General features: G+C 42.4%; 1 long non-coding RNA gene across 1 annotated transcript; it reads left to right on the top strand.

The window, feature by feature from the left end:
* Positions 1-17635: 17635 nt before the first annotated feature.
* LOC132649457 (uncharacterized) lies at positions 17636-50127 on the top strand. The gene is made up of 3 exons (XR_009587901.1): positions 17636-17855; positions 37683-37753; positions 49175-50127. It is a non-coding gene; the product is annotated as an uncharacterized LOC132649457 (long non-coding RNA).
* Positions 50128-56305: the final 6178 nt, after the last annotated feature.

Here is a 56305-nt window from a genome sequence, read left to right as displayed (position 1 = left end):
TCCAACTAGGTGAGAGGTGAGACATTAGGCAGACATGAAGGTGGGTGGGGGGATAAGGATGCAATTTGTAAATATTTGAATGGACATTGCAAATTTCAATGTTGACCACATTGAATTCTTGATAGTCTTACGGTTTTGGAAAGCTCCCCTCAAGACTATACACTGTAAAACCTCAGAAGAGAGCAGTTACTATCCCAGTCTCTCATGACTTGCATTCAGTTTTTTCTAAATAACGTGAATGAGGTTCAAGACAAAACCTCAGCAATATGTTATTCACAGTAATATAGAGCTTTTTTGTTTGTTTGTTTCTTTTTGTTTGTCGTTGAAGGCCATGTTGCTTACTAAATTGAGACCTTTTTTTTATTTTTGCTTTGTTTTGTTTTGCTTTTCCCCTTTAAACAGACGGACTGAGTCTCAGAAGGGTTAAGGGACCTATTCAATATCAATGGTGGTCTGGTTATTTGAAGGACAAATTATTCCTGAGTAAGGAATAATTCTTTTCTCTGGCATCTTTTGAAGGTGTGTCTAAAGAGCCAACTGTATATTAGACTAGGATAGATTTGTCCAGAGAAACATTGGCTAAGTCCTACTGACATGGGTAGCAGTAGCTCTGATGAACAGAGAACTCTCTACAGGGAGGCTAGCTGAGCCTTCTCACTCTTATTCCTGTGCTCCCTCTGCCACGCACTGCTCTGACCTCACAGCACTTAAACCTGCCTCCATTTGCTTCTCAGTTAGATAGTTGTCACCTGTTTGTTTAGCAAGCCCTTGTGCACCCCTTACCTAGCAACCATACTCACTCTTCTGTGCTGTAAATACAAACCCAGACCTGAGTGGCCGGGGTGCTGGCTGCTCTGCTGGTTTGAAGCAGGAAGCAGGAGGAAAGTCAAGGGAGTATTAAGCCGTCACTCAGCCTCCACTTCTGGCCCTGTACCTGTAACCATGTTAAACTGTGGGCAGATGTGCCAAGCCACCTCTGCCATGCCCATTTCTGAGAACAAAGTTTATTCTGATTCCTGTCAGTAGCCATGTGACATTGAAAGTGGGCCTAGGCTAGACAGAGAAGCTGAGTAATTCACTAAATGAAGAGCATAGAAGAGTGTCTGGATTATAGACTCCAAGGGCTCATCCCTGACAAGCACAGGTTGTGGATGGTAAACCGTGCCTTTTCTCTCAGTCTCTTCACCTCAGGCCCTCTCTGCATGCCGCTTCACTCAGGCTTCTGCGCTACAGAGTGCTACAATGGAAGGACTGCAGGGAAAGTGGGCCAAAGCAGGGCAGACTCTAGCTCTGAAATGAGCATGTGCCTGCTTCGCTCCCCTCCCCCAGGAGTGCTGGGCTTGGGCTTCCTGGACAGGTGTGGGGAGGTCACTGCGGGGGCTCCAGGAAGAGAAGAGTTCAGCCAGAGCCCTGGGATGCTTATGTTAAGGAACACATTCAATGAGACCAGTGATTCAGCTGCCTAGTGTTCCCTGTAGTTCAGATTTGTACATTTGATCTGCCCTCCCTTCACAACCATCATAAAATCGCACTAGGGCGTGACTCACTTTCTTCATTTCACTTGTACATTTCGGTGGCACTAATTAACCTGGGCTAATGGCTGTCTTCACAGGACTGAAACAGGGACCTGCTACAGCACCGGGCTCCCAATATGAATGGCGGGGAGATGGGAGTAGAATGCGGGGATTGGGACTCAACACCTTCATGCTCATTAGAGCTCCCTGCTGGGGGGCATCTGACTGATGGGAGGTAGGAGGCCTGGAGTGAGAGCGCCAGTCTTGCTCAGTCTCAGAGCAGCAACAAGGCCATGGCTGACCGCAGGAAGAGAAGGGCAAAAATTGAAGCATTCCCTTGCTCTCACCAGATTCTACAACGATCTTTATTACCTGTTTGACCTTAAGTTGCTCGTCTTCCCCCTCAAAATGTTAAGCATAGAATTACCATATGACTCAGCAATTTAGTTCCTGGGTAGTCTACTCCAAAGAACTAAAAGCAGGTTTTGAAACAGATATGTTCCTATGTACATTCATAGAGGACTGGTCAAAAATGTCCAGTTAGAAAGATGGAGGGTCAGTGTCTCATTAATACAAGAGTGAATAGATAAATTGTGGCATATGCGTTCAGTGAAAAAAAAAAAAAAAAACCCTGAAAAGAAATGAATCCTAAATAAGCTACAACACTGAGAAACTTGGGAACTAGTTATGTGTAGTGAAACAGCCAGATGATACACAAGGTGACAGCTGTATTTCGTAGGGTGAAATACTCAGATGGAGTGAATTCGTGGAGGCAGAGAGCAGGTTAATGCTTCGCAGATTAACGGGAGGAAAGGGAACGAGCAATGCTCTTCAGTGTGGGCCGCTCTCCTTTAATCATGGTGCCTCAGAACCAGGTAAGCGTGACAGTGACTCTGCCTGTGCCACACGCCACTGAACCGCTTGCTTTAAAATGGTCAGTTTGGTGAAGGGCGCAGCAAGTGTTGATATGACATGATTTTCTCCCCATGCTTGTTACCATCAAAGTAAAGTGCAGCGTAGTGTAGGCAGATGCTGTGTAACTGTGGCTCTTCCCAGGTGGCCCGGGGCTGTGCAGTGTAATCAGCAATGCACACGAGAGAGTGAGTGAAAGCTCCCCACCAGAGAGAGTGAGTGAAAGCTCGCCACCAGCGCTACCGAGCATCCGGAAAACCCACAGCCCAGGGAACAGGCCTGGCAAGACCGATACCATTCACTGAATTGGTCATGTGTGCTAAGTCGCTTGACTGAGACACATTTGATCATGAATAAGTGTTTTTAAAAATTTTGCATTTACTTTATTATTTGGCATTTATCTTACGAGCGTGTGGGTCTGTGCACCACTCAAACACCTGGTTCCTCCAAGGATCCCAAAAGAGACCAGAAGGAGGAACTGCAGTGACAGATGGCTGTGAGGCACCACGTAGGTGCTGGGAATCAAACTCTGGTCCTCTGCAAGAGCAGCAAGTACTGACCCCTACTTCCACCCCCTGAATACATACACTAAAACATTTTGTGAGACACCTTCAGAGACACATATTTCCTTTGTCAGCACACCTTAATAGAGCTGGAAAATGATTAACATATGGCTATCCTCTCAGTAAAATGCATGTTTTGTGGGATATTATGAATATACTAAATGACATCATCTGCTTTCTATTCTTTTGCAAAATGATGGTCCATACTTGCTGTACCATCCAGGTGTGAGAACTCACAGCGTTCACTAGCCAGCAAGAAATACATGCTGCAGTAAATACTTGTTTGTTCCTGTGAAGCATGGTTGAAACCAGCTAATGCCACCCTCAGCTTTGGAACAGAAAACTGCCGAGGAATCATTTTGTCTTTTCACCCATTGCAAATGGCCAGACATGATCGCAGGAGTCTTTGCTAACAGTGGCACCATGTAAAGAGGTGTTTCTTCAGATTTGAGGAAAAAAATGCAAAGAGGGGAAGAGATTTGCTCATTGTCACACAAAGGTTCAGGGACAGCAGCATTCACAATGGGGTGTTGTTTTCAACCAAGGTCTTCACTACAGTCATCTCCAATGACAGTCTGCAGCCAAGCAACTCAACTGCCTCACTTCAGGGAAAGTCACTGGTCCCTGAAATGCTTCATATCCGATTTTTTTTTTCAGTTATTGAAAGAAGAGACGAGTTAAAACAATTGAGGAGAAACAACACAGACTACATTTCCTGGAACGATGGTACGGTCACATGACTGAAAACTAGTAGCTGACATTTTAACATCTTGCAGAAATGAGTGATGCAGTCTCACCACCAAATCTGAAGATAATGCAGTATTCTGGGCCAGCCTCTGTGACCGTAAAGCCTGCCCACAAGTTCAGGATCTGTGTTCAGGGCAGCTCTTACTTTGATTTAGGTTGCAAGTTGGGAAATTCTTGACTCTAAACAAAGGACTCTGTCTTTTCACTCAGCACTGGGCACCACCAGCCAGAGCTGCCCATACGCAATTAGTTAATTTTCACCTACCTAGGAGAATTACTGGGAGGACCCAAACGGAAGTCAAAATGGTATTGTTCTTCACCGTTTACAGAGTATCTGTTTACAAAGTTTACAAAGAATATGAGTTATTCTTCAGCTGACTGGTTTCTGATACTCAGATTCCCACATTGTTCCTCTGCAGGGATAGAAGTTTATCAGAGAGAAACTTCAGAGACGCAGACCACATGCCAGTAAGGACAGTGCCTGCCACTCCCAGGTCTACTGACAGTTAGGAAGGGTTCATTCCATGGTGTTAGCTGTCACCCCTCACCAGAAAGGTCCAGTGACATTGTCCCCTTCAAGCCTTGGCTTGTACCTACTCACTTCTGCTCCCTCTCAGCTGCCTGCTCTCCCACTGTGTTAGAATTCTTTCTACCACTGTCACAACCTGTAGTCCCTTTGTTGATTCATTTCTGCCAGAACCACTGGAGTGTTAGTGCTGTGGCCGCAGGAGCTGGCCTGTCTGTTCTCAGCTATGCATGTTCCCAGGGTAGCCCAGTGCACACAGTAAGCACTCAACAGTATCGCTTGAACAAAGGAAAAAATGAATGAGGATATTTTCCAGTGCGCTTGAGAACACTGTTTTGTACAGTGACCAAAGCACTGCAGTGTCCTTTGGCCACACAGCCAATGGGCAGAGTTTGCTGGAATGTATTGGTTTACAAATGTTTAACTATCAGCTGACTTATCTGCCTACTCTGAAAATGAGATCCTACATGATTACAAAAATGGCTTTGGAATTTGTACTAAGCCATTTGTACATGGTACAGAATGTTCTTGGAGGCAGCAGGACTCATGAATAATAAAACAGGTCACTTCCTGGATTCTGCAGCCTTCCTCCTTAGGCCTGTGTTCTGCCCACAAACCTTTTGCCTGCTGACCTGGATCTCAGTTCTCTCCTCCCCCAAGTGAGATACCAGATCAGCTCCAAGGGAGCCGCCTTTACCCTGGATCTTGGCTGCCACTTGCCACCAACTTTTTCTACCCAGCCACATACTTGGTGCACTGATATTGTATAAAAAGAACACAATTAACACCACATACCACAAGCCACCACCAGCAGAGACCCTGACTGAAGCAACGATATTCCATTCCAGCTGTTAATGCTGTGTTACTCCAGATGGCCAAGCTGAATCAATACAACCCACAGGAAGCTTGGGTGCTCTTCCCAGCAGGCAGGAATGCGCAGTTGCAGCACAAACGGAAAGTTGCCTTGACCTTCCATGAATTGTCTTTGCCATGTGACTAAAAACAGCATCTCTGAGGCTATTTGTTCATGTACTAAAAAAACAGCGACCAACACATCCATGAATAGCACTGTATGAACCAGAATCATCCATGGCACCTGAACACAGACTCTGTACAAGAAGTTCAAGCACTGTAGAAGGATATAGCATCAATGTGGATAGATGGATAGATGGATGGAGGGATGAAGGGAGGGAGGGGAGATGGAGGGAGGTCCTATTGCACTCCCTTCTCATGGAGCCCGACTTTATAATTTTAAAGCATTGAAAACTTTCTCTTCTCTGCCCCCACACCATGTTGAGACAGTATTATCTCATGGTGTACCACAGACTGGCTGTGAATGTGAACTTTCAACAGTGCCTCAACCTCCTGAGCAACAGGGTTATAGCTGTGTAACATTTTAGAATATTTTTTAATAAACACATTCATAAGATGTTGGCTTCACTTAAAATGAGTAAATTTTTATGGACGAATCTTTCTAAAACTGAGGTGCCTTACACTTGATATTTTCTTAGATTCAATTAAATACCATTTTCTTCTGCCTGTTATGTAAACGGCTCTTACTTTTCATGCTGTTCTGAAACTTATCTAGCCTGAGACTGAATAAAGTTTTACGTGCTATTTAGTGTTCTGGCCACATCTATATCCCCATCACTATGACATCCCTCCACCATAAAATGGTTACAGCTCTCATATCTTCAAACTGTTTCTGAGTTTATTCCTGACCTCTCACACTGCACCATAAACACACAAGTCCTTCCAGGTTCTCCGTAAGAGACTTTCTTTCCAGATAAGACAATGAATTTGGATCACATAAAATAAATTTGGATCAAATTTTTAGAGAGACCCATATAATTTGTAGCTAATATATGTGAAGCTACAGACAGTCCTTCAGAGACTGAGAACTCTGGGTACATCGGTTGGTTGGATTAAGTTTTGTGTAAGGCTGTACAATTAAGAAAGTTCTACAATGTCAGAGATATAGTCCATAAATGAGAAGGATGGGTCTGTGTGATATTTGTCCTGGTAGAAGGCGGGGAGTGAGACTCTTGGCCCACAGTTCTCTCAGCCTTCACCTTATTCTCCACCTCCGCACCTTCCCACCTTCCGCACGCTGCATGTCGGGAATTCTCCGAAGAAGACACCAGCCATACAAGAATCAGCGTGGAGAGAGGACTCTGACCTGGCCTGAGTTGGCCGCAGTTCAGAACGCGCCTCTGAGAAGTCAGCTCTGGAGTCCCAAGAATGCAGACCCAGTCCAGACTGCCTGTGCCTCTCCAACACTGAAGTCACTCTCCACAGATGCCTTCTGGAGCCGCGTACACTAGCTCTGAAATAGTCCTGTTGAGGCTGAGGAAGCCGGGACTCGTTCTGCCTACCACATGGGTAGTGGTAGTCTTATGAGGCCCGGGTGTTCCCAGAACATGGCGCTCAGCAGCTGGAAATGTCTTCCTGGACGGAAACACTGTTTTAGCCCTTGACAGAAGAAAGCTTTCTGCAGTAGCCACTCTAATGAGACAACGGGCAAGTGGGAATGAGTATCGGAACTGTGTCAGCATTCATGTCATCCACCATTACAGAAATAGACAATTAAAAGCACAAGTCAAATTTCCTCTTATTTTTTGAATCAGTTTTGACTATTTTTATTTTCTGAGGATTGGGTTCCTTTCATAGAATTTCTAAATTTATTGCCAAGATGTTTTCTCCCAGTTGTCTAATCTCATAAAGCTGCCTGTGTGATAATTTGCATTGCTAATGTTGTTTTTTATGTTTCTTTATTCCTTGTGATAAATCTTGACAGAAATGTGGTATTTTTTTTTCACTTTAAAAAACAAACCTTGAAATACTTGCCTGTATCTTTGATTTTTTTACTTACTTATTTGTCTTCTTAACATCTTTCAGGCTATTGAATGGATTTCTACCCATTATTTTTGAATGTGGATTTTGTGCTCCTTCTCATCCTTTATAAAAATTTTGAATTGTGTGTATGAAGTTTAAGTTTCTGGTTTCCTTGAAGGTTTGGCTTGTCGTGCGATGTTTTGCTGCAAGCTGGGCGCTCAATGTTTTGCTGAGGGTGGATTTTGAAAGGGCACATGATGTTTTGTGTGAGCTCTCTCTTGCAAGGGGCATGACTTGGTCCAGCTGAGAACCTCCATGGGTGGACTCTGAGGAGAGGCCCACACACAGTGAGACTTGGCTTTTTGGATCAACGTCATTGCCCTGATCTTCATGCTTCTGACACTTGGCTTCACAGAGAGAAATGTTCCAGAGAACTTCTCCAGGAATCCAACTGAGTCTTGAGGCTCTGGATGACTTTGTGTTGCTGCTTGGTGTTGGCCTTTGCACTGGACTGCTGGTATCCTGACCATTGAGTTTGGTAATCCCCTGAAGACCCATGGACCCTAATCAGCAGGAAGTAGATAAAACAGGTTTACAGCCCTTTTCTCCACTGATCTCCTACCTAAGGTTGGGGAGGGAGTGGAGGGAGTGGAAGGGATGTAAAAGTGTTTAAGAACCCTAGATAAAGTAAATTTGGTGAAAAATCTGAGCCTACTTGTGTATGTGTGCCTGTGGTATATGTGTGTGTGTGTGTGTGTGTGTGTAGTTTTTGTTCATGTACTTGAGCATGTGTGTGGTATTTGTGTGTATGTGGTGTTTGTGTTTGTTCATGTGTATGTCTATGCTATTTGTGTGAATTCATGGGAGATTGTGGCTGTATGTGTGTGTGTGTGTGTAGGGGGCCAGGCAGATGAGGTTTTTTTGCTTGTTTGTTTTATTGCTCTTTACCTTTTTTTTTTTTTTTTTTTTTTTTTTTTTTTTTTTTTTTTTGAGACATGGTCTCTTACTGACTCTCTGACTCTGAAATCAGTGACTGGTAGGACTGGCTGGCCAGAGATCTCTAGGGATTCTTCTGTCTCCATCCCTTAGCACTAGGATTGCAACTGGATGCTGCCACACCCGACTTTTACGTGGCACTGTGCCAACTGAACCGACTCCGCAGCCTCTGTCTTCTTTTAGCATGAGAATGTAAGGCTACAGATTAGGCTTTCAATAGAATCTTAGTTTAAACAGCATTTTTATCACCCACTTCAAGAATTTCCTAATTTCTATTAATTTTTCTTTGATTTAGAAAGATTTTACTCTGAATGCTTAGAACATTTTCAGCTATTTAATTTCAATGCATTTTAGTAAAGATGTAACAGGAATGTTGAGTTTTCAAAACTGTCCCAGCTGTGTTTCAAAATGCAATTTTTATGTCAAAAATGCAGCAAAAGCCAGTGTTGTACCTCCTATAAATGTTTTTTTTCCCTAGCATATGGAGATTAGTTACTTGCTTAGTTAGTTTGCCAGTAACATTTGCTTACGTCTCTTGGGCATATACTCAAAAGATGCTTCATCCGTCCTACTACAGAGACCATGTTCATTGCTGCTCTATTCCTAACAGTCAGAAACTGGAAACAGCCTAGATGCCTGTTAATGGATAAATGGATGAACAAAATGTGGCACATTTACACATGAAATTCTCAGATAAATGGATGGGGGCTTGTTGGTCCTCCTCCCAAGGGTCCAGCCCGTGGGTGAGGAGGCGGGGTGGAGGGATGGGAGGTATCAGGCCGAGGAAGTGAGAGGCACGGACGGACGGAGCCACCACACAGACATTGCAGAAGAGAGAGCAGGTTATACGGCTTTTGGCAACCAATCAGGTTCCTCCGCACCATCTCCGAGCCTGCCATTGGTTGTTCGTCTCTGCGTGGACTCTACGTCAGGTCACAGACTTTCCACTTGACTACTTCTGTCGTCATGTCACAGCCTGGGGCTGTGAGCCTTAGGAGCTAGAAAGAAATCATCCTGAGTGAGGTAACACAGACCCAGAAAGAAAAACATACTATGTATTCCCTCATATGTGTGAATGTCAGCTCCTAAGTCTTCCTTATGACCGAAGAAGTTAGATATAGAATTAAGGACCAGGGAGTAAGAGGACAGATAGATCTCCCGGGGAAAGGGAAATAGAATATATAGCTATAGATGGGCGAAGTAGGGCAGGAACAGAATGATCACATGGGGAGGGGATAGAAGGTGGAGAGAGAGAGAGAGAATGCAGGAGAGACAATTAAAACCAAGGGCCACGTGAGGAGGCTTATGGAAAATTAATACAATAGAAGCTTCCTAAAGTAAATACATGTATGAAGGTGATCTAAATGAAACTGCCAAATAATAGGTGAGATGGAACCCCAGCTGGCCAGCTCTCATCACCAAATAAAACTTCCAGTGCCAGGAGTGGGGTGCATCTAATCAAGTAAGTCCCATGGGACCCTTGCCCCCAGCAGCTCAGGATATTGCCAAGTCTATTGGCTGCTCTCCATGAACCGATGGTAAGGAACCATTGCTGAAGGCAACACCTATCTACAAACTCATTAAACATGGAGAAGTCGAGATGGTGCCTACCTAGAGCCTTCACCCCGACAGACTAGTGTTTGTGGTACGAGAAGGAGCTCTGCATGCTGCCAAAGGAGAAAGGTAAACACCAACCCGGACTAGAAACTTTTTGATGTACAATGCTGACCTGCGTGCAAGATGAAATAGCAATAGTGGCTCAGAGCTTGTGGTAGTAACTAACCGACATCTGATCTGATTTAAGGTCCACTCCATGAAATGGAGCCCATACCTGATACTGCTTGGGTGGCCAGGAACCTGAAACCCTGAAACCCTACAGGCCAGGGGCCAAAGGGAAAACCAAATACTACTATTTCGCTAAAGGAATGTAGCAATAAAATGATTCTTAATGACACCCTGCTGTATTGGTAGATCAGTGCTTTGCTCAGCCATCATCATAGGGAACAAACACAGAGACCTACAGCCAGACAATGTACAGGGGATAAGAGATCTTGGAACACTCGGTACTAAATGTGATGTCTCCTTCAAATCACTCCCCTCAGGGCTCAGGGAATTATTCGGGAGAGGATGCAGAAAGACTGTAAGAGCCAGAGGGGATGAGGACACCGAGGAAACAAGACCGTTTAACATGGCAGGACAAACACACACATGAACTCACACAGACTGTGGCAGCGTGCACAGGGCCTGCACAGGTCTGTACCAGATGGGGTCCAGCACTGAGAGCAGAAGTGGACACCAACCTCCAACCTCCGTCCCTACCCCAGAAGCTGTCTTCAACTGATAACCACTAACAAATAAAGTCATTTCTCTCCATCGGATTGTCATTGGGTATACAAACGGCTCTAAGGGGCAGCCATGCCCAGCAGTAGGTAGCCAACACAAAGTCAGTTCAATGGTATCATTAGAAGTTCCTTGTCTCATGTTCTGCCAGTGCATTTTTATCTTTTTTATTTTATTTTATTTTACTTTACCTTCCAGGTCCTCTGCGTGTGTGTTTTTATGGGATTCTTGTGTGTGTGAATGTGTGTGTCTCTGCATCTGCATAGGTTTCTCATGCTTTTTCTTTTGTATCTTTTTCTTCTGTTTGTTTGTTTTGTCCTAATTTGGTTTGTTTGTTTCTGTTTTGTCTTCTTTTGATTTATTATTATTATTCATATGTCTGGGGTTTTTTGTTATTTTTTTTTCTAATGAGATGCAAAAAGGTGTAGGTTTGAGTGGAAAAGGAGGCAGGAAGGATCCAAAGGAATAGAAGGAGAGGGAGCCATAATGAGAATATATTGTGTGAAAAAAAAATCTGTTTTCAATAAAAGAAAAAGATCTGCATTTAAAACATTTTTATTTTTATTTTTGTCTGCTCTCTCTCATTTTTTAAAATACTAGTATCAAACATGTTTATATGTGCTAGACTAGGAAGGAATCTTGTTTTGGAAAGTATAAAAATCCATAAATTTTTAAGATACATTATTTTCTCTCTCATTTGTGCAGTTTTGCTTCTACTGTAGTTCTGAATATATCATATTATAAGAGGGCATTCATAAGTCTATAGGCCACCCTTTGAAGCTATGCATCTTGCCATCCTCATCCTTTGTGGAAAATATTTTATTTACCTTAAGCAAATGAGATCCATCAGTAGGAACGTCACTAGCAGGAAAGTTTGTCAAGGCCCAGGCCTTATCTGTCATTGTACCCAGTGTGATATCTATGAGCACACAGCTCTGAAATGTCACTTTTTTTCACACTGCTTGGTGAACTTGTATATTAATTATAGCCTCTGAAGAAATTTATAAGTCACTTTGAAACATTATTGAATCCTAAGGTTTGAAAGGTTTCAGAAAAATAAGAGTCCCAGTTATTTTCTGGAAAAAAATTTAAGTGAGTACAGTGTTTAACTGTTGGTGCCTATTCAGGTACTTTTGTCTGATCATATTAAATAGCTAATTACAGTATTTGTGGATACAGTCACAGAAATTGATAAGAAGGAACCAAGCTTTTAATGCTCAGGCATCTACATTGAAAAACAGAAAGCGTGAGTCAGAATGCTGTGAGTCAGCGCATGCACATCAGAATCCAAGGTAACTCAGGTCCTGAGGCAGGCTTCCGACGGGCCCGAGTTCAGAGGCAGCGCTCCAGTCCAAGTCGGTGCTGTCGCTCTTCCCACAGAAATGTTTTACTTCTAACTAACTCCAAAAGATGTGGGATCTTCTTGTATCCTAGTAAACTAAGCAGAGTAGAACCGAGTCTTCAACCATGAAGGACTCAGTCAAACTTGGGAAAAACATTCCCATCTTTTCAACAAGTGTTAAGCCCCTACTCTACAGGCCCTGTGTCCTCACACAGCCGTGGATCTGTCTCTTCCTCATCCTGCTTGAGTTCCCATTACTCTTCCTTCACTAACAATAAAATAGTGTGGAGAAGAGCAAGAACATCCTAAGTCAGAGTTAAGGACTCCTGTCTCAACAACCAGGAGGAACACTCTGCATGCCTGCTGCATTAAAATATGTCAGGCTGCTAAATTTTACTGAACAATTATCCGGAGAAGGAGGTTGCAAACCTCCTCGTTAAAGGCACAAAGTTCACATTCCATGACTTTCCAGAGGAATTCAGTGAATTGAAAATGTTAATGTTTATGAATTTGTCTTGTACTGTGTAGTACACGGTAAACTAGAGCCACACTGTAAGGGCCCCTCAGGGAAGCATCTGTAGCTTAGAGACATCTACTTGTTTCAGTCAGTAACTTAAAATCAGTGTATATAAAATATTATTTAAAAAAATCAGTGTTCTTAAAATATCCATTTAGGGGAACTGAGAGGGAATGATTTACAATCAAAAGAAGAAAGGGAAGGGAGAAGAGAGAAGAGTAGGAAAGGGGAAAGAGAGAGAAGTAGAGGGGGAGAGAAGAAAGGTAAGAGAGAGGGGTGAAGAGGCAGGGAGAAAGAAAGAACTCTAATTTGATGCTGCTTTTATTTTATTTTAGTAAATTACATAAAATAAATATACTAAACCAATAACCTCAAAAGGCAGGGAGAAAGAAAACAGGTTTATATTAGATAAATTTCCTTGGCTTAAATTTTTTCTCTGCAGCTGTTCACATAAGTATTACCAAAATAAATTTCTAAGGGTTTTGTGCCTTTAACGGGCTGTTTCTGCTTTGTACAGGCTTTGGTTTCTCTTTACGTTCTATTTTCATGCTAGATCCACGTAAGAAATAATAGGAAATGCTTTAGTAGAAAGTGTAGCTCTAGAAATTCTGGGGCTAATGGGAGAATCTGCCGTCCTTAATCCACATGACTTTGGTGTGATGGGATTTGAGGGCCTCCCTTGTAAGTGCTCTTTCCACTGGATTTCTAAATATATCCACCAAAGAAAATGAAGTCTATTCTTGAGAAGTGTTGGCTCCATCATCTGTATACACACCGTATATAAGGCAAAAGACACCTGACACTTCAGTGAGCTGTTTGTCAGTGTGTCTGTTTGTTTGTTGTTTGTTTGAAGATGGGCGAGGTTAACTTCTTACCCACTTATTAACTCAGGCTGGCCTTGAACTCCTGATGCTCTTGTCTCCACCTACTCAGTGCTGGGACTTTAGGTGTGTACCACCACACCTATATGATTAACTCTCTGTAATAAAAAAACAACAAATATAGCACATTGGAGATACAGCCCAGCCAGTAAAATGTTTGCCTCACAGGTGTAAGGACAAATGTTTAAATCACTGAAACTATGTAAAAATGATTAGTGACCATTTACCATCCCGGAGCTGGGGAGGGGTAGGGCAGAATCCTCTCAGGATAATACTTGGGCCTCACAGACCAGCCAGTCTAGACTAATGAGAGACCCCATCTCAAAGGAGAAAGATGGTGTTCCTCAGGATGACAGCAGAGGTTGTCCTTTGGCCTCCAATACACACACATGCATACACACACATTCATTTAAACAAAACCAACACACCAGCTCAGTTGAAAGAATTCATAAAAATTAATGTAGTATATTTTAAAGCTATTATCAAGAACTTTTACTCATGTGTACTCATGTGGCGTGAGTATGCACATGTAGATGGAACATTGATGTTCAGGGACCATCCTTCATCACTCATCTACTCTCTTCAGTGAGCCAGGGTTTCTCAGTCAATCCCAGAGCTCCCCAGCGTGGTGGGCCTTACTAGCCAGTTTGCGCTGGGCACCTCCTTTCTCTGCTTCCTAGAGGCTGGAGGTACCAGGTGGCCACCATGCCCACTTAGCATTAAGTGGGCTCTGGGGATCCAAAACCCAGTCCTCATGCTTGTGCCGTAAGCACTGAGCCATCAAGCCACCTCTCCAGCCTGAGACCTTTTTATTTAAGCCCATACTGAAAATAGATGCCTGTGAGCTGAGACCAGGGACCCTGACCTGACTGTCTGCTATGCCGGTGATTTCCACTTTGTTAGTGTGGCATTTGCTTACTTCTGTCTTAGAAGGTTTTTAGTAGATTCAAGAGTTTGTGATTACTGCCCATGATCACTGAAACAATTAACCTGAGTTGTTCTTTGCCTGTGACATTCCTCCTGCTTCCCGCTAGAAGCACATACTCACCTAGCTCTGGGGAGTTCTCCAGCATGTACGGTGGTGGCTTCCCTGAGAAACAGAAGTTTTGAGTGGAGTACTTCTTGAGGGTCTCTCTCATTTGTCTAGCTGGGCTGTTTTTTTTTCTTAAGATTTATTTATTTTTATGTGTATGTTACATGAATGCCTGCTTGTATATACATACACCACATGCCTGCCTGGTGCCGGTGGAGGCTAGGAGGAGTTGGACTCCTTGGTACTGGAGTTACAGGCATTTGTGCACGGCCATGTGGGTGCTTGGAACTGTGCAAGAGTAGCAAAAACACTTACCCCACGGAGCCATCTCTCCACAGCCTCATCTTGGTAGCTCTTTTGTATTCTCAAGAAAGCTTTTATGATTTTTTTTTGCTATATTTCATCCATAGCAACCAATTATACTGCAGTTGTATTAATAACAACAGTAGTACATTGAGAAGAGTCAAGTCACACACAACCAAGAATGGATCCTCAAGCAGCTGGCATCCCCTTGGCTGCACCTGCTGATTTTTTGTTATGCAAAACATCATTACTGCACATAGGGCACTGTCAAAATATTTACACTAGGCAGTGAACACATACTCAGAAAGCCGTAGTCTCGAGAGACTGATTGCTTGATGACAGTCATTCTGGAGTGCTGGAAGGCATGGGTTTTGATCTGGATTCCTCAGGTGCAAAGCTGAAGTGCACGCTCTAAATTGGACACAAAGAGCTGCTGCTGTGAGCACAAAAGACCATCAGCGCTTGAGTCACTACCATCGGCCAGCTCCTGGCCCTAAGTCCCGAGTGCTCTCACAGTGGCCTTAAAATGGTGCTTGATGATGATCTGGACTAGAATGCATCTGATCTGATGAAGTCAACCCTGAGTTGCCACATTTTTATTAGTATATTGAATATTTATTGCTTCATATATAATGTAAGTATATGATACATAAATGCATACACATCGACCACGGTAGCCCAAAAGGGAAGTTGTGCAATGTCGCCTTCCTACTGCCACTTCCTCAGTTATCAGTGCCTAAATGTGTATACCTACCACTGACACACCCAGGAAAATAGACATGTGGTCAAATACATGAACTAACACTTAGCGTAGGAATAGATTGAGCTTTTCCCAAAATTAAATTATGCTTTATGCATAATTCTACAGTAATCCCCCTTTCCTACAAGCGACACTTTTCAAAGTCAATACCTTTCCCAACTTTCCCAGCTTTCAGATGCTTCATAGTACTCCACTAAATGACTATGTCATTGTTTGGCTAACATTTAAAATACTGAAATTATTCTAGTCATTTTTTTCCTGCTAACAGTCTCGGGGAGAACTAACTCATTCTTCATAATTATCATGCTCACCTATTCTGCCTGTGTGTGTGGCAATGAGGGTTGAACCTCAGGCCCCACACTCAGGAAGCACCGTCACTGGGATATACCCCCAGCTCTTGTTTATTTATCTTACCCCTGATCATGTTCAATCCCTTCTGCCTTTAGATAGAAAAGACCAAGTCCTTCGGGAACCCAGAGTCATTGCATTGATGCAAAGTTCCAGGGAACAATTCTTGAACTGCCAGTCATTGAGCCACATTGCAGGGTCGTCCCAAGAGGTCACACCTACCCGGTCTTCTCTCTCATCCATGAACACAGGGAGCTCATATCATAGCATGTTTCCGCTGTATTGGAAAATATTTTTTTACAAGAGATGTCCAAATATAAGCTTCACAAGTCATAGACATGGACAACTTCTGGATCTGTTTCCTCATTACACCTGTACTCAGGGTGTGGTGGTTAGAGAAAAGGAGAAGGACCCTACCTACTTGAGCTACCTGCAGGCAGCTGAATGGAATCAAATGACTTAATGGATGGAGCCTAAGACTGAGAGACCTCCTGAGAGACAGTAATCAGGAATCAAATGCAGCGATTTAGTCAGCTCTGCTCTCCTGAGAGATTCACATCATTGGTAAACAGAGGTAGATTAAAATCACATTTCTTCTTCACTTGTGTTCTTTCGTGTTCAGAGAGGCCATGAATTCCTCTAAGTTGATGGAACGAGAACAATGCGTTTATTTGCTTCAGTTTGTCACAGAATGTTTGCCCTTCCTTGTCCTGTATTCTGTGAGGCTCTAAAAGATGTTGCCAGCTTATTCTTCAGTGCGGCTTGAGTTGGTGGGCTGCGGGAAGCCTGTCCCAGGCTCCTCAGGTCACTGCCGCCTGCTCTGCTGCATCCACCGGAGGGGCATCTCCAGCATCTCCTTTCAAGGCCACTGAACAAACTGCCCTGTTTCTGGTTCTCTAAATCTGTCCCTAGTGTTTGTCTTGCTAAATGAGAGGGGTGCTATGAGCCCTCGGATTTTCATTTCCTGTGGTCTCTTCTCCTGGTAAATTGAAAAGTTATTTTTCCTGAAATGAGATCTGACAGAGTCAGCCTTGACTGATCTCTCCGATGAAGAGGAAGCAGGGGCCCAGAAATCCAAGCCATGGTTTTATTTGCACTTGAATGACAGATCCATGCTGGAGGATGATGTTGAAGTATGGCGACTGCTCCAGGCAGAGCTACGCTGGGCTCCAGCCCTCTGCCAACAGAAACGCTTTGTGGACACTGAGGATTAAGAAAGCCAAGAATCCAGGATCCACAGGTCCCTGAAATATCCTGAGAGTGGGATGGAGACAGCGAGCAGGCACACTACAAGGCAGTTCTTGTGCCTGTCCCTCCCTCCTTCTTTTGTATCCTCTTCAAATACGCTGCCATACACTTATGGGGGCAGAGCAGTGAAATTAACTCCCCACTCCAGTATCCTGAGTGGGAGTTTAGGAAATGTCTGATTCTAACTGGCTACTTGCCATTCAAGGAGGAAGGAGTGTGCTTCCCCTGGTGTGACAGTATTTGGGAGATGAGGTTGACAATAGCCTGCTATATAAATTTAGACGGTGGGAATTGTGTTATCTGTCCATTTTAAGAGATCTGTGCGTGAACACAAGGAACGTTAAACACCAAGACTCACATTATGCCTCTTCTGGAAACTAGCTTCAGTGACCTGGGGCATGCCGGGTCAATGGGAGGGACGCATGAGCTCACTGTAGTGTTCCACATTTTCTCTCCAGCCTACCGCTCTCCTCCTACCTGTCCTGATCTATGAAAACATTCTGTTCGCTTAACCGGTCCGCGTGCTCATGCTCTCTCCCAGAGCATGTGTTGCCCACCCTGAGGGCAGATTTCTCTGAAGAAAAAAAAAAATCCTGACCTGACTCCCTCACGAGGACTTGTCCGACATTCCTTTTGCATACTGGAGAAATCTGATGCTCACCAAGGCGACTCTCTGGCTCTCCACACCACATGACCCTGACCTCATTATACCCAATTACACTACACATTGTTCTCAAGACACAGAAAGCCATTTTCTGCCTTCACACTAACTCCCACGGCACCAGCTCCACCTGGATACCTCCCGCCCCACCCTCACTCCCTGGAAACAGTAATGTTTTTCTCCTAAAGCTACCCGTAAGTGTTACAGCTCCGAAAGGCGTCCCCAGTGGAAGTGTTGTGGCTCCAAGGGAAAAGGTATCCCAGCAGGCGGGAGCCAACAAATGCCGCAAGGTCGTACCACAGAACAAACCTCATCCAAGGATTTATTAGGTAAGATACAAGGGTGCCTGCCTCTGGTGGGAAAGAAAAACCAAGGAATTGAGTAGGGGACAGTTCTTGGGGGCTCAAAGTTTTCCAGGGTGGGGATTGGTAGGATTTTAAGTCCTCAGCTTGGGGGGAACTCAGGGATTGGTGGGATTTCAAGCTTAGGGATTGGTGGGTTTTCAAATCCGGATGTGGGCTTGGACCTTTTTACCCTACACGGCCTGTGTGTCCCTTTGGCTCTGCGTTCCGATTTCTACCAAATGCAATGTCAGTGTGTAGGTCTTGTCTACTTTGTCTGCCCCATCCGAGCACCACGCTGGCAACATGACTCCCCATGAACAAATGAACACTAACCTATTGAGGAATGGGTCTTCGCTCTTGCAGCGCCACGTGGGGCCTAGGCTATTATTAAGACAGCGTCTTCTGTGTGTTCTCCCTGTGCCGATGGCTGCTCCATGCCGACACGCACGCTGTGTGGCTGTTGTAGTTTCTGGCAGCCCGGCAGTTTCTGCCGCCCTGCCCAGTTGTATTGGAGCCTGGGGCTTGAGCTGATCGTCTTCATTGCCTTTGAAGCCCTTCACTTTTATGAAATGCGTATAAATGTCAAAACCCAATCCCAGACTAATTAACTGGACCCTGGTAGGGAGAGCCCGGACCTGGTTTGTGTACCTTTTGAGCTGTTCAGAGGCTCTTGAATAGAGATCAGGATGGCTTTTAAAACTGCTTGCTGTGGCTTGGAAATGAAATATTCTCCACTGGCTCCTGTGTTTAAACACTTGTGAAACCTTCAGGGGGGTTGGCGGGGGTCTTGCTGGAGGAACCTTGCCGCATACGCAGTGTGGTCAGCTGACTCATGCTCCGGAAGCCATGCCCTGTGCTCCACGGTGGACCGTATCCCTTCTTAAACAGTAGGCCAAAATAAACCCTTTCTCCCCTTAGTAGCTTTCCCCTGGTGTTCGGCCGTAGCAATGAGAAAAGCAAGTCATACGTTCAATTTCACACGTGAGAACCTGAAACATTCCACAGTGAGCTGAGAGAAATGAACTTGTCCAGCTGGCAGCTGTTCTCTTCCCGAGTTCTGAATTCCTGCGTCACAGGCGCACCTACCGCATCCTTGCTGGGCAAACTACGGTGGAAGCACTAAAACACGTGGCTTCTACTTCGTAAGGAAAGGCTCTGCGAGCTGGAGAGATGTGCACAGGGACCACAAGACCACGTGTAGAGCACGTGCAGCTGTTGCAGGACGGAATCACTGTCATGCTGAACAGTCCTTGGGTTATAAGAATTGCAGTTTTGACCAGAAAAAAATAGGTTAAAGCATTACTTCCATTTACATTCATTTTTAGAATGCATAAGCAACTATTTAAAATGAAATTAATTTTATCTTTTCGACATTGTACATTCCTTTCCTTTCCTAAGAAACACACAGACACACACATATATCACATACAAACCAGGAGATTCCCTTTGAAGCCAAGAATTTGCCATCTGGGGAATGGTGGGAGGGTGAAGATTCAAGCAGTTTTAAAATAAATTGGAAAGCTTCAGCCCTGGGGCATCTGTGGGTAATAGCTTGGCAATCGGCTTGGAGAAGGGAAGCCTGCCATCTTTTCTTGTATCCCTCAAACATCTCTTCCAAAGGCACAAATCAGGATGACCTTGTCACATACGTAAAATAAATCAAAACTCAAGTCTATGTGAGAAAAATCTCTTGTTACAACATAAGCTATCCGAACGCATACTATTTGCAAAGGTGCTAAAAGTTGAATTAGATTTTATTTAATGTCATTCAATCAGTCAGCTCATTTTAGACAGTGTTTTGGCTTAGATGGAATGATTGCATCATCCAGACATACTCTTGAATTTTCACTTTCATTTATCTTCAAGAATACACTTTGTGACTTATTCCTGGACAATTTCAAAGCTGTATATACTATATTTTGATCATATTGACCCCATTTTCCTTGCTTTTCCTCTCCTACTCCCTCCAGATCCCCTTTTCTTTCTAACTTGTCCCCTCTCCTATTTTCCTACCTGAGTTTAATTACATTGCTTACTCCCATGGGCATATCTGCATGGTTACTTATTTGATCATGGACAACTTAGCAGTGGTTAGAAAATAAAGAAAAATGACCCCTCTTTCTCCCACTGGCTTTAACTGCCAACAGAGCCTCAGCTGGCGTGGGGCCTCCTGAGCCTCTCCTCCATTCCTGCTGACAGACGAAAGACTGTGCAAGTCCTGTGCAGGTGACCATGGTGAGTATGAGGCCATGGGTGCAAAGGCCACAGCATGTCCAGAGAAGCAGATCATAGCACTCCTCTTCATCCTCCAGCTCTTATCCTTTCTGTACCCATTTCTGTCACTGTTCTGTTTAGTCATGAAAAGACAGCCTCTTTATCTTACAATGTGAATGACCAGCACAGCACAGAATCAAAGTATGAAGCACACAGAGTCCACTGATATTTCCTGAAACCCTTAAGAAAATGATGTTGTTTCGTAACCAAGACCACTTCTTCTAGGACAGGACAGGTGTGGGAATAAAGAACGGAAACAGGAGATAAGCTGCTCACTGGCATGTGAAGAGCTTAGACCAAAACACTGAACACTGGTCACCAGGCTGTCCAAATCCAAAAGCCTGAGCCAGCCATGCAGCTGTTATGCTGTGAACTGCCCATCCTTTTTTTTTTTTTTTCAATGCAGTTTATTCAGAAATCTTGAACAATCCTCGGACCCTGGGGAAAGCCAGCCCACAGCTTAAATAGCCTCTGGGTAGCCAACCCAGGCGTGCCACGTGGGCAATGCAGATAGGTCCACATACATGGAAGCAAGCCAGATCCTCAGCCTTAGCCAAATGTGGAATTGTTCGTGACAGAGAGCACTCACCATCGGGAAGGTGGAAGGCAGAAACCAGCTCCATCTTTAAGGCATAGCATTCCGCAGCTCTCTACAGTTCCCCCTTTTTGTTTTAGATGCATCAGGCAAGAGTAGAGGTCTGATCTCTGATATTAGAAATAAATTGGGACTTTGTACCAATGTTCGTTTAGGTGTCATCCACCCAAAGAGCATCAGACCCGTCTGATACCTTTTTCTCAGAGGCGGGACCTGGGGCATCAACCCGCATGCAACCAGACATGCTCTTCTCTGAGTCCAAAGCGGCTGACCCTGAGTGCAGTGCTTAGCCTCGCATCCTGAGCGTAACATTTTAGCTTTTTATGGTATCCAACCATGCTTGGGGAGAATGTCCTGTTTCAATGGCTGTAAAGGCCTGAATGATCAAGGCTGCATCACACTGTTGTGAGACTCTAATCTTGCATATATACCACAGGCAAACCAAGAAGACCAACACCAGAAGGCCTGCTAACGCTCCCATGCCCGCCCATTCCTTCAGATGATTCATGGCTGCAGCAATCCATGATGATAATCCTGTGGCTAGTCCTGCGTCCACTCTGGTAGAATTTACTGTGACAATGGCCACTCTCAGCTGCTCCATCGTAGTATCGAATTCTCCAGTCCAATTACCTAAAATATAGCTCGACAATTGTTTAGACAGATTTGCAGCACAGGAAAAATTCTCATGTTATATGCTAGTGACTCAAAGTCCAGCACATTTTCATTGACAGCCAAGTTGAGCGATTTGCCATAAGGTATCAATTTGCTCCTGCACGAGGTCAATCCTCTGATTGAACACCATCAAGCTTCCTTTTAGTTGAGCATTAATTCCTTTATGTACAACTAAGGCATGAGCTACATTGGCTAAATGATTGTTCAGGGTCTGAGCAGTCTGCCCAGTATGACTCATGGCTAATGCCCCGGTGGTAGCTCCAACAGCCGCCAATGAGATGGTAGTAACAATGGTGGCTGTAGTTCCAAGATCCCTTTTCTGTCTGAAGAGAGTCATAGCATGAGGGGCATCAACGGGCACAGGCACGCAGTGAGGCATGCGAGTAACCATTGACCATCCTTTTTAAAGTTACCTTTTACCCTGTTAACAAGAGAAGAGTATGAACTTTTGAACATATTAGCCATCAAAAGAAAAAAATAAGCATTTGTAAGCATGTAATGATGACTCTTGGTTCATCTTTCTCTTGTGATTATCACTATTCTTTATTTCTCTGCTTTTTAGTATTTATGTTATAAAATCTGTGGTCTTACCTAAGCAGAAATCTGAGGGTCCTCTATTGATATCCCCGAAGAGCAGAGATAATTTAAAACTACCTACTTATTTTGCTACCTCACTATAATTATAAATGGTTGCTACAGGCTTCAGAAGGCTGGATTAAGTTTGTTGATTGGTTGCTTTATGTCTTTGCATTTGACAAATTGTATTATAAAAGACCAAATCACACATGCCTCATGGACAGTAATCGCTTGTCTTTGGAAGCATGGGTGATTGCAGCAGTAAAACTAGACATCAAATACAGGTTACTAGGTTTCATGGCATCAATTACTGCGTCAGATCCACCCAGAAGCCTGTCACTGGATCTGGCCTCTGGCTCTTGCTCCAACTCCACCAAAAGAAATAATGAGGGCAACAGAAACACACAAAAACAAAAGGCTATGCTTTTGACACCGGATCTGCCTCTTAGCTACTCTTTTGACTGTGCTTAAAATAGAACTGCATTTGAATGTTCAGTTTTCTGTTCATCATTCATTGATTCACCCAGAGATGAAAGACTTAAACAGTTGGTAAGGAGTGAGACAGCAAGGACTAGGAGAATAAGCCCAAATAAGTCATTTTAAGACAAGGGGAATGATTTTCAAAGGTTTTGCGTTTTGTTTTGCTTTGCCTTTTTTGAGGGGGAAGGGTACTGTGGTAATTTTTTTCCTTTTGGTTTGTTTGTTTGTTTGTTTTCAGAATGAACATGGATAGATGTTTACAAATGCCCTGTTTGTGCTAGTGTTGCTTATGTTGATTTGGGGTTTAGTAAAACTACATTCTTAGTGTTCTTTTTGTTCACTGCATAGCAAATTAGCTCTACATATAATCAGAATGAAAGGAGCCTTAGTGCACACTCACAGAGCCTCAACAATACTCAAAGTCTGCAGTGATCAGACGTTTAAAGCTGATGGCAGCTTCGTACTCCAGGAGCCCGACATGGCTCAACGTCAACTGTAATGTCTGGTTTTGGCGAAGATGGCCTACCTGCTGAAACAGGGTCCAGACGTGCCTTGTAATTTGAACCAGAATTTTCTCAAACGTAAGCGGAAAGCCAGGACCTGTCAGCGTGTGTGAAGGATAGCCACAGGTTCTTGGACTGGAATCCCTGCAGGCCTGCCCGGCACACTCTGGCAGTGGTCCAGTGCCCATGGCAGCCATTGGGAAACCTGTGCTGGGATTCAGGGTAAGGATGAGATCTAGATCACAGTGAGAGGCAACAGCAAGGCAGAGGCTGGACGGACCTAGGTCTCCCTCAGTCTGCTTGGCCTCCCTCATCTAGGCCAGAGCACACTCAACTGTCATATGCGATATCTTAGCTGCATGATTTAATATAAATTCCCTATTTCACTAGTACCCTCAAGGGTACATATGTGTGGCTGGGAAAGCAGGATGATTATGATAAAAATCTTTCCCATTTAACTCGGAGCTGCCCATAACTACAGTGTGTAATGAGGGCAGGTCAAAGGACACCGTCTGGGAGTCAGTGCTCTCCTTCCACCATGAGGATCATGGAGATTAAATTCAGGTCATCAGGCTTGGATGTGGTATCTTGCTGACCCAATATTTTCTTCAATCTAAAATTCTGCACATCTGCATATGCTTTCTCCAGAAAAAAAAATTAAAAATAAAATCATTTTCCCTAGGGGCAAAGTAATTAAAAATTGCCTAGTTATTTTGCTACCTCAATTAAATTATGAATGGTGTTTAAAGGATTAGGAGGACTAAATTAATTTTTGATTAAAAATCAATTTAAAAATATTTATACTGTAAATTACCTTCTACCATATTTTCTTGAGGAACATCACTGCGTGTTTACTGCCGTTGCAATGCCTTCCTACAGCAGAATACTTGGAAAACTTTAATGCAGAATTCTGTATTCGAATATCACCTGTCTCCTGCCCTCAGGAAGCTCCCCACCAAATATAGGTAAATACATGGCAGGGACAGTTCAGTCAGTCCTACATGGAATTCTGTGGAAGTTGTTTCTGGGCCCTTCTGCAGATACAAGAGTATGATCAGTATTTGCAGATGATCTACATATTTTAAATCATCTCTACACTATTTATAATACCTAATACACTCTAAGTGCCACATAGGTAGTTTAAGGAGAAATTAAAAGGTCCTTCATGGGAAATGGCTCTTGGTATAAAGGTATTATTGCTGTACAAGCCTAATAACCTAATAACCTGATTTTAATTCAGGGAACCAATGGTAGAAGGAGATGGTAATCAATTCTTTTTTTTTTTTAACAAATTCTGAAAATTTATTGTATCTTTAGCCTTTCTAAAAACAAACAATATCTGACTAGTTTTTTTTTTTTTTGGAAATAGTGTTAAAGCTATAAATGAGATGTTATCTGGAAATTAAAATTCTAGGCAAAAGGAGAAAAGGCCGATAAAGTTGATTTTTAACTTGTAATTTGAAAGACTCTAAGTCTTTTTCTACCTCTTCCAGAAATTTACAGTGCCCTTAATTCTCTACAAAGGTGGTACCCAGGATACTTATGAGATATGAGTTATTGTAAATTGTATCACAGCCTAATGTAATAAACACCTATTACCAGAAAAAAAAAAAGGTCCTTCATGCTTAGTTCAGATAAAATTTTTTAAAGTATCATCGGCTTGAAGTTGTTTGAATCCACAGATGTGGTATCTGAGAACAAAGAGGGACAGCTGTAATTGAGTTACACTGTGTTTTGTTTAATAATAGATCACACACTAAACACAGTTCGGTAATGAGGGTAGGGATGGAAAGAATAACAAGAAAAGCATTCTGCAGAAGGAAACACACAAACTGAGCTCTGAAGGATGGATGGCAGTAGCTGAGAAGAGACAGAAATCCTTCCAACTTGCCCTCAGTGTCAATCCAGTCCCCGGCCTCCAGCAGGGCTCAGGCCTGGACTTCCTGGTATCCTTGCTCTTAATTGGAGTGCTCTTCCCTGTAGCCAGAGCTTCCCCTTTAGACTCGCCGTTACCAAGCTTTGAAAGCTAGATCCATCCACGCATTAGTTCCTCAAAGAATTCTCCTTAGGTGCTGTTAGGTTCATGGTGGGATTCTCCAACCGTCATCTTCTAACTTAAAACAAACTTGCTCGTGCACTTTCTGATTTCCTCCCCACAAAGCCATCTCTATAAAAGCAAACTTCTCGGCATCCCATGAAAACACTAAATCAGCATTTAGCAGGCTGCAATGCAAAGAGTTCTTCAGTGGATCCAGGTTGAAGAGGATGAACTTGGAGAACGGGGAAGGGGAGGGAAGACTCTGGAAGTCATTGTAAGATGCACGCTGGTACAGCTGGACCACATAGCTAGTGCTCCCTATATGGTCCAAGCTGACCCCGCACTCACGGCAATCCTCCTGCTTCAGCTCCTGAACACTTCTTCACCTGTCAAACACTGAAGACTAAAGCCTTGTTTATATTCCTTTAAAACACTTTCTACGTGAATTTATTCACCGTTGCTAGGGTTTCACATGGAAACTTAGGAGCTATATGGGTGTGAAGTTACGTATAAAATATTGGGTCTCTAGATCCAAACACTCTGTTTGCTTTGGGTCAACGCTGAGGGGCTTGAGGCGCCCTAAGCATTGCCCAGAAGTAATGAGGGCGCTCATGCTGCTCACCCTAGGGAGGGCCTCAGAGCAACACCTAGTACCACCATGTTTTCTCCAGGGTTTTATAGTTCAACCTGTGGTCATACAAGGGATTTGGGGGTTCACATATGTAACTAGAGAGACATCAAAAAGAAGGCATATATCCTCAGCCAGGAAAATATGGCTTTTGTTTCAGAGCCTGCCAAATAACTATTGTTAACTGAAGTAAAGAGAAATTACCGGCTTGACCCAGTTGGTACAGAAACCCAGGAATTCATGTAATTGCTTAAGCAAGTGTATCTCAAAGTACAGGGACCACCCTGAAATTTATCTGAATTGTTTCCTCTTGTCTCCCCAAGTCCTCAGACTGGGAAACAGCTGCTCACCTCAGTAGCTGAATCTTGCCATATGCTTTTCTTATTCCTACATCACCCTTCCTGTCTCACTTCAGCTCTTTCCAGCTCTCCTTTTTCTCCCACTCTTCCTTGCTCTTTTTCTCTCTCAAATACTTCCTTGTGCTGTATTTTTCCATAGGTACATAATAATTCTTATTACAGCGTGCCCAAGACTGGCAGGGCTACCAGGCAGTATTGTAATGCAGAGTCCAAGACACATAAAACATTATGTGGCTTTCCAAGGAGCTTATGTAAAATCCAAGATAAGGAGGTAACCATAGCGATGGCTAGGATCAACAAAAGAGGCACACGAAGCATTAAGTAGCCAAATTATGTAACTATGAGGGACCAGAGGGGAAGCTTAAAGCATGGAAAGTTCAAGGTTCATGTTGCCTAACACATCTGTAAGGTACAAAATACCAGCAATTATGAGAACGTAACCAATCAACAAGGGAGAACGTTGTACCCAAAGCCACCCCACTGCCCATGCTGTGGTATTATATAATAGTCCCCCATTGGAGGGGAGGGGCAGCTCATCAGGTAAAAGTGCCCTAGCTTGGACGATGCTCTCCTGACACAGCAAAGTTAAGTAACCCTGTTTTCTCAGGTCAAGCCAGCTGTGAGGTTCTGCTCCAGATGATCTGTGGCCAAGAGCAAGGACTTCAGGCTCCTTGTTCAGACTGACTGTAACTCAGATAAAGCTGGAGCAGTAACCCTAGATGCCAACCCACTCTTGCTCTTCTCGAATGTGAGGTGGGAACCCTTAGAGGAATTCAAGGCAAGTTACCAAAACTAAGTGGATGTGACAGTTTCTTCTCTCTGCTGCTCACATAATTCGTGATGAACACTTCTCGGATCCTTGTCCTACAATATAATACTCCTCTCTTCCTTTCTGGAGTTCTGAACCAAAGGTCAACGGTGGTTCTTGCCTTCTCTCAGACTTATAAAATGCCAACTCGAGGAGAAATCTAAAGCCACCCTCTCCAGCCTTTTACATACAGGATGTCTCTTTGCACATTCATACAGTGGCTCCTGTGCTCAGCCTCAGCCACCTCAGGTGCATGGCACCACAACTTTGTCCATCCCAGTTTGGAGCAAGGAAAATTGATTAAAAGCTCTGTATGGTGCTGGAGAGATGGCTCAAAGGTTAAGCGCACCAGCTGCTCTTCCTGAGGTCAATTTGCAGCAACCACATGATGGCTCACAACCATCTGTGATGGAATCTGCTTTCCTCTTCTGATATTCATGAAGACAGAGCACTCAGATACACAAAATACATTAATAAATAAATCTTAGAAAAAAAACAAAAAGGATGGTATTGGTGCATACCTTTAATCACAGTACTCAGGAGACAGATGCAGGCTGATCTCTGTGAATTCGAGGCCAGCATGGCATATAAAGCTAGTTCCAGGACAGCCAAGGCTACACACACACACACACACACACACACACACACACACTCACACACACACACACAAGTTCTGTTTCTATATGGTCTTACAAGTCTAGAAGCCCTATCCTTAGAAAGATTGTGATTTCCTCTATTGTTCAAACAGTACATGATTTAAAATTTTTAATATCAAATTATACAGTAGAACAAAAGAAAATTTGAAATTTCCTTGTGAATTTTTCCTGTTTTGTTAATCTCAAAAGGTAATTTTAAAAACTTATTTCATTAGTAGTAGTAGTTAGGATATGTAGTGCGTATGTGTCCATGTTTGTATGAGATGTGTCAGGTACATGAGCACCACAGCACATGGTTGGAAGTCAGAGGACAACCTTTGGGAGCTGGTTTTCTCTTTCTGTTACGGACTCCAGGGATCAAACTGGGAACATCAGACTTGGGCAGGGATGCTTTTATCTCTGAGCCATCTCTCTGGCCCATCAAATATCTATCTCTATATCTATCTATACCTGTCTGTCTGTCTATCTAGCTATCTCTATTTCTCCCTGATATGTAATAAATAGTAGGTATTTATTTAATATTAAATATAATTTAAAGACATACAGGATACAGAGATATGCATATGTAGTCTTTAATTGCTCTTGGTCTTCGCCACTCTTGTTCTGTTGGCACCTTATAGCCACAGCTGGTTTGCTGATGGAGAACAGTCACAGCCCCTCTGAAGTTCTCCCTTCTTTGCACCATTCCTCAGTTACCACAGGTAAAGAGTGTTCCCTCTATCTTCTGGGTTTCCCACAGTCCTCGTTCCACTGCCAGTATGTTCAGCTAAGCTGGGACACTGATGGCCTTTGCTCTGAAAAATGACCTCATCAGCTCTTGACGAACCATGCAGCAGTAACTCAGACTCCACAGGGAACCAAACCTCCAAACATATTTTTTTAAGCACACACCCTCCTGCTTTGGTAACACACCCCAGCTCGGGATGGACAGAGCCCCTATTCACGGCCTCAGCCAGGCACCTACGTGCAAAGTATGACAAGCCTCAACCTGCCAGATGGGTTCATAATCTCCCTACCCTCCTGTGTTTGTGTTACTAATTTTCTGGAACTCAGGGCAGCCTTCTTTATCTCTCCCTTTCGCTTTTTATCTTGTGAGATTTGGCCCATTGTTTCATCCTGTCAAGCTATTTTGGGTTCTAAAATATGTGCCCTCCCTCCCACCCAGCTGCCAAGTCATCAAGAAATCATGAGTTGTTCAATCCACTGCCTCAGAGACCCTATCAAAAGGAAGTGACATGTCTTATTCATTGCCTGCTTGCTGTGTGATCTTTCTTCCCTATCCACAGGCTCATAATGACAATTTAGTCCAAAGATTTTTTTTTTTTAAGTATCAATACAAAATTTTCTGCTTTGTGGTCTGTGTACTCTAGATTTCCCATTTCTAAAACCAGGGCATTTTCTGATTCCCCAGTCAGCCTCAGACCACATTTTTAGGAGCTGCAGTTTCTCAGCTATAACTGACAGGCATTTTCAAATGGTATTGCGCAGAGTCAAGAGAAGAGGCTTGATAGTGTTTCTTTTGAAGTAGCTGAAACACAGGTTTTTACAGATAAAAATGACTATGATGCATGTTTTTTTTTTTTAAACTGAGTTTAGAAGTTCCTTTTCCACCATTTTTCTTTTCAGGAAAGGAAAAGTGTTACTTTTTTTTACACAGTTTATTTTTTAATATAACAATGATGTTTCAGAAACCAAAAGTGGTTTTTCAAAATATGTATACACTTATTTATTCCCCTGTGATTGTTTTTCTTCCCCAGAATCCCAATGGTTTTAAAAAATAATAAAAAATATATAATTAGTATCCCAATTTGTATCTGGATAAAAATTCCAGTATAGAAACCATATTTGTAATTTTATATAATCATATAGTTATAATTACATAAAAACATTATCTATGAGTATTTTAAATTTACATTTTAACTCTGGTCAAATTGAGAGACAATAATGACTTCTACAGATCAAAGCTGCAACTTTTAACGGAAAATCCAGTCTCTCCTTAGCGCTGGCTTTAGTTAGCACAAAGGATGGATGTAGTGACATATTTTTCCTGACTGTGTGATGGCTTTTAAAACAGTGTTATGCCTATAGAAAGGATCCCATTTAACCAGCAGTCTTTTCCGTACATCCATTATCAAAAGCTGTGTCATCCTTCCATCTTCTCTATCTTCCATCTTCTAGCACCTATCGCTGCTGCCCTCCTGGACAATTCCATGCACACAGGAACTGTGGCAGAGGCTGCTGCTGAAAGCCAGAGGAAGAACACAGGGTTCAAAGGCTGTAGTGTATTCCACTGTGTGCGTATCCATTCCTTGCTAATGACACTGCAATAATTTCCCAGTTTTTTTTTTTTTAACAGTTGTGAACAATGTTGCTTTACATTTTAAAATACATACCTTCTTTACTGGCACATGAATTTTAGGAGAAAACTTGCTGAGGAAATGGATGCAAGGGGTTAGACTCCGTGAGGTAATGTCAGACCATTCCCTGAGGAGATTAGATCAACGTTCCTTTTACTGAGAGGACTGGGAGCCTATGGATCCTTGCCATGGCAATATTTGAGAACACCAGATTCCCCCCTTTTTGCACACCATCCAGTTATAAATTAGTGCTTATCCCAGTTGGGTCTTACCTTCTCCTGACCACCAATGACACTGAGGACCTCATCATTTGCAAACACAAGTATTTTTCTTCTTCTCCACGGTGCTCTGCTTCAAGGGCCCAATCCTTATCAGAGAAAGTCCCTTTGTGGTAGCCTTGGTTATGGTAACTTTAAAGTTAATTCCAGGTCTAGCAGAAACACGATAGCAACCCCATTTTACCTCGGCACCTAACAACTCTTTCAGGGTCATATTTAAATGGTCGATTGCTTTTGCTGAGTATGGTCACTGTGTTTCATAATCAGACTCAGCAAAACTATTTACAAAATCCCTGCTTTCAGCACCAAATTTTCCCCGAGCACATGAGTGGCCAGCAACAGTCCCAGCTGCATGTGCTTCCTTCACACAGGTGCCTCCTTCAAAGGCAGCCATTGAAGAAGGGGCTTTGCCTTTATGAGGATGTCATAAGAAGTCTTCCATTTGACAGGAAGTCATTGGAACATACAACTGCTATTTGAAAGTCTATAAATACTCTAATCTTTGTTCTTTATGTTTTCAGACTCCAGTGTTGAACACTATTGTCCCAAAGTGAAGCAAAAAAATAAATCCAGAGGCAGGAAGCCCAGAGCCCACTCACAGATACTTGTTGCAACTTAAAGCAAAACCAGAACTTGAAAGACAATGAATGAATGTGGGTGAGAGGGCAGTTGAGTACAGCCTTCACTAACTGCTTCACAAACAAAAAGGCAGTTAAAACTCTACTTGCTGTGTCCAGTAAGAGCCCTAGAAGCTGGGGTTGGAGGAGAAATACATAGTAATAAGGAAGACATGACTTTGGGTTTGGGAGGGTGACTAAGAGAGACTTCTACAAAATTATCACTTTCTCATCTAAAGTAAAAGATTGTTTTAAAACTCCTCTTCTCATTATAACGACAATGAGTGTTGTATAATAATTTATGACAGAAGGAAATGTCCTGCACAGGAAAACTGGATTTGAATTACTGAACCTGAAGGTATAGTCAAAGGGGTAACTGGAGTGATACAGCTTTTCCCAGGGATTTTTGATGCGGGTAGTATCTCCTATCTGATAAAAAGGATCAAGCCCACTCCATGTGGCCTGGTTACTGCAGGAGTCTGCAGCCATACAGATTCAAGTTTGATTGGGAAGGAAGGAAGGAAGGAAGGAAGGAAGGAAGGAAGGAAGGAAGGAAGGAAGGAAGGAAGGAAGGAAGGAAGGAAGGAAGGAAAGAAGGAAGAAGGAAGGAAGGAAGGAAGGAAGGAAGGAAGGAAGGAAGGAAGGAAGGAAGGAAGGAAGTTAGGGAGTCAGTTACAAATGGGAAGCATCTTTCTTCTCTTTATCAAGGAAATTAAGGACCTGTTTCAGGTGGAGACCTAATACCCGAATTGAATACTTTACATTTGTCTGGCCCTTAGATTTTTCCTTCTGCTGTGGTATGATTCAGTAGACTGGACCTTGAGAGACTAACATTAAGCCTGCGGGGAGGCATCTCTTTCTGAAAGTCAGTAACAATTCTTTAGAACTCTGAGTAGGAACTGTAAGTCAATAGTCTTTAGAATTTAAACAAAAGGAGATGGATGATAGCAATAAGGACATGTGTGTTACTCTTTCCTGTAATTTAAAAATTTAAAACGGCCCTGCTTTGAATTAAACATGAACCGTACATGGTAGTGAGGGAGCAGGGTCAGTGTTCAGAGAGCTGAGGAAGGGGTTGAAGCCAGAAAAGAATGAGGTCCTGGAAGAGTACCACACAGGGTGGCAGGTACACGGATGATCGCTGCATTACGAGAAAAGAGAGTATGAATGTGTCACATAAACCATGGAACACATGGCATGATCAAGGGATTGCATTTGATCCATTTGTAGGGACAAAGGTAAAAAGCATCTCTCTTAGATTCTACACTCGGCCGTGAGATGAAGCAGGGCTCAACATCTGGGGATGGAAAACTTGAGGTCCTCTTCCACCTTCAGACAAGAGCTTGATGATGTCATGCAACCTGTGACACGGGTCAGGCCTGCTGTGCTTGGGTCCCCCATCCTCCAGGATGTGTTCTCCATCTCCTTCTTTTCTCAATGCCCATGTAAATAGAAAAAACAAACAAAAATCCACTCTCAGACTGATGCTCAGAAAATGTGGATGAGGTCCCCACCCAGACTACCTCACTACTCTCTCTCTGAGAGCCGGGTGAGCCAGGTTAACAGAGGACCTGGTCTACTAAGGAAAGGTCATAGATCTCTCTCCAGTCCTGACCATGTTTCAATCTCCATGAGGTTCATGCTTAACCAACCCTTTCACTGACCTTGTGAACCAAGCTACAGTTATTATTTCAGAGAGAAGTTAGATGAAAAAAATCCTGGCCAACTTTGCAGTCACTCTTTCTAGAGTGACTAGAATGGACAAATAAGGCCTGTGTTTCAATGGGCATCCTCCTCTCCAAACACTTGCCTTCTACAGCTGCAGAAGAATGCAGAATGGTGACGCTGTGTGCTCTAAACAGCTGTAGCAGCACCAACAAACTACAAAGGGAAAGTTAGTGTCAACAATCTACAAAGGAAAAGTTAGTGTGAGATGTATTTCTGCCTATAAGAACTTGAAATAGTCAGAAAACTATACAAAAAAAAAGTGTGTAAAATTTCCACCATTCCCTAACACAGAAAAGACAAGCTTGTATTAACTTCTGGTTTGGGTTATTTTCTGAATTGACATATATCTTATATTTCTTATTTACCTATGCAACCTCTTCCAGTATTCAGATCACATTGCTTTATATTCTGCTTTCTGTTTTATTTTATTAAAAAAAAAAACCAAATTTACAGGATCCCATTTGTTGTTACTTTTAGAAACATGACTTTCAACAATTGCATTGCATGTCACCATGTGATGCCATCACATTTCATTTATTTCCCTACTATTGAACATTTGCGGTTTTCCCTGTACTAAGACATGATGGATTATGATTGTGCTTAAACATAATTCATTCTGTGTGTCTAATGTTTCCCTTAGGATAACCACTAAGAAATAGAATCTGAATCAAAGGACAAGGTTTTAAGACTTAATATATATATATATATATATATATATATATATATATATATACCAAATCGTCCTTCAGAAAATTGTATCTGTCGCTATCCCTATCAGTATTACCTTCAGTGTCTCACAATACAGGATAGCAATATTTTTATTTCTCCTTATTTGGTGTGGAAAATCAGCATTATATTGGTTTCATTCTTAATTCCTTTAATTATTGAGAAATGACCTTGGAATGTTGACTAGCCACTCGCCCATGTTTAACAGCATCTTCATTTAATATTTTTGTATATTTTTGCTGTTTATTTATGAGGCCCTTTCTGGTAATGACAGTGGCATTGCGTTATGTATGTTGCCCAAAGTATTCAGTACTTCTGCTCATTAAACACCAACTGATATTTTCCCAGACATATACGTTTCCAAGTGTTCTTTTCTTACATTCAAATGTAGTAATCTTCCCTTTAAACTTCCTTTTATTGTCTTAGAAAATTCATTTCCATAACAAGGTCGACTAAATAACAACTTATTCTGTCTCAGTTACTTATTGGTTGCATTAATGCCTACAATTATTTCATTTCATCTCGATTTGTTTTTTATTTAAACATTAAGTAAGAATCCGGTGGTGTTTTCATACAAAGAGCTAACTGCTCTTCTGGCATTGCTTAAAAATTCTTCTCTTTTCAGACTGGCTTGTAGAGTGGAAGAGGGGCTACAGAGCATGGAGGAGCAGCTCTGGACTGAGATAAAGAACAGCCCACCAGTGTGCTGGCATCCTTTTAGATTCCCTGCTGTGGCTCAAGGTCATCTTCAGCCTCCAGCCTCTTGATGTCCTCCTCTCAAAGGCAGGCTGTTCAGTTCAGATCTAGTCATAGAGAAATATTACCCTGACTGTCCAAAATTCACTTCTGAAAAGAAGAAGAAGAAAAAAAAACTGTGTTATGATAGAAACAGGGTTCTTTGTCACACAAAAACAAACGAGAGGCTTCAAAATGCTTAGAGGAGAACAATACAGCTCTCATACCTTACCGTGCTTGCTTTTGAAGCATTTCATGTTTTTTTTTTTTAAAAAGAATTTTTACTGCTGTGATGTTCATGATAGCCACACTATCCAAATCAATATCAAGTGAAAGGCCTAACAGGTCACCCAGGCTCCTGCCTTCTAAAATAGTGCTGTCTAATCAGGCGGCTCTCTGCAGGAAACAGGCCTTCCTACAGCAGGAAGCAGAGGAAAGAGGCCTGGAGACAGAAATCCCAATGGCTTTTTTTATCCCCAAAAAGGACAAAATGGCTCTTCTGGCAACTCCTGACTCAGGAAATCACTGAATTAAGTAGTCAATCTGCAGAGTAATTTAACATGTCGTCTGCTTCCTGGCAACAGATATTTGGAAGCATTTGTATTCTAATTCAACTCCGTCAGCACAAGGTTGCTGTTGCTTCTCTGCAAGAATGTCAAGGTCAGAGGTTTCTCTGCAGTTTCTCCAGGACCTGTTCTTTCAATGACTTCCTCCCCTTGCCAGGCTCCATCAGTCTCATCTACCCTTTGATTTTGGTCTTGGTCAAGCAAATTCATATCCTCAGAACTAAATATAAATTGTGCGTGGGTGGGTGGAGGTATTGCAGTATTTTCTGTGGAAAATAGATTCATGAGTGTGCAAAAGAGTGAAGAGTCACCTGAATGTCTGAGCCTTGTTCTCTCTGAAGCACATACATGGACTTTCCTCGCAATCGTGGAAGAAAGAACCTTCCTTCTTGTTCATCCACATCTGCATTTTAGGAGCCAGCTTAGTCAGTGGCAGCCCTCGCTATTTGCAGAATTTAGAATCAGGCGATAATCAACCTCATGTATCAGGGAGATCAGTGAACACACACCGTGGGTGATAAGAATTGTGTCCATAAACCCTAAGAGCAAAGCATGTATTGCACACAGCAGGACCAAGCCCTGCTGTTCTAACTCCAGCTGTGGATGACTGGATTATGACTACATGAGAACTATGGCTACTTTAGGTTAAGGTGAGGGTGCTTCCAGAGTTTAATGATTCTTTGTGGGGGCCGTCCGTTACTTTGCTGCTGTCTTGGTGGAGACTATGGGTGCAACAACAAATCCCAGAAACAAATGCCCTGATGCAGTGAATGGTGAAAAAGGACAACTAAAGCAATCCACTGCCTAAGCACCAGGTCACAGCTTCCAAAGGTGGGGTCCCACATTTTCCTGAAAAGTTAAGTTCCTTATTGGCCTTGGCTCTTGCCATCCTGAAAGGGAGGCTGTTTCCCAATGTTTTAAGAACCCAGAAGCAGAAAGACACACATGGTATATACTCACTTAAAAGTGGGTATTAGACATACAATATAGGATAAACATACTAAAATCTGTACACCTAAAGAAGCTAAGCAAGAAGGAGGACCCTAGGTAAGATGAGATCAATCCTCACTCAAAAAGGCAAATGGGATGGACATTGGTAAAGGGAAAAAACAGGGAACAGGACATGAGCCTGCCACAGAGGGCCTCTGAAAGATTCTACCCAGCTGTGTATCAAAGCAGATGCTGAGACTTATAGCCAAACTTTGGGCAGAGTGCAGGGAATCTTATGAAAGAAGGGGGAAAGAGAAAGACCTGGAGAGGATAGGAGCTCTACAAGGAGAGCAACAGAACCAAAAAATCAGGGCAAAAGAATCTTTTCTGAGACTGATACTCCAACCAAGGACCGTGCATGGAGATAACCTAGAACCCCTGCACAGATGTAGCCCATGACAACTCAGTGTCCAAGTGGGTGCCCTAATAAGGGGAGCAGGGACTGTCTCTGACATGAACTCAGTGGCTAACTCTTTGATCACCTCCCTTTAAGGAGGAGGAGCCTTACAAGTCACAGAGGAAGACAATGAAGCCATTCCTGACGAGACCTGATAGGCTAGGGTCAGAAGGAAGGGGAGGAGCATGGACTATCAATGGACTAGGGGAGGGGCATGGGAAGAGAAGAAGGAGGGAGGGTAAGATTGGGAAGGGATCAGGGAGAGGGTTACAGCTGAGATACAAAGTGAATAAACTATAATTAATAAAAAATTAATTTTAAAAATAGAATAGGCATAATGAGACTAAGCCTCATTGCTACAGGTCATAGAGGTGCTCACAGATGGGGTTGATTAAGTGCAGCCCTCAGCCCTAAGCCACCTATCATGCTGTCTTCCCTGTCCTGCTCCCATCACTCTGTGTACCCCTTATACCCCTGATGAATATGCTGGAGATGAAAAGATCTAACTTTGTTAAAAGAATCAGAAGAAATAACACTTGCAGCATCTAGGAGACTGCTTTGCAGAAATGCATTGTTATTCTGATAGTAGCTCTGTGCCACTTTCTGTTCCTAGATGTGGTGTTTATCTGTGCCAGGGATATGGAGCTCAGACAGCATATAAGTGAACTGTCACTTCACATGCCACCTGTGAAAAGACTTGTCTTATTTTAATGTGTTTCAGCTACATTTTGAGGTTTTGTATGCCATGAGCTCTCCCAGATACCCACTCTGCATTTAGATCTGCTAACCTTAACTTATACTTCAAGGGTCTCACATAAAATCCATGTATTCTCAGACATGGTCACATTTTTGAAAGGAGAAGCTTGGCCCACAAGCCAGATCACAGGTACTCAAGAATGGATTCCAATCCACAGGTGAACACTAAATTAGGAGACCATCAGCTACAGGACACAGCTGCGTGACCCCACCTTGGTTCTCCTCCCTTTTTCTGTAATCTTACCCAGCAGAGGGATGAGAACACAGGAGCCCTTCCGGAAACATGAATAAAACATGAAGATTGCTTATGTGTGATTATAGGCAATTTGATATTCAAATTCACTAATGGGGATATTCATCAGGGGAAGTATCCCTCAAACCTTCCCATTAAGAACTAAATTCCAATGTTTAGCATTTCAAAACTACATAATTTGAATACATTTTGAGCCAGCCAATGGAAAATTGTATTGACTCCACATGTATCCAGTTTATAATTCCTTTACTTTTTTCCAGATACTAGCTAATGGCCTCCTTTTCTTTCTCTGGTGGAAAAGTAGATTGTTTCTGAAGGGTGGAGGGAAAGCGGAGGAAAGAGTGTTACCAGAGACTATGTAATTCACTCAGGACTGTGAGACGGTATTGGAGATTGTGATAGATTAGGAAAATCTTTGCTTCACAAATATCTTCCACAACATCAGAGATTAGCACAGGGCTATATAACAAGCTAATCCCCTCCTCTCTAAAAGTTTGGATCATATTATGAGCTTTTATAATACACTATAATATCACTAGGTGTGGTGGCACATGCCTGTATTCCAAAGACTCTGGAGGATTAAAGAGGATCATGTCGCACTGTGAGATACCTGCTTAAAAAAAAAAAAAAGGAAGAAGAAGAAAAAGGAGGAGGAGAAAAGGCATTTCTGTAAAGTGCAGAACTTACATAAAAATAACTTTATCCTCAGGGGCTATCCCCTTTCATTTTGACACACTTTAGTGGAGGTCAGAATGCCTGGGCTTGGGCCAGACCTTTGGATCACTGAATTCCGCCTCACATATTGCATTTTAACTTCTAGAATCCCATCACCTCCCATTCTGTGGGACCTGGAGTTAACAATGACGCCTATGGCATCACCGTGAAGATGAAGTAAGTACTAACTAATATGTAAAGCATGGAGTCCCGAAAAAATGCACTAAATACGCAGTAACCCCTTATTTTGTTTTAGCTGTTGTTATTATTTGGGTAATGGATGTCAAATAATGAGCTTTAGTTTTAACTTCACTACTACATCATTTAAAAGCAATCAAAATAAAAGATATGAACATACTAATATCTTTACCTTTCTTTCTGTTTACTTTTTAGCAACTGTGGTTGCGTTTTATCACATCAATCTAATTTCCTTTAAGAAAGGCTGGTAGACAGCATCCCCCACCAAGGAAAGACACAATTCCCACAGTCTCCGTGGGCCTTGGTTGATCTTTGTATAGTTTACACTCACTTAAAGACGTGCTTAACAGCTACCAGCCAGTATCAAGGGAGACCTGGGCTCCTACAGGGCCCTGTGGAATTCTTGGCAAGGAATGATTTCCAGGAGAATCCACAGTGCATCTTAGTGCTGAACAACATAGAGCCCATGAGTTTGTGTAAACCTTGCAAGGCCCCTGGAAATGAGTGTCAGAGGCTATATCTATGCTCTCTGTCCTTCACATCCTCTCTGCTTAAAAGAAGACTTCCTATAATTGATATTATATATTGCTCATGCTAAAAATAAACATTTTGAAATTTTTTAAAATATGTTTGCTTTGTGGGTCCTCCCACACTGAGATAGAAGTAGACATATTTCTATATAAAGAAGATGCCATTCCTCTTCAGCAGTCATAGGGAAGACAAGGCAAACTGATGGCTCCTGTGTAAGCTTTATCGATGATTTTTGTTGTTGTTGTTCATGTTTGTGTTTTCAGTCAGGGTTCTACATGGTCCAGACTGTCCTCAAACTCATGCTGAGTAGCCAAGGCTAGCCTTAAACTCCTACTCCTCTTTCCTCTACCTTGGGATTACAGGCACACCCCACCACACCCAGCTTCAATATTTAGCGACAGTTTGTTCAGGTTTTCATTCTTGTGAAAACCCACTTTACAGCCATTCCACCCTCTCTACGGACTAAAATCTAAGTACCTGATATTTACAGTAAGTGCTCTGTGCTGGCACTATTCAAGTTGCTTTATTGCATTAAATTATTTAATTGCTACCAGAGTTTACGATCACTGTTGTCCCTATTTTTCCAAAAGACAGAAAACTTTAGATACTTCAAATAAGGTGATTAGATCCAAACCAAAAATGTCTGGTTCCAAAATGCTTAGTCTCAAACCAGTTATCTATACTTGTTTTATAAGCCCCAAATAAAAGTTGGTATCTTTTCATTTGGGGACAACTCACACCTTACTTTTAATACATAAAATGTTAATGAATGGCAAAGCAGCATAGAACTGTAATCCCAGCTTTCAGGAGGCCAAGGCAGGAAAGGGACAAATTTGATGCTACCCTGGGCTACCCAGTGAGAGTTTGTCTCAAAAAAATACAGAAGAAAAGCAAAGAAGAGAGAGAGAAGAGAGGGGGAAATTAAAGCCTCTCTTAATGAAAAGTTTTGATCATACATTCCAGGAACATAATTTATTAAATTATATGAATTATTGAACAATATGAATCTAATATCTAAGTCTCTGCCACATCAATCAATCCACAAAACTTTATTTTAATAAAGTATGTGTGTACATGTGTGTGTGTGGACCTGCGCACGCACATCATGTGTTTAAAGATGTCTGCCTATACGTTTTCTTTACAGAAAATATTTTTCTTTAGCACAACCCTTACCACCAACAGTACAGAAACCCATGTGAAGGGTCATTGTGCTGGCCCTTGCATGAAATGGCATTCCTCATAGTTACAGTACACTAAATTACTGAGTTGGTTGCTTAGGGAGCTAGTTCTACATAATTATTGCAGAAATCAGAAGTGCAATGGATAGCACGTGAGAATAAGACCACTGATTAACTTATAGTGCATAAAAGAAGACATTCATTGGTGAAGAGCTGTGATCCAGGACTTGAAATAACCGGGCAGTCTATTTATAGGCACTGAAGTCTCCCACTTGCCTCGGAGGTTAGGGCTTCCCTTTGAGTTGAAGTAAACAGAGTTTCCTCCCAAGTCTCTGTTTATGTGTCTGCTTGTCCACCCTGTGCCAGTCCCTGGCGCTACCTTTTTTTCTGTGGCTGCTCCCTCATCCTGTTTATTGGCTACAGAGGATGACCATAGATGGATAATTGTTTAACTCACCAAAGCTTTGGAAGGACCAGATGGTTTTTCTTTGCTCCAAGGAGATTTACTCTTGTGTTAGATCTTCAGCTAGACAGTTCATTTCTAACTGCCCTTACTTAACATTCATTGGCCCGTGCACATTTCACCACTATTTTAATAACTTCAACCCTCTTCAAAGGATGAATTCTACTGTGAGCTGGGGGCAAAGAATCCTTTTGTTTTCCACCATGAGTTTCCTTATATTTGTCTGAGAGTATTTTTTAAATAAACAAATAGCTACTTGGGCCCCACACCAAACCAATTTCACTAGGATCTCTTTTTTTTAAAAAAGTCCCCCTTTGATTCCAGAGAACAGCTTCATGTGGAAAGAAAAAGCTCATGTCATTATTCATTACAAGCAGCCAACCAAATAAGTGTTTCTAGGTATGAATGACTGAGCACCCAATAATTTTTAATAAAACCTTCTGAGCAAGTTTAGTTGATGTGAAATAGGCCATGTTGGCTGTGTATGAAAGACAATGACTTGGAATAAAGGATTGCAATTGTGTCACTGCACATTTGTCTTCCCCCTCATCTGAACCTCCTGGTAGCCTAGACCCTTTAAAGAACGGGACAAGCAAACCAATGGCCAGCTTCCAGAGCCTTCTCAGCATAAGGGGAAAAAACTGGGTTATGACTCTTGCCATGGAACTCAACTTGAAAGGAAAGAATTGGGACAACCCCTTGAGTTTTTGAGTTTTTGAGTTGTCTTTGAGTCAAAGACAACTCCCCTCTAGAGATCAAAAGGCAGCCTTGAAAAGAACCCACAGAATGTCTTCAATGTGAGCAAAAGGAGATCAGAGATGAGTGCCCTGAGGTCCTGTTTCTTGAGCTCCTTCCCACCCACCAGGATATCAAACAGGGAAGTTGTAACATTGCTGAAAATCAATTTAGTGCTCACAAAGAGCGAAGCAGCCACAAGCACACAAGTGGGGCTCTGCATGGACTCCACAACCCTGGTTTGGAATCCTGCCATAGGTTGTCAACAATTTCATGGAAGAGCAGCACCAGACAAGGCATCTTAGTGGCCATGATGGAACTACAAAAACAAGGGCATTCCAAAACAATGTCTAAACACACAAACATGGAATCCCTATGCCCCAAACCCTGGCTGATCTGAAGATTGCTACTAACTTTCATTCACAAAATTAGCCTTTATCTAGCTGCCCTTCTTCTGCAATCCAGGAATTAATCCTGTTTCTACAGTCTGTCTAATTTAGAGTACAGCTGTACTTCCTTAAGTTCTTTCTCTCCTACGTCATCTAACACAAGTCCAAATCCTGCAGCCCTTTTCAACACCCTTGACTCTCCTTTGGCTCTTGTTCTTCCTCACTGTGGTGAGTTATAAACTGACCTTGCTCAACTACAGGTTTGTTCCCAGTGGCCTCCACCTAGAAGGCATTGACAACAATGTTTTCACTGAACATGAGGTAGAGGCCCCTTCAGAAGCAGAAGTTACAGAAGGGTGCCCTGCTTTTGAGAAGTTGGAGTGGAGCATGATCATTGAGCTCTGAATGACACTCACAGAAAAGCACAAAACCATTCTTGAAAATTGCCATCACGTGTCACAATGAAACCCATTATCATGCACAATATGTGTTAACAAAAAGAGCTAGAAAGGACAAAGTAGGGTGATGTATGTACGGAAATGCCATAACAAAAGCCATTACTTCGGATGCTAACAAGAATCAATTTTAAAATGGCAACAGAGAAACTTGCTATGAAGAAGATAGGACGTGTGCAACCCTTTGAGACGGGGACCTAACTGGACGAGGTAAAGAGGGAGACTAATGGCGTGTGAATACGCCGTAAAGGAATCTGATATTTGACAAGCTAATCCAAAAATGAAACCAAAGAAGTTGACTAGGTGTGCCCTGGGTGGGTGGATGAAGGTGTTTCCAGGAGCTAGCGGTTCTTAGACAAGAACCCAGCACCGCGGGAGACTACCTCCTTACAAGTTGTCGGACTATCCACCAACGTCTAGATGAAAAAAACCCAGTTGCTTAAGATGCCACAAATCTTGGTCACAAGACAGCCAGAACTGGGCTGGAAGTGTCCCTTCCAGAGGGTGGCTAATCCCTGTATTACCGGAAGCGCTATGCAGGCTCCTTGGGGAAGGATTGTCAGCCTTAGCTTCCTTTGGGTGTGGACCCTACTCTACACTACCAATCAAATAGACAGGATAAGGCTGCTGCTACAATAGTGATGATTCAGTTGTGGAAGAAACCACTTGATAAAATTTTGGATTTGTTGCTCATGTCAGAGGAAGATTCAAATTCATATCTGGTCCTATAAATTGGTTCTGAATTACCTGGGAGCTATAGGTCTCAGGCCTAAGCAGACAAGTAGCTGCTGTTGTTTTGCTAAGTGAACATTATGTGAACTGTCACGTTTCTCTCTAGCTAACAGCTCATGCCCTGAGAACAGTGCTGTCACCAGCATTGGTCAGAGAACCATTTACAGCCTTCACATGCCTAACTCTGCTCCCGTGCATAGTCACAGCCATATTTGGGAAAGAAATCCATTTTTTTCATTTCAAGGCTCTTCATCTCAGTCCATGTACCTTGGCAGACATGCACTCATACACACAGGCTGGGCAGCAAACGCTGCTAGGTAAATTAGGTATTTGCAGTGCCAAATACACTTTCCCCACACAGAGTGTGCTACAGGGGGCAGTCCTTTATCAAGCCCAGAGAGTAAATGGCTGCGGACCCACGATCACAATGAACAGATATGGACCCACTAAGCCTCTAACACTGCTGCTATGACAGAGGGAATAGCGTAAGAAAAGATCCTGGGTCCTGGATCATGCTCTGCTTAGCAGGCATGTAGACTCCTCTCCGTTTCCGGGTACTAGGGCCCAGGCGTTCCAAGGAGAGTCAACACGTTCTCCAAGGGAGTCCAGACGAGGAGGTGGGCAGCTGAGGGTTATCCAGAAGGGGCGCGTTCACCTGGGAGTGATGCTCACTCGGAGTGAGGCAAAGGGACAGGAGTGATAGTATGCACAAGTCAGCTGTGTGCCTGCTCTAGCTCTATGAGTGCTCTCCGTGCTAATGGTCTCAGAAGACCGCACGCTGAAAAGACCTGCCCCGGAGGAGGAGATGCCAGCTATTAGCAGACAAACATCAGTCTCTTGACTCCACGCATGTAATCCCAACTAATTACAAGCATTTTCATTACAAGAACATTTATTCAAATATGGATGTTATTCAAGGACAACTAGACTCTATAAGAGAAAGTTAAACATAAACGTTTTTTCCTGAAAGCACATCGCCCTGGGGATAGAGAAATAGGAACACCTGGTGGCCTTATAAAGCCTAGTAGATGTTTCTTTTAGTAGCAGTCAGAAGGCAAACTGGAATGTATACATTATTGCCATCTTTGGCCTGAGGAAAAGGTAAACCCCTGCACACTCTTCTACTCTTCACTGACTTGTTCCGAATTCTTCTTCTACTCTGACTTCACTCTATTTAAGACAAAAACAGAAAACAAAAGCTATCCCTAAGCTATGCCAAGCTTGCGAGTGATTTCCAGTGGAAATGCTTCTTGTTCTCTTGCTCACTCAGGAAGCCACAGCAAACCAGGTCGGACAGCTGACCTCAACAGGGCTCCCTACCCCCACCCCCATTCTGAATGACAGAGAGGAAAAAATGACTTATGATCAAATAGGAGCGTTTGATTTCATTTTTTCCCACAACACTCTCTGTGGCTGTTCCTGCATCAGGGCAGTCTGCCACTGACGGGAAGAGATAGTCAAGGATAATGGTTATTCTTTCCCTTGGGTGTTTCATCAGAGGAGAAATGTGAAAATTAGATAAAAATTAGACATATTTTAGTTTGAGGTGCCCATGGGTTGTGCAGGTTGTTAAGCATTTGCAAATGGATGCCTCGGCTTCAAAGAAGGGGACAAATGACAAAGTCGGTGCGGGCACCCACCTCTAAGAGAGAGGATGAAGGGAAGAGCCTCAGTGTCCATCTTTGGGGCCAATGCTTCTCAGATTTGACTGTGAAAGGGGGTCCACTGAGGGGGCTTCAGTGCAGAGTGCCCACTGTGGGTTATTCAGCCTGGGTTCTCAGGTCTGGAGAGGAGTCGGACTTCCGCATTTATAGTGAGAGCTCAGTGGCCCGTGCTGACGGTTGTTCCTGGACAACACTTAGAGAAAGCTGCAAGGATTCTGAAGACAGTAAATGCAGAAAAAGGAAAAAGGGATCTGAAAAAAGATTTTGAAATACCACAGACGGCTGGGAACCTGGGACATGAACGCTAAAGGAAGAGAAAGTTAAATGAGGGCGTGCATGCTTCAAAGGAGAGAGAACTAGAAGGAATGTTGAGCTTGTCAATGGAAAAGGCCACACGATGACCTCTGTAGACTCAGTTAAAAAGCCTGAAGGCAGACTTAGGGCTAAGGGATAAGGATAGTGAATGTGGATTTGTCTGTCTTCCAGTAGACACTCTGGCAGGGCCCCTGCATCTCCTCAGAGGCCCCTGAAAGCAAAGAAGAGAGTGGGCTCCCGTTGCTGAGGCCGTACACCATGGTGCTCTGCAACTGTAAAGAGAGAGAGGCTTAAGCCAAAAAATGACAGAAAACGTAAAGACTCAAAGACAAAAATGTACAATGAATGTTTTTGCTACTAAAACCTGTGTATTGTATTCATAAAATTGTAGCTAACTGTTGTGCACACATAGCAAATGGTGGCAATGTGTAAAAGCAATAATAGTTGTATTATTGTGGAACAAATGATATGTTCTTAAAAGAAAGAAATCACATCTCTGTATCTACATTTATATCTGTATGGATATTGTCCATTTTATGAATACTGAACAGCTGCCGAGAAAAGCAGAGTTACTCTTCCCAAGGATGAATGCCCTGACTGGTTATCCAATACCAAGTGGCCAGACCTAGAAACACACATGCAGACCACACTGACTGAACTCAGCATGTTGTATTTCTGTTTATTCATTTCTATGTCTATGTAACAGCAATAGCTAAAAAAGAAGGGCTGTGAATTTGGGAAGGGAGGGGCAGAGATGGGAAGGTTTAAAAGGTAAGAGAGAAATGATATAATTATATTTCAATTAAATTTAAAAACAAATAATCCATATTTGTAATAAAGAAAAAAAAACTTTGGTATATAGTAAAAAAATACAAAAATATTTAAAACGCTTTTTAACTACTTGATAAAAAAAAGTATCTCATGGTATTTTTCCTTTCCCAAATAAACATGGCAACACTTTGATGCTTAACATATTCTATGATGATATATATTTAGGCATGTTTATTTCACATAATATTGTTTCCTTTCTCTATTCATTGCAAAGAAAATAAAGTTAAAGATTTTTTTTTTCTGTTTGTAAAAGAATGAATGTTCCTGCTTGATAAATGCAGAAAACTAGCATAACAATTTACTCTTGGAATCCTTCCCCAGTTCCTCCATTCATTAAAATATAACACATTTCTGATTTTCTCCTACTTCTAAAGCTACATTTAGATATCAATTAGTAAGCCACAGAAATCTGGAAAATTGGTTTTAAATGCCTATGGGGGGGGCGTTTGGTGCTATTGTATTAACTATGTAACTATTTCTAAGCCAACATAATGATACAAAGATATCTTTCTGGCTTTTATCTGGAAGTAAATTATTTAAGCACTTTTAGTATTTGTAGATTCATTTCCTTAATTGTGGCTAGTTTAACTAGGGCTGCTAAATATCTCTAGCAACTTTGTTCTGTTAAACTGCAAAGCCTAAAGACAACAATGTTCCTGAGATTCTAAATCCCTTTAATAGAATAAGTGCCATCTTTGCTTTCTGTGCAGTTGTTCCCTGTGTCCTGGCTACTGCCATTGTTATCTGTAATGTCCCATTAACCACAAGGAAATGTCAAACAGAAGTCTCCACCTTAGATTATGCTCTGATCCAAGTTTTTGCTTAGAATATTGTGCTAAGTGATAGTTTGTGTCTATCATGAATAAAAAAAAAAAAAAAAAAAAGATTACAAAGAGACTAATAGCTCTGAAGTGGACTTTCTCCTACCATGACCTTACCTGAATTGAGTGTTACCAGTTATTGAATATTTATAGATTGGAAAATGAATGATGGCATATGCTAATACCTTTAACTAATTAACCCATGAATTATTGACCTCTACACCCAGAATCTAACCTCTGACATACATTCTGCCTGCCACCTTTTTCTAGCAGGCCCAGTTAGACCCTCTCAAACCTTCATTCTCTCTTCTCTCCCAGCTACCCTGGAGCAGTATTTAAGACTAATAATATCCCTGTGACTCCTTCGATCAATCCCAAGGCATTGCTCCAAAACTTTTCCTCCTCTACTGAATCTGTTTTCCTGGCTTCTGCTTGCGGAGGTACAGACTTTTCAGTACATGGAGACTGCATGCCTCCTTAGCTTCAGATACCGTGAGCTGGGGAGAAGGGCGAGCTTTAAATCTATGTAGAAGTGGACTAAAGAACTTCCAGCCACCCTGCAACAATGCTTGGTTATAACAGAAAATGAAAAGTTTTCACTAGAATATCATACTTGTCTTTCTGTCTATAGACCTATGCCTGAGACACAGCAAAGAAACAAACAGAAAAAAAAAAAAAAAAACACAAACCATTCCACCAAGAGTTCAACAGTATTGTTTTTTGTTTTTTTTTTTTTTTTTCAAACCTGCTTAACAGATCAGAGTTATAAGCAAAGGAACAGGTTATGATCTATTCAAAAGGCCATGATAAATTTCTATATAGTGAGCAGGTCAGAAACAGTAGGATTTTATCCCATAGAGTTTGTTGGCTGGCATCTATGACCAGGATGCCAAAGAGATTGCAATCTTATGAGGGACTTCTTTCCTATTTACCGACCACTATTGTCTCATTGGTAGCCTCACCTGGCGGAAAGCGTTAGCTAACCATTTCGCCTTTTCTCAGGTACCAATTTCATTTACAAAGACTGTGCCTTCACAGGGTCACACTGGGATTAGGGTTTCAGTAGGCAAAGTCATTGACATTGACATTGAGACATTAAGACATCTAGACGGTAAGAGTTACTGTCTGATGCATCACAAGATTGCTCACAGGACTCAGCAAAGGAGATCCCCAGCGGGAAGACATCAATAGCTTGAAAACATAGAGTTGGAGTGGAAGTTTCTGGTTTCTTTGGAAGCTCAGTTGTGTCATGTGAATATGTTTTGTTTTGTTTTGTTTTGTTTTGTTTTTGTTTTGGCCCCAAGTATGGGGTGTGGGAATGTTTGTCCCCTGCAGAAAACAGTCCCCCTGAGAGGGCGCATGATGTTGATCAGATTATAGCTACCTCTGTGAGCTGCAAAACATCCTTTCGAGACTTTGAGGAGGGTAAAATAGAAGCCCGCAGATGGTGAGACAAAGTTTTCTGCATCTCTGTGCTTTTGCATTGTGATCGTTTTCATCCCTCCCTGGTCTTCACAGAGAGAAATGCTTTGGAGAACTGCTCGGGCTGCTTTGGTGGAGTTTCACTGCTTTGGTGGAGTTTTGCCACTTTGGCAGACTCATGCCATTTGGGCAGAGCCTAGCTGCTTCTACTGAGTCGTTCCACTTTGCGGATGGTGTTGCTGTTGCTGCTTTGCTAGACTGCTCCTATTCTGACAACTGAGTTTGGTAATTCCCAAAGAACCCATCAACCCTTATCAGCAAGAAGTAAATAAAAAAGGTCTATAGCCTTTTTGCTACTAATCTCCTACTTAAGGTTGGGGTGCGGGGGGGGGGGGACAGTGGATTGGAAGGACAGTAAAGGAGTTAAAGAACTTTAAACAAAGTAGGTGTTTGACAAATCTAAGCCTACAAAGAGTAACTGAAGGCCATGCAATACCAGGGCAGTGGCACTTAGGAAATACGGAGCTACACAGCACAACCATGTTGCAACAGAAAAAGAGGCCAAAATCAAGGAAGGTACATGGAAGCTGAGTACAATCGATACTCCTGCCCTTGGGGACAACCAGAAATAACTGTGAGGACAGGCATCAATTTCACAAATGTCCAAAGAGAAGAAAAGCCAGCAAAACATGTCTCAGTTCCACTAGGAATGATTTCCACCCAGTGCAATTGATACATTTGATAAGTAAGATTCTCTCAGTGACTATAATGTAGATAGATATTCATTTCAGTGTCTTGAGATTCTAAGTACATTAAATTTCCATTTTGAAAAAACAATGCTAATGACAACTTGCTGTTGTATAAAAAATTAAAACAAAGCAAAGGTATCAAAAAAAAAAAAGAATTCACCAATTGCGAGGGAAAAGCTGAAGGTTCAGAATTTCGAGATCATCCTTGGCTACACAAGGCCAAGTTCAAGGCCAGCTTGGGATATACAGGACTCTGTCTCATTAAATGAATGAATGAATGAATGGATGAATGAATAAATAAATAAATAAATAAGGTGGTAGACTAAATAATAATAAAAATTCTCACTATTTCATTTGCAGCTGTACAAACGTCCAGACACCTGCTGTTCTGTGCAGTAGGGTGTTTGAGGGAAGGTGGGCCTGAGTGCTGCATGGCTGGTCTCTAACACAGTAGTTCTCACCCTTCCTAAAGCTGCGACCCCTACGCTGAGGTGACCCCAACCATAACATTATTCTGTTGCTACTTCATAACCGTAATTTTGCTACTGTTATGAATCAAAGAGTAACCATCCGCTGTGCAGGGTATCTGAATATGCAATACTGTGAAAGGGCTGTCTGACCCCCTAAAGGGGTCGCAACTCCCGGGTTGAGAAGCACTTGTAAAAAGGGAGCTTTTCATTGAAGTTCATAATGATCCGTTCTCTTGGTTACTACGAAGAAAACAGAATACAACGAGGTGATGAGAGCCTTTCCAGATGAAACAGGGAAAATGTTCTTCCTAAGTGCTTGAAATACATTACAGACGTGGTCAGGAATGGTGTGAATAAGGTCCCAGGTCTCATTACCAGTTGTAGCATTCGCTTCTCACTCTGAATTGTTGTAAGGAGACAGGAGACAGTCAGCTGTTTACTCCCGTGACTTACTGCTCTCATTGGGACCAGTTTCCCCGGGGCAGTATTTCTAGAACAGTGGACACAGAAGCTCTCTGAAGTGCCGACTCAGTTCTCATCAACACGACGGGACACTGAGCACTGACTAGGGTTACATGTGACGATGCCCAGAAATTGCCAAATTCTTTGTGCAACTTCTAATTTGACATTCCTCTATCTTTACAGATGTTGACGTATTTTCAGTTCCTTCTTCAGCTTATTTGGCTCTTAGAATTGATGTGTACAACTTTCTCATTAACGGGGGAAACAGACATAAAAACAAGAAATTCAAATGAATCCTTAGCTAAGGATGGTGTATGTAGTTTTACCAGCTCTTTGGTTCAGAACCTTTCATCAATTGAATAATAAATGAATGCATCATTTATAAGACCGGTAATCTGTGACCTATATCCGGGAAAACTTCAAATAGAGTATTTAGGGTGGTTTTCCAGGAAAGCAGTATGATGAACAGTTTCTCTGAAGATCTAGGCAAAGAGGGCGGCTGGACCAGACTCTCAGGGGTCAGACATGGAGACGACCCGGGACACTCAGCATATTACGCAGGTCCTCATTGTTAGACCCTTCCTGTCCATCACTTTAAATCCTTGGGTTTTGGCTACTTCCCTAATGCAGCCCATTCTTCCAACAGCAAGGATGGAATAACCCAAAGGCAAACACAGATACAATGATGGACATCCTGGCGGCAGCCAGGCCGGGTTAGGCTCAGTCAAGCCATTTAAGTCTCGGTGAAGATTTATTTTAATGCTCAATAACATATTCACCAAGTGAACAGGAAGCAGGCAAGTTCATCTTGAGTTCAGCTTTCGCCCCACCTCTTCTCTCTGCCTTTCAGTTTGAGACAGGCTGCAAGACTTCAACTGAATTTCACATTGTGCCAACTCGCCCCAAAACATGGAAGCCAAGTCAGGGTTCCTCTGCGTCTAATGCCAGGAGCTCTAATCACAGCAAATCCTGTCCCTGGGGTCTGTAATCTCACTGGCTTCTTTCACTGCCTTTCCCAGATGGCAGGGAGGTGGAGAGCACAGGACCCACAGGCTGGGTATGCTCATCCCGCTCTCAGTGACAAAAAGTCCTAAGGGACAGTGTGACACCAAAAGCAGATGGGAGTCAGAGTTTTAGTCATCACCCATATTTTTCTACTTTTTTTTTTTTTTTTTTTTTTTTTGGCAAGCCGAGCCAACTGATGATATTTGAAGCGGATGTCAGCGGCCAGCTGAGTCCTCATGTTAAAGGAAATGAGTATCCGTGTATAATCTGGTGAAGAAGGCTCTCAGTCCAGGAGCAGTGATGGAACTGGACACAACAAATGTCAGGCCAGATCTCACGGGTCATAAATAGAAATGACAGCACAGAATAAGGAAGACAGCTGACATTTACTCCTGAGACCATCTCAGCATTTCCAGGTCTCCTCATAAATAAAGAGACTTCAGAGGTCGAATAAATTTGAGGAGAACTAGGAACAAACTGGAATCAAGTTCTTCTCACAGGATTTCTCAGGCTCCTTAGTCCACTAATTTACACTGCAAATCTCAAAGAAGCCATGTCATTGGCACTCACATTCATCATCTGGTTAGCTCATTGTTCACTTGTTTAAATTAACTATTACGTACTGTTGGATACTTACATTTGAATTTTTTTTCTCTCTCTCTCTCTTTTTTTTTTTTTTGCTATTAATGTTGTAACAAATACAGCTGTACAGATTTGCATATTTCTGAGGATGCTTTTTTGATGAGTCCCTAAAAATAAGAACTGGTAAGCCAGAGTACATGCATTTTTTTTTAAGTTCGCTAGATATTCTTAGACTGTGTCTTCAGAAGGATTATGCTAAATTGCATCAGAAACAACCAAGTTTAAGCAGGCTTGATTTCTCTCCCTAGAAACCTTGCTGTTTCTGGACTTCACACTGTCCCAGTGGGAAGTCAGACACCAGGATGTTTTTCTGACACTATGGCTTAGCTTTCTCTGTTCTTTTGTGCTTTGCATGGCCCATGCAATTTTCATAGGTTGTATCTTTTCATATGAACTCTGGAAATAACTTGGAGGCATATAAAAATTAAGAAAGAATTGTGTCTTTGTGTCTTTGCATAGACATGGAACTGTGCGAGAATGGGATAGGTATTTCTGTATGTTTTTACTGTTTGGTGAGAATTTACAATCATGTTTAGGTAGATCTTGCACAATTTTCTCTTACATTGTTAACAAATGTCTTATTCTTTATCTTTGGAAATGAGATAGTAATGTAAAAATAAAATTAATTTATTAATTGTACATGTCTCCTTGTAGTGTTTATTGGTAGAATTTTGTGTATCTGATCATATCAGTTTCAAATAGCTATTGTTTCACTTCCTTATTTCAAATTTTATGCATCTAATTATTTTTGTTTATTCAAGTACATTGGTTAGTATCTCTAGACTGATTCTATTGCCCAGTCTTAGTTACTGTTCTAATCCAGTGAATAGACACCATGACCAAGGTAGAAGCTTATAGAAGAAAGCATTTAAATGGGGCTTGCTCAAATTCCAGAGGGGAAGCTCGTTACCATAGTGGCAGGCAGCACGGTGGCCAACAGGCTTGGAGCTGGATTAAGAGCTCAGAGCTTACCTCCTGATCCACAGGCAGGAGGCAGACAGGACGGGCTTAATAGACACTGGACCTGGTATGAGCTTTTAGCTCACCCCCAGCAACATACCCCTCTCCAAAAGTACCATACCTCCTAAACCTTCCCAAACAGTTCCTCTAATGGGAACCAAGCACTCAAACAGATGAGTATATGAAGGCCATTCTCATTCAAACTGCCACACCCACACACCACCCTAATGTTATTCTAATACACTGGCAGACACCTTCTAGGTTGTCTCTCCTCTTCACTTCAGTGTCTCACTTTCTAAATTCATCACTTTATCTTCCTGTCTTTGAGGTCAAAAAGAACAGTCAGAGCATTTCTTTTTTTTTCCTAAATAGCAGTTCTATTTCAATTGTGTGGCCAAACAGTTTTGGCAGATTACACTTAAAGTTCACAACTCCATAGAGAAATTTCTTAAAGTTTCAGGATGCTTTGCTTAACCATGGACGCTTTTGATGCATTTTCTGTGGTGATTTGAACAACTCCCTTTTGCTCTTTAGCTGGTAAAATCTACATGGAGCACTGGACCAGAGAGAGGCTAGAGGGTCAAGAGAGAGCAAGTGAGAAGTTATTTTCCATTGTATCCTAAAATATGTAAAAGTCGTTCCTGTCCTTGATTGGAAATAATAACCAAAATTGAGTCCCAAGTTTGCTCTTCTCTGTTGAAACAATTAATGCGTGCCTTTGATACTTCACATGAGATATTGTGAGTCTTCTGGCCGTAAAACTCTGCAAGTTTTGTTTGGGACTCTAAAGTGGTTAAGAAAGGATGGTATAGGGGCTCAGGTTGAAAGGAGCCTATTCAGGTATAGAAAAGATAGGCATTCCAAAACTATAAACAGGGCAATTTGGGGATGCACTCCCTTCTACAGAAAAAGAACCATGACCTACTTCCATGTGGTCTTTGCTGAGGAGTGATGATGAAAGCATTACCCAGAAAAACTTTTATTTAGGAATGACATGCTCAAGTCACAGGAAGTAAGAAGCGTCACTTACAGACAGCCACGTGTTGCAGGGGAGGACTAAGTATCTTGCCTTGGCTTCCTTATGGACAAGAGTTGGCTTTGTTCCCAAGATGGTAGCATTGAGGAGTGCTGTATACCTTTGAAGAGCAGGTAGTGAGAGGTATCTAGACCATGAAAAATGCCCTCAAAAATAATGCTCATTTCATTCCATTGCTCTCTGCTTCCTGCCCAGGGTGGGTAACTGCTCCCAGCATGTCTCCAGAAGCCCTCAACAACATAGCTGCCCAATACTGAACTTTAACCTCTAGACCCACAAGCCACAATGAACTTCTCTTTATGTCACCAGCAGCCTGAGTTCCAGGAGTTCAGACCTTCTGACCAGTCCAGATCCCACCCTCCACCCCCAAATCAAGGCTTATCCCTCAGTGACCAAAACAGCTGAACATCCGTGTGTGTTTGCCTAACAGATACCCCCTTTATTGTAACACCAGGGAAACAAATCCCATACCTTGCCACGCGGTATATCGCTCAAGCCCGACACACAGGGATAATGAGCTCTGAGGAAGGCCCCAGCCTAACGAGATGAAGGCATAGGCAACTGAGAGAATCTGAGAAGCGGATGCAAGGTTCGTGTTCCCACTGGCCGAAGCCTGAAGCGCCAAGAGGACAGCCTCGAGCACGCTGGTGCTCCAACCTGCTGCCTGAGAGACTCGAGGCCCAGGACCAGACCCAATGAGATGGTTTAAGAGAGGCAGTGTGGCTTCTCTCCGCTAGAAGCTGGGAAGGAAATCCACACCCTCTGCAATAGTGAAACAATAACATATTGTACAGTACCCTCTCTCGTTTTAGCCATTTAAGCTTCTTTCAAATTCCCATTCACCTTCCCAAAATTAAGTGTATATGAACAATATTTAAAAAAAAATATAGAATTTTCTTAGGTTGAATTTGGAGGAAGAATATATATATATATAACACACCAAGAGAAGAGACCACCCATCAGTTGCTGTTTTGCCTTCATGTAACCGTAAGATGTGGCCCTGCTTGCTAAGAAGCAGTCAAGCTTAGCTTCTGCAGCGCTAAAGTACGTGGAGCCCTTCCACTCCTGTTGTCTAACGTGAGCCGTGTAGCAATGCCTCCTGGTGTTTCTTGCTTACAGTACGTGCAGTCTACATGTAGAAAATGGAATCCAGAAAGACTGAGTAGCTCAGAGCCATGAGGCAGCACTTAGGAAAACTATTAAAAGGAAATCTTTTTCAGAAAACGCCCCAAGAGTGTGCACTGACTACTTCACGGGAGATGTCGCACAAGCCTGAGGTTTCTTACATGCTCTGAGCCCACCGAATGTGGGATGCGGCCACAACACACACACTTGCACCCCCAGTGCTTCTGTGGTGAGATAGAATGGGAGGGAACATCACCAGCCAGCTAGCCTGCTGGATACAATGGCAAAGAATAAGAGACTGTGTCTCAAACAAGATAGAAAGTGAGGAGCAAGATCTGAGGTTGTCCTCCAACCTCCACACATCACATGTCGTGTCTTCACTCATACACATGAACATGTACACAGCATACACACACACACTACACATGAGCATGTACACATCATGCACACACACACAAACACTATACATTAAAGAAAGAGCCGCTGATTTACCAACAGCCTTGCATCTACTACAGATGAAGAACTAACCATTCAGGATTTCCTTTTCTTCTCATTCAGCAATAGCATTTAAAAAACAGAATTCGCATTGATCCACAGGTTCTTCTCATACTCTGAACTGACGAATAAATACGTCCTCTAGCCAGGTCAAATGTAGATCACCAGCAGAATCAGAAACTGCCATGCTAGAATTTAATCTAGTTCAGTGTTCTCAACTTGCTCTAGATAAATCTAGTATTCACGAGTCAAAAGCTCCTGTGTCTTCAGGACATGGCCCTCTTCTCCAGTATTTGTTTTCTATGTACTTTGTACCATGTCATAGCCTGTTGCAGAAACTCTCTGTGACTGGATACGCTTCTTTGAGTGGAGCATGTTTTCTTCTGTGTTTATGTCTAGAGGACAGTCACTCATATGTTAATGGGTCTGAAGAGAAACATGAGCAAAAAATCTAAGGGTTACCATTACTACTTCTTCAGTGGAGACACTACAGTTTACATAACTACATATCATTTATATACCTACTTATCATTTGCATAACTACCGACTATTTGCATAACTACCAACCACTGATTCGTCTCACAGCTTTGATGTGGCACAGAGGTAACACTGGATATTTTTTATTTGTTTTGGAAAATGACCCCGATGAACATAGCCCAGTGGTCCAGAACTTGCTTAGTGTCTACAAGGCTTTGGGCTCAATCTCCAGCACTGGAAACAAGAAGAATGAGAAAAATGTCTTCTGCTGTGGTAAGAATGTGAGAACGGGGCTTGAAGAGAAAGATGTCCTTCAAGGTGGAGCATTTGGCCTTTCAGGAAAAGCAGGAAAGGATTTTCACTTTAGTAAGCAAGTTTGAAAAGGGGGCTGCAATATTTTCAGCAAAAGTTATACTCCACTTCTTGTTCGAAGATAGAAAGTTACAAACATAGGAAGACACAGGTGACTGCATTAAATTCCACATACCGCAACTTCCCGAATTCATACCAAAGTAGCCCTTATTCACCCGAGGCAACTGATGACACATTGTCTAAGCAGAAAGGAAGTATTCCATTACCAAACAGTCTCCAGGGCCTGGAGTGTTAGCGATGAAGCAGAGAATCTGGGATTTTCTTTTTTAAAATTTTTGGTGTTTATTATGAATGACATGCAAACAGAACTCCAAAAAAAAGAAAAAAAGACATTAAAACATTCTATTTTAAGAAAAAAAAATCAAAATGTCTTTTTTAGAATATCTCTTCTGTGGGACATGCAGGGTGATTTTCTAGATACCAGTCTGCTCCTGGTTCTCCTTCACTAAGGCTTCCCACTGCCTTCTTTTCCAGCTAGCCCTCCAGCTTACTTGAGACTGTATTATCTACCCCGCTGGGTTCATCTTTCAGCCATTCTGCTTGCCTTACCCCTTGGGGGCACCAAGCTGGCTCTTCACCTCTGGCCACAGTATAGGCTCTTTCCCATCTCCATGATGCTTTCTGCCTTAACTGCCCAAATCCCTGCTGGCTTGCAGGGCATAGCTCAGATATTATGGGCCCTTGGATGGTTTACTCAAAGTTACATCGCATCTACCTTGATAGCATCCTACATGAAATAATTTACTCAACTGCTCATTTTCTTTCCTTCATCACAGAGAATGTGAGTATCTGAAGGCAAAATTGGAACTTGTACCATATTGTATACCCAAGGCTTGACTTAACGTGTGAGGTACAACAGTTTCTCATCTCTTCAGCAAATGGATGAACTTCTTACTACTTAGTTTTTAAATTTTCTATCATGCTTATATTTATGATTGTGAGCCTAGACTTTAATGGCTGAGCCATCTCTCCAGCCCAATTTTCGATTACTCAATGACAGACTAATTATATGCTATTAGAAAAGTCCATTCTGATAGATGCTGTGGACTGAGTTAGCTGATCTGCATTGCAGTGAAGGCTGATGTACCCCAGCAGTCAATTTTCTAGATATTTCTCCAGCAATGCATAGCAAGGTATGTGATCCTAAAATATTACTTTGTTCTTCTGTTCCTGAGTTCTCCCATCTGTTAAATTAATATGCT

This window comes from Meriones unguiculatus, chromosome 20, assembly GCF_030254825.1.
Source record: "Meriones unguiculatus strain TT.TT164.6M chromosome 20, Bangor_MerUng_6.1, whole genome shotgun sequence".
Taxonomy (NCBI): Eukaryota; Metazoa; Chordata; class Mammalia; order Rodentia; family Muridae; genus Meriones; species Meriones unguiculatus.
This window is presented reverse-complemented; position numbering and strand designations above follow the sequence as displayed.